Source organism: Enoplosus armatus, chromosome 11, assembly GCF_043641665.1.
Source record: "Enoplosus armatus isolate fEnoArm2 chromosome 11, fEnoArm2.hap1, whole genome shotgun sequence".
Taxonomy (NCBI): Eukaryota; Metazoa; Chordata; class Actinopteri; order Centrarchiformes; family Enoplosidae; genus Enoplosus; species Enoplosus armatus.
Genome location: NC_092190.1, coordinates 6,593,289 through 6,665,068, shown reverse-complemented (window position 1 = coordinate 6,665,068; position 71,780 = coordinate 6,593,289). Strand labels below are relative to the sequence as shown.

At 41.3% G+C, this 71,780-nt stretch overlaps 4 protein-coding genes across 4 annotated transcripts; 1 reads left to right on the top strand and 3 right to left on the bottom strand.

The window, feature by feature from the left end:
• Positions 1-12,169: 12,169 nt before the first annotated feature.
• Positions 12,170-14,624, bottom strand: gdf3 (growth differentiation factor 3). The gene is made up of 2 exons (XM_070915219.1): positions 14,336-14,624; positions 12,170-13,023 (listed from the first exon to the last, which is right to left on the bottom strand). The coding sequence occupies exons 1-2, from the start codon at positions 14,622-14,624 to the stop codon at positions 12,170-12,172; spliced, it is 1,143 nt and encodes a 380-aa protein (XP_070771320.1).
• Positions 14,625-16,651: 2,027 nt separating this feature from the next.
• trappc10 (trafficking protein particle complex subunit 10) lies at positions 16,652-36,355 on the bottom strand. The gene is made up of 23 exons (XM_070914562.1): positions 36,295-36,355; positions 32,200-32,281; positions 31,067-31,202; positions 28,518-28,717; positions 27,955-28,150; positions 27,417-27,528; positions 27,026-27,273; positions 26,554-26,700; positions 25,939-26,053; positions 25,598-25,674; positions 25,271-25,362; positions 24,533-24,673; positions 24,013-24,122; positions 22,751-23,283; positions 22,376-22,517; positions 21,655-21,813; positions 21,046-21,275; positions 20,785-20,885; positions 20,393-20,516; positions 19,706-19,870; positions 19,211-19,391; positions 18,861-19,055; positions 16,652-18,182 (listed from the first exon to the last, which is right to left on the bottom strand). Exons 1-23 carry the CDS (start codon positions 36,353-36,355, stop codon positions 17,935-17,937), a joined length of 3,795 nt encoding a protein of 1,264 aa, XP_070770663.1. The 3' UTR covers positions 16,652-17,934.
• A 993-nt stretch (positions 36,356-37,348) lies between these two features.
• Positions 37,349-41,127, bottom strand: cnga4 (cyclic nucleotide gated channel subunit alpha 4). The gene is made up of 7 exons (XM_070914678.1): positions 40,976-41,127; positions 40,492-40,593; positions 40,275-40,381; positions 39,590-40,173; positions 39,253-39,498; positions 38,860-39,025; positions 37,349-38,166 (listed from the first exon to the last, which is right to left on the bottom strand). Exons 1-7 carry the CDS (start codon positions 41,125-41,127, stop codon positions 37,349-37,351), a joined length of 2,175 nt encoding a protein of 724 aa, XP_070770779.1.
• A 6,893-nt stretch (positions 41,128-48,020) lies between these two features.
• fhip1b (FHF complex subunit HOOK interacting protein 1B) lies at positions 48,021-64,062 on the top strand. The gene is made up of 11 exons (XM_070914645.1): positions 48,021-48,149; positions 50,677-51,081; positions 53,422-53,652; positions 56,583-56,828; positions 57,354-57,521; positions 57,888-57,967; positions 58,586-58,755; positions 59,615-61,009; positions 61,827-62,005; positions 62,679-62,841; positions 63,749-64,062. The coding sequence occupies exons 1-11, from the start codon at positions 48,021-48,023 to the stop codon at positions 64,060-64,062; spliced, it is 3,480 nt and encodes a 1,159-aa protein (XP_070770746.1).
• Positions 64,063-71,780: the final 7,718 nt, after the last annotated feature.

Here is a 71,780-nt window from a genome sequence, read left to right as displayed (position 1 = left end):
CCCATTATATTAATTTACAGACTACAATCTTTATTTTATGGTCAATAGTTTTAATATTAGTAGTAATTACTTAATGTAGAAAAAAAACCCTGTAAAATAATACTGTGAAACTTTTGCAGTGTACTGTAGAGCAGATCTGTGTCTGTCCACTTGCATTTTACTACTGACTTTGTATGCAATTGCGCCACCCACTTTTACTTTGACCACGAGTTAGAATTTGTCTCTTACTGTCCATGCTGCTGTGTGGGATTCGTTGCTCTCCCTGATTTGTCAAAGAGCAAAGAGACTAAAATGGACAAATTAAATTACAACACAAGTAAAACAAGAGATGTCAACATACCGGCTCAAACAAAAGTGTAGAACCATTTGAATCTCAGTCGAAACATCTGATTAATTCCGCCCTCTCTGGTTGAAGCTCCGCTGTTCTCTGAACTCATCCGGTTCTCTGTGGCACATGGTTTCACAGGTTTCACAAACAATCATGTTCAGTTTGATTGTTTGCTTTAAACCTGCCAGGAGCAGCAGATGGGCAGGGATAACTGATTTCAAGATAGACTGCTTGAACGTTCGTGTTCGCCTTGGGAGAACTCAGTCAATCCCAGAAAAGTAAAGGAGAAAATGTTGTCTACACACTATGCATGTGCACGTGGATAAAGTGAGAGTCTCGGAGGTGTAAAGTCACACCTGTACAGTTAAGTCCTCAGCCCACATTCAACACATACCTGTAGAAGGAAGGAAAAACAAGGGGAGCAAATGATCTCTTGGTTTAACAAAAGTGGGAACTGAATTTTACTTTCAACCTCAAGACACCTTCGACAAGAAAACATGTAATGTTTCGTCACTGTCTGTCGGACACCTCACCAGCTTGTCTTTGGTTGCCACATGTTTGCTCAACGGTGCTGCTTACTCAGAAACGTTGGCAATCAGAAGGCATTAAAATGTAACATCACCACAACATGCAGGCCCACGACGATAGAGGCGTCAGGACAGGATCCTCCTCGGGGTCTGGACGCTGGTGGAGGGATGCAAAATATTTTGGCATTGACAGACAAAGTGTGCAATGATTTAAAGCTTATGAACATGTTTGTATTAACAATGAATCAAAGGATTACATGTAATGTGACAGGGGTCGCTTGTAGTGACAAACCAACAGAGAATTATCATGCAGTTCCCTTCGACTCTATGGAGAATTTCAGCTAATTGTTTTGGTTTTCAGTCTCAGCGCTCTCATCAGCCTCATTTCCAGCAGCTGGAAGCTATTTTCTGCAAAGCTCCAATAAACCCGCTGCAAACCACCTGCACAGCTCCAAACAGCAGACTAACACAGTTACTGACGAGCTGGTGAAGAAAGTGGAACATGGAGGTGGTGGAGACCAAACCAGAGCTCAAAGGAGAGTAAATACTGGACTTGCATTCACCAGGTGGCCAGAAAAACAAACTCTACATGAATGCTATTGTTGCTCAGTGTCTGCTGGATGTGTATAGTTGGCTAACACATTCACCATAACAAATTTATGAGGTGACAATATATAAATGTTGTGTTTGCAGCTTGTTCTACTCCCCTCAAGTGGCAAAAAGAAACGAAAATGCTGCTCTGAAGATCAGTTCCTTTAGTGACTAAATGATCGGTGTCTACAATGTTGGGACGAGAGGTGATTGAATTAGGGTAAAAAATAGAAATAAATACAATTAATATGTGGATGACAGCATGGGAAATCATACATGGCAGACACAGGAAATTCATGAATGAAAATTATCTACTGGAAAAGGAGCAAAGAGAGAGGAAACATGGACGTTTTGCAAATGATCCTGAAAGCCTCATTAGAGCACATCATTAGTTTCCTGCCAAGCTGGTATATAAAGGTGTGAATGTTAATGAGATTGTTTCAATAGTTTAACCAAGACGTCTTCAATAGATTTCAACAGTTCACATGAGTACTGTTTATGGAGTGTTATACTGTGTACATGCTACAGGAGACGGTTTCAGACAACAGTATTGTTGTGCACAGCACGTGTTCATATTAATCAAGTCTGTGTATCACTCTTTATACAATATCAATACGGTCACAAGCTTTTTCAATAACTAAAAGTCAGTATCACCCCACAAAAACATAGTTTGGTCAAACTTTGGTAATTTCTGGGATCAAAGTAGAACAAAACTTGTGCAAAAAACTCTTGTGGGTGAAATTATAGGCTTGTAGATATCATTCCTTTTCTTCTTAGAGCATCAGTTCATCCACTCACTCCTGCCCTCCTCACTGGACCTCTTACATTTTCCTTATAAATACATTTTTCTGTCAAAACAGGACCTGTTCACACAAGAGAACAAGAGAACCAACAAGAAAACCAACCAGGTAGTTCCTTGTTTTTCTGTTGTTCTTCTTGTTTCACCATGTTTGTTTCTACAACAAATTAAGAGGATGGAAAGTTTTGTACTTGTTGCTGTACAGACAAGGGGAAGTCAGGTCACTGGGCTGCGGTCTCATCTGTGTGTGAACACTGTTTTAAGTGTATTTATGTATTTGTGTGTGTGTGTGTGTGTGTGTGTGTGTTATAGTATTAGAACCTGTTTGTCTTCAGAGAATCAGGCTTATTTAATGTAACACTCGCACATACAACTGTGTAAGCATTTCCTCCACAGCAGAGCTTATTGAGTAAGTGAAAGTAGAAATAAAGCCCAACAAGAGAACCGACCAGGTAGTTCCTTGTTTTTTTGCCGAATTGATCACCATGTTTGTTTCTACAACAAATTAATTGGCTGGATAGTTTTGTACTTGTTGCTGTACAGACAAAGGGAAGGCAGGTCACTGGGCTGCGGTCTCATCTGTGTGTTTCATCAACTCTGTTTTAAGTGTATTTATGTATTTGTGGTGCAGGGTGTTTCTGTAAAACAGCTTTGTCAATATTCCCTGGAGAAATAAAAAAAACCCCACATCCTTTTCTTCCTCAGGGAGTGGACAGGTGATCATCGCCTGCTGCCATTTTTCACCGACCAACAAACCAGACGCACCTCGGGCCTCGTAACAGACGTTTTTTGTTTTTTTCCATGGAGTCAATTTTCTTTCTCTGAAGAGAAATTAATCACCTCTCGGTGTGTACGCCTACTCTATGCGTGTGTGTGTGTGTGTGTGTGCGTGTGTGTGTGTGTGTGTGTGTGTGTGTGTGTGTGTGAATTCATAATAGCCTGTGTGCACACTTTCATAACAAGGGTGTGTGTGTGTGCATGTAAATGTGTGTGTCTGTGCGTGTGTGTGTTAGATGAGTTAATATTCAGGTTGTGGAACGAATGCTAATTTAATCAATATGCTGTAAATCCGACTGGTTGCTTTCATGCTGGTCTGAGAGTCCCAGTGGGGAAAAAACACAGAAGCAGTGTGTCCACCAGCAAACACACATACATATACAAAGTTCAAGCGATACCAGATCTATATATAGGTCTTCCCATCCTCTCTATCTGTTGTCTCTCTGGTTCATGTTGTTAGTGTATGTGTGTGTGTGTGTGTGTGTGTGTGTGTGTGTGTGTGTGTGTGTGTGTGTGTGTGTGTGTGAAGATCTGAAAAGGTTTCCTGGCAGCAATCCCCCTCCATCAACTCAGACTCAGACAGACTAAAGCCTCATTCAGACAGGATTTATTTCTCCAGGGGAGGTTGTGATTTAACATTGCATGTGCTGATCAGTGATTTTAATCCTGTCCGGAGCACGTGTGTGTGATTTTTCTCGCCTTGTTAGCAGTGATTAGAGTCCAAAATATGTAAAATATATTGCTTTGCTGGGTCCCCCCAAGATCTGAAGTACCAACCGTGATTTTGCATGTTTTAACCCATTTCACATATGCTACATATTTCAACTAATCACCATTTTGTAATCCATGCTGTTGTGTTTCAGATTTTTGTAAGGTAGCCATTGCTTTCCATTCATTTCCATACTAAAAATGACAAGAAGGGAGACCACAGGTTATTCTTAAAACAAGAGTAATTTCTTAAAAGCAAGGTTAACTCAAAGGACATTGAAAGCATGGGCCAGCTTATATCGCCCAGGTGAGCTTAATCAGCTGACAACCCTCCATCGTCAATTGTCTACTGGCAGCGACCAGTCTCCAAAGCAGCAGGAGGGGCGTCACAGTTTAAATAGTCACAAACACTGATACGGTCTAGTGTGGACAGACAGGTATTATCCAGGTTGCATATCCTCTCATTGGGTTTCATCAGCTCAGCACTTAGTTTGAGTTCTGTAGAAGAGGTAGAAGACATCGCAAACCTAAAACACCAATATTCAGTTCCGTTTCTTGGACCCAGACATTGAAGAAAAATGAAAGACATAAGGAGGACAAGACCTCTCAAGCCCAATAAAAAAACTAATTTTGCAGACATAAGCTCCATGTTGTTTGTCACGCAAACAAGACGAAACCATCAGATCTGTGGGGAGCGATGACGAGACTTTAATGATCCTCAAATGAATACACCAAACAAACGTAAAGGTCATATTTCCTTCATATTTTGAGGTTTGACTGGCGCTCTTTTAACTAAGTCATCTCATTGAGTTCCAACTGGAGAATTAGCAATGCCAGCTGTTTATCTTGATACACTCAACTTCTAATATTCACATAACAGTAGTGAATGGAAACATGCATTCATTTGTATTTTCTTTTGCTGATTTTTGGGAGATTTCATTCAAATTTGCCATACACTTGGATGGAAACGTGACAAGTCTTTTCTTGGAAAACGTTTTTTTATTTCACATCCATTTAAAACAAAATGAATTATGCTAATGGGTACTACTGTGAATCATTTCACATTCTTGTCGTTTCCTTTAATGATTCACAAAATTAGCTCATAGCAACAGGAGATCAACTGTGCCTATTCATCCTCCAGCAATTATATAAATGGAGGTCAAGACAGACTTTACGCTTCCTGTCGTGGAGCTGTCTCACTTCATAAATACGGCAAAAAGAGGCCTTAACCTGAAGAGGGTCAGTGACCTTAAGAGTGTGGTGTGTCTGACTACCTGACGCTGTTGTTAGATGCTCATTAAAATCATATTTGTGCAAGAATTAATGTGAATGTATTGAACTGTATCGGCGTGAAGCAGGAGCTCAGCCGTATGGTTTGTAATTAAATGCTCCAACTGCCACGGCCCCTCCCACTGTAAACACACACACATACATTCACACCTGGACACACACAGATGCAGGCTGAAGGGTCAGGGGTAATGGTGTCACCTCTGTCTGCTGTGTGTGTCCATGTGAGGTGTTAAAGTGTGTGTTGGTGGAACCTGCTGTCACCTCATTACAGGACACCGCCGGCCACAACTCACGCTGACATCCAGGGGCCATATTCACAGAGCATTTTATTTTACCACCAGGAGTTCTCCGAAATGGACCCAAAAAGTTCTGAGCTAAGAGTTTTTCCTCTCAAGACCCATTCACAGAGCTGCTGGAAGCAACTTTCACTGACAAATGGAGGAAACTGTTAAAGAAAGAAAAATACCTTTTCTACTCTTAAGCATCCTTGAGTATTTCAATATTAAAGTCCTTGTCTTTTCACTTCCTGTAAAAAGTTCAAATATGACTCGTCCAGCATTCATTGGCTCTAGTACAAACATTCATTATCAATCACATGTGATTGTGGACAAGCCAACTCCTCTCATGGTAAAAACTGTACATACCATCGCCTTCTGAAGTTATTATGTAAACATGTTAGCAAACAGCTGCATATTTACACGTCCAGCAGACACGGAGCGACATTAGCATTCATTTTGACTCGTGTTTCTGTCCACCTGATCGACATAACTCGAATATTTACTCTCCTTTTAGCTCTGTTTTGACCTCCACCAACTCCCGAGAAATACATCTGGCTCTTTAGCTGCTGAATGTTATTAAAACAAACCGATGCTGCAGGGAAAAAAAGGTTGATGAGAGTGAACCAAACAGTAAATGTGTCGTAAAAGCCAAAAATTCATCAATACTAGTGGCACCTTTTATTACTCATAGTCATTTGATTAATTGTTTATATATCAATAGTGATTTTAGAAGTTTTAAACGTTACATATTCTCAACCCTTTTGGGATTTTCGCAGCACAGTGACAGCATGACCTACAGTGTAACATCTGGTTGAGCGTGCTGTTGATTGTACATACATGTTCCGACACGCGAACATGTGTATGTGCGTGACTGAAAGTGTAGGTTAGCGCGTTAACGACACATGAGGCTTGTGTTGCCAGGCAGGAAACGCAGCGATTCCATTATCATTGATTAGGTGACAGAGTGTGTGTGCCAAATGTATATGAGTGTGACACAGACTGTAAAAGGATTAGAAATATGGGAGCCAAGAAGTGTGTGTGTGTGTGTGGTGACAGAACATTAGTCAGAGTGCTTGTCATATCAGCGATGTATTACTGTACTTAGTATGGAGGTCAGTGGAACGATGAGTCTGTGTGTGTTTGAGAGAGAATAAGTGTCTCACTGTCATCTTTGTCACTCATATGATCATCGACTCACATTAAAGGCTGTAAAATGTGTCTCTTAAGTAACATCTAGTAGCTACAACAACACTGTCACACCAAATTCTACATGTTACCATTTGAGAGTATCCTATATACTATAATATATACTATAATGATTTTTAGTTATGATCCTTCTTCATATTAAGTCAGATTTACACCACCACAGGATACAGTATATATTTACGGGACACCATGTTTCTTGTTTGAAGTTACAATTCTTAAACCTGCAATAAGATGTTTTGGGCACTTGAAGGCAGCAGATATATGTCACAGAGCAAACTCCCTACCAACTCCTGAGGGAAATATCTGGCTCTTTAGCTGCTAAATGCTCCACTATGTTCACCAGATAGTCGCTAAATGTGTCTGTCTGCTGTTCAGTACTGGGCAGAGTACAGTGGGATTTAGAGCTGCGTCCAAATACGTTGCTATGACAGCGGTGAGAATGAACAGTAACAGTAAAGTTGCGGGCCAGAAAACATAAGCAATTAGCAGAAAGACGCCATACACCTCTGTAGAGTAATACTGAGTATAGTAGCTTTAAGTATTCTGCAGTAAAAATTGTACACACACGTAATATGTAGAAACAGTTCCAAAGAAAAATATCTGCCATATGATGTTAAATAAAATGAATATTTAATTCAGTTTTCACACGCTCATGTGTGATTATATCCAAATGTTACGAGACCATGTTTGTATGGTGATTAATGGTGTTTTAAAGGCCCAATTTGCATTTTTTTCACAGAGCAAACTTGAATTATGATGTTTATAAGTATGTGTATTTGACCAGCTGTCAATTAATTTGTAAATTATGGCAGTTTGGAACAAATATGAGGTTTCACTGTAATCTGGATGTTTTATTGACACACGTACTCTTAAATTAAATTATGAAATGATAAAAACTCACCAAGGACCCATGCACACACACACATCCAATCCTCACTAAGATTCACTACTGATGGGCTCTGCAGTGGTCAGCTCAGCGTCTACCCACTGCTAGCCAGCTACCTCATGCTGAGAGTAGTCACACACACACACACACACACACACACACACACACACACACACACACACACACACACGCCAAACCAGTAGATACAAAGACAGCTACAGCACCCAACAAGCTCTGGACTTTGAGCTGAGGCCACATTGCCCCCTGCTGGTCGACAGAAGAACATTTCCTCTCATTGTCAGAAGTATTTAGATCCTTTACTAAAATAAAAGTAGAAACTCAGTCTTAGTAAACAAGCATTTGCACTATAATGTAGTCAGTACGCTTCTCATGTATTTCAATAACATGTCTAAGCTCATTCAATACTTTTACTCGCTAAATCTTCTCCTCCTCCTCTCCTTCTCCTCTTCTGCAAATGCAGTTGAAGTTGAAGTTGAAGTAAAAAGAAGCATGAAATGTAAATATTGTCAGTAAAGTACAAGCTCCTTAAAATGGATTTAAGTAGTGATTGGGTAAATTTTCCACCACTGTCTTCTGGTTTCTAGTTTTATTAAATACCATGCCTTCCATCCACCACAGGGTTTTGCTTACAACCTCGTAGAAAATAAAAGGAAATCATCTTATAATGCCTGTTTCCTGGTTTTATGGGTCAGAGCAGCAGCAGATCTGATGTGTCTTCACATCCTGTTCTTTAGGATAGTAACTAGCAGCACACACTTGTTGCAAAGCTGTTGCATTTTTACGTTTGACAGTTTTGTATTAATAATAACATTTGAATCACTGTGTATTCAAACATAAGCAGAAGTTAAAAGGTGCATCTCCATTTTTTGATGGAAATCAGACGGGGAAGAAGCAACACTACGTCTCTAAAAGTATGCGGACAGTTGAACATTACACTCATATGTTATTACTGAACATATCATTTCCAAAACAGGGGCTTTAATCTGCTGCTATAACAGCCTCCACCCTTCTGAAACCTGGTCAAGATCAGGCTGTTCCCAAACTTTTGCCACAAAGTTGGAGGCACGTTACAGTCTGAAATATTATATATTATAGAGAGGCTGGAGACAGAAATACAGATGAGCGGAAGCAGCCACATGCAGTCAGGATGGCTGAGTCACACTGGCTCCACAGGCTCCATCTCGACTGGTATTGATTATTCATTTCCCATTGACTGTGCACATGTGGGGGAGTGAAACTGCAGAAGAAGTAAGAGAGAAAGGAAGTGAAGCTGTCCATCCATCGTGTCTGATAACATCTGAACTCTGGTCGTGCCACCAGTCGACGAAAGCTCAGCTTTAAGTGTGTACATATTTATTTGTATTGTTTGGAGTCAACGGGTATGAACAGTACATTTCACTAAGTGGATCGCTAAACTTAGTTAATTGTACTAGCCTAATCCAAATCCACCAGCTGTTAGCTTTGTTAGCTAAAACTTTGACATTTTTGAAGGTAAATATGTAACTAATGATCAAGTTAAAGGAGGTAACACTTATAATATAGTATATTTAGAGTATAATATTTCTCATGTCATCTTACTTTAGCGTGTTAGCACGCCAACATTTGCTAAGTGGCACTAAATGCAACGTTAAAGTACAGCTGAGGCTGATGGGAAAGTCAATTAGTAAACCAAAGTATTGGACACATTAAAAGCTGGACCTGATGATGGCGCTAGATGAAAAGTTAAGGGATCAAGGAAGTTATTACAATTCACCCTGAGGGGGGCATGAAGGTCTGAACCAAATCTCATGTTCAATCCAATAGTTGTTGAGACATTTCACTCAAAACCACAAATGTCAACCTCATGGTGGCGCTAGAGGAAAAGTCAGGGGATCATCCTCTGGAGACCACGGCTATCGGTCCCAAATCTCATGGCAATCCAGCCGACCGGCCGACATTGCCCTCTATACAGCTGATAGCGTGGCTAAAGACAGACGTGCACCTTTTGTCCCAGACCCGGTGACAAAAGGTTCAACTCGGTATCGTGTTTTCTGAGAGTGTTGAAGAAGCTCAGGTTGTCCCCAGGCTTCACTGCTGACTTGGCGCTTAAATATAATTTAAGTTATCTTAAAGTTATCTGAGTGAAGATTCATTTGGGAGGAGAGAGAGCGAGCGTTTTAGTTTTAGAGACAGGAAGGAAAACACTTCAGTGAGTCTGACTGTTAGAGATAGAGTGTGTATTATGGGCCCCAGAGGGTGAAGTGGAAATGACTTTGTCTTTGACAGCAAAGTACTGTTGAAAAGCCTGAGGCTTCTTCCTTTTCCTGTCTATCTCTTTACTGCTGCACTCTGTCTCTCTCTCTCTCTCTCTTTCATTCATCTCCTGTTTCACTTATGTTACACATCAGAGGAGAATAAGAAAACAATACGATTAAGAAAATTGGCAGAACAGTAAACAGAATAAAGGGATGCAAAAAAACAAAAACCCTAAAGGAAAAGGAAATACTTCACTGCTTTCAGATGAAGCAGCTTTTAATCTTAAGAGATGTTTGGATTGATTTTCTGTGGCTACAGCAAGACAACTGTACTGATTGTACAAAATAAAATGAAAGTCACGTTTTCAATCACAATAGAGTGAAAACAAGAAAATAATGTGAGTCATTTAAACAACTATATATATATATATATTATAGGTCCTACTACATGTTGAAATATTGCAATTAAATTGCTGTGGAAACAACAATTATATGTAATCTGCACATGTTGGAAAAATATATATTTTAAACAACTTGCCACTATGCTTAAAGGGGCATGCCACTGATTTTACATATGAAGGTAACTCTATTGGTTGCATTATGGGAAATGTGGGATTCAGTGTTTTTGGAGCTTGACTCATACTAGGGACTAAAAGTTAAGATATCTCAGCCACTGCTACACAGATTTTGACTAATCTTCTTTAAATGTGTCTACGGTGAGGAAGGTTATGGAAGAGTAACATTAGAACATTATTACGTTGTGTAAAAAGAAAAGGACCCTCTAGTGGCTCCACTTTCCTGCCGTAATGTTAATTTCACTGTCAGCACCAAGTTTATTGTTTTCTGCCATATTCACTACGAACATTACATTTTCGAAGCTTTCTTTTGCATGTTTTCATATGTGTCTGTCTACAAGACGTGCATCAGACATCACTTAGCTCAACCTCCTAAGCTCTAAAGTACCTTTGGATGGTTTTATATTTCCAAACATAACGCATTGCCACGTACTGTTCTTTAATTTTAACTTCCAGTCGAGATCCCAAAGATACCAAAAATGCCTGAAATAAGTTGTATTTTAGGGAAATGTGTATGAAATGATGCTCACGTCATCTTAAATATTTCCATTTGACATGTTGCAGCATTAAAAACATTTCCCTCTGTCTTGGGTTTGAATATTTATGACAATATTTGAGTCAGTCAGTAACAAGCAGAATAATATGATACAGTACTGACAGTTTTTTCTAAATTTAAGGGGAAAATCTAAAGTTTAACGGGTTAGTAGTGTGCGTTTTAGAATGTTTCAAGAGCGTTCAATAACAGAAATGGCCAATAATGTTCTCATAACCTGGGAGCGTAAGAAAGAAAGTCTGGTAACCTTTAACAAAACTCGCTACCAAACATGTTTTTCAAAGTAACGTTTCCGTAACCCTTTGGGAATGTTAGGGAAACATTCAGGGAGTCATAAAACTGCTCTTTGGGTCTCTTCTTCTCTCCTCCTTCACACCCCAAACTCTCTCCGTCTCGCTCTCTCTCACTAATTGCTACAACCTGTCAGCCTCTCCCGGTTGCTGTGGTGACCGGCCGTCGTCATGGCAACCCCAGCGGTCTGTCTGGCTCGGTGAGGGAGGCGGCGGGGGTGTTATCAGGCAGGAAGGTGAGATAAGAGAGTTAATTTCTCCTTTAGTAGATAAAAGAGTAGCTGGTCTCCGTCAGTGAAGCATTTAAAATACAGGAAAACAATGTTGACCGGTAAAGTCCGAACGTACGTGTGGTTATGTGAAGATTTCAGGTCAATGAGCTGCTGAATTTTACTTCTATACTAAAATCCACAATAAGCAGTGAATAGATAGGTGTGACTTTCGTTATTGATGTTTTGGAACCCTTGTTTTTGTTTCTATTGTAGGCTACTATTCTTTCTATTCAATATCTTTGCATGTGTTATAATGCACGTCATTTCACTCATTTTCTGATCTGTATATATGGCTTGTTGATCCTTTTCTTGTTTTATTGATACTGTGTCATTTGTTTTTACTGTTTGGTGACCACTCTATGGAAACTAATGGGGATCCAAATAAAGAATGTAAGAATAAAGATGGTGCGGGATGTCTTCCTCTCTCACCGACTAGAAATGACGTCATCAGTATATAGTTGTAATGTATTGCTGAAAGAAAACACCTTGCCTGTGGCCCCCAGGTCATTTGATCTTCAGACCTCTGATCTAGAGTGTGGATCAGTGAAGAAAGAAAGAAAGCTCCACTAAAATTAGGCAGTTCAGTCCTCCAGTGCAGCTTTATTGCAATTTTTATTAACATCAACCTTCATATTAAAAGATATGTCTAAACTTCTGTGAGAACAAACAAATACATGTTTTAAATTCTTTAAAATCACTGACAGCAAAGAACATTGTACATTGAAAACCTAATAAAGTAGAACTAGAAAAGGAGACTCTTTGGACCAAGAAGCTTAAAAAGTTAACTAGTTGATATTTGATAGTCAAGGGGCCAATCAGAAATGTCCACCAACCTCATCGACAGCCGCACTCGTCCACCACCATGTCCTGGTAATGTCGAAGCACCACGTTGTCATTGTTGTCGTAGTAGAGCATGGAGATCGGGGAGAGGCGGATGGGGACGCAGCAGGGTTGTGGCGTGCCGTGCGGGTCCAGGGAGTGCACCAGGGTCTGCAGGATGGCGTGGTTGGTGCCATTCAGACTCTCGCTGAGCGGGAACGGGCACTCGCCGTGGCAGTAGTTGGCCATGTAGCCCTGCGGAGCGATGATCCAGTCCTGCCAGCCCACGTCTTTGAAGTCTATGTAGAGGCGGCGGGCCTTGCACACGTTGCTGGGTGTCACGGGGAGGTGGACGGCGCTTCTTCTCTGTCTGGAGCGACACTGGTGAGGGTTGAGGGACACGGCCACCAGCGAGGCCTGGACCAGCGGCAGGTTGAAGGCTGGTTCCAATGGGAGGGAGTTCCCAGGGTGAAAAGAAAGAAGCTCTTCTGGATCTGCGCTGAGAGGCAGCAGCTCTAAAACCAAACCATAGTTGCGTCCCGGTTTGCGCCAGCTCTCCGCCAGCGAGGTGAGGTCCATGGTGATGGAGGTGGGCTCAGGCTGCAGCTGGACCGACTGGGATAGCAGGAGTCTGCGGTTGGCCTGGGGATTGGCTCCCCTCAGCGTGGCTCGAATCACTTTATACAGAGACACGCTGAGGGCCCGGGGCCCCTGCAGGATCTCTGCGGATCTGAAGGGCTTCCAGTGGAACTTGATCTCTAGCTGAGCCAGAGACAGCAGCTCCACGGGCTGCAGGACGGACATGTTGAAGAAAAGCTGCTTCTCCAGACAGGCCTGACAGCTGCTGCTCCAGCCGGACACCAGCCTGCCTGCAACACACCAGCAGGGAGAGGAGCATTTTAACAAGGACATTACAGTTTGTCTGGGCTTTATCAGGGTTTTTATTTAAGTGGAGACGGGCGGCATGATAATCTAAATAACAGACAAGAATAATATGTCATGACCAATTACTTCCCTCTCAAACACACGCTGGGGTCGGACAGTTTTACTGAAGCACATCTGTGCTATGACTTCGTGCAAACACCTTAGCTTTTTTCATCCTTTTTAAACTAAACGTGTGTTGTTATTATTAACACTTTGATCAATAAATAATAGTATATATTCTCTTTCTCATACATGTGTGCAAATGACTGGACCTGGACCTGTTTTGTTATGAGCCTGCAAGCTTTGCAGAAGCACATCACACATGCAACATGTGAATGTTTGGAGCCAGTTACAGTTTTTACAACGTGATGATTAAAACATGATTAATAAAATATGCCATTTGTGCTTCGTTATTCAACTTTAACCAAAATTGAATGATATGTTTGATGTACTGGACGTAGTCTCATATTCAACTTGCCAAGTCAATGTCTTTTGTACAGCATTCGATACCCTCTGTCTTTAGACCCTCGATTCAGATGAGGAGAAACCTCAGGAAGAGCAACAGAGGAGGGGTCGCTCTCCCAGGACGGACAGACAGACATGCAAGAGATGTCGTGTGCACAGAATAGACCAACATAATGAAATGACACTATGGACGATCATGATGACACAATTATAAACAGATTTGAACATATATAAAGAATATGGAACCAGGAGGATGTTTAACAACTTCAGGTGTCACCAAACAAACAAACTTGTGTTGTGTTGCAAAAAAAATGAATTTCTAATAAAAGGTTTAGATGTGGCTGCCATGTGAGCTCTACAGCGGAACAGGAAACAACATTTTTTAGGTGTTTCTCCGACGTTTAAGTCAGATTTTATCTAAAACAATGAATTACATGTATTATTCAAAAATGAAATGTGCACATTTTAAGAACTGTATGTGAAACACTTAATAAAAAATAATTTGATTTCTGACTTTGTTTTCAAGTCTTTATCTGGGAAAGTTGAGGGCTTAGGGAGCTAAGGGATCCTCTGTAAGGGGGACAATGCACTGTGGACTGAGGAGCCAGATTTGATTAACTGATTAAGAGTAACTGAAATGAATTAGAAGATTTAAAAGATACAATTCACATTTGATCTCTGGTCATGCAGAAGCAACTGCACTTTCTGGGTTTATGAGCATATGGGATCTTTACAACCATCAACATTATACATATACAAATATATAAAATCATAGAAATATGGTCTGGCTACCTTGGTCTTGCACGTATCGGATGATGTTGCCGCGGACTCCGTACTCTGACACCGTACAGGGGTCGCTCTCCTGGGCCTGGATGTTCTCTGACCTCCGGAACATCCTCCACAGCGCGGAGGGGACTTGGCGCCGGGGCTGGTGGCCCCCCGCGGGTCGGGGCCTCCCGGAGAGCCCCAGGGAGCTGAGGAAGAGCCGCTCCTGGCTCTTCATCTCATCCACATGTGAGAGAGCACACACGCCGAGTAAACACACCGCCAGCAGCAGCAGAGGAGTCATGTGTGGCCTCATGTTGGGTTGAACTCTTCTTCGCCTGTAACGCTGCTCCTGAAGAGCGCAGGACGTTTGTTTTAACCTGTGAAACCTCCCGGTGTGCAGCTGCATGATTATGTTAATGAGAAGCGGGCAGACAGGCCGGAGATAAGGTGAGGGGGGCGGGAACACATGCAGACTGATACCAGGTCTGGCCCCCAGAAATCAACACACGCAGATTTCTGCAAAACCGGACATGAGGTTTTCTTTTTTTAAAACACTGTTGAATGATGTTTTTGTAAATAAATGTGTAAGAGTTCACTGGCCCTGTAATGTCTCCAATCCACCCCTTAACAACTAGTTATAGATGAAAAACTTAGAATAGAAAGCTGTTTAACTGATTAAAGGGTCACTTCACCCAAATGATAAGTAAATAAATACATGAAATTAAAAATATCTGATATCTGCCTTCAGAGTCTGCTGTCCACTGAGGTACATGCTCCAACGACGTGCTCAAACAGCAAATACTACATTTGAAAATGTCAAATGCAGCATCAATACAGATGTAGAGTCGTGGTCACTCAGGACAATCACCTCACTAGTTGAGACCACTGTCTAAAGTCAGGAGATTCATCCTCTGTAGACCACAAATGTATCTTTCTCTCTTCTTTTTCACCTGCATTTTACATCTAAATTAATTTGTTTTCAACTTTCAGCCACTCCTTGTTTCACCCTTCTTATCCCCCTCACAAACACTCTGGGTAGAAGAGAAAAAAGACTGGCTCCCCCAGGTGGTAGTATCAAACATGACTGCGCACTACTAATGAGCGTGTCCATCCACAACCAAAGTATACAGTTCACTCACATGAGATGAGGAGACTGAGGCCGGAGATACACAAACCAAACTCAACAGAAAAAGAGCTGAACTGAACAGCACTTTATGCGCTCCAGCAGAGTTTATTACGCCACCTAGTGTCCATTTTAGGTGCTTCCTTACTGTAATTCAACAAACTGAACAACCACTCAGATCTCCCTAACTGATCCAGTGTGTGTTTCACTTGTATTGTCATGTATATGAAGCGGTGGTTCCCAGCGGCTCTGACTTGTGACACTTTAACAAAGTTTATAGTTCAACCAAAAAGTGAACTTTCCTTTTTAGGCAGAGTCATTTGAAGGATTTTCAGATGCTTGATGCAGTAAAAACATCCAATATTTCACAACAAAAAGCAAAAATTAGAAAACACCTTTCTTATCCCTGATCCTGTAAGCTCACAGATTTATCTCGGGACCCCTCAGAGGGTCCTGACCCCCATGTTGAGAGCAGCAGACCTCAGTATTCAGCTCAGTCTTTGCAAGTCAGTGTTGTCACTGTTCTCCTTAAGCACAAAAGAAAGTTGGAATGTTTTTCTGAATATGAGGCACAAGGACTTGGTAACTTAATCCATAAAAAATAAACATTTCAAAAATGACTCAGTTCATCAATTGTGTATATTTTGTCCGTTTGTCACATGTTACACGAAATGGCCACAAGTTTACAGCGTACAATAATATTTCAGACATTAGTGTTTTTCCAACTTTGTGTCACCAGTTTTCTCGTTCTTCAACATGACAGGGCCCCCCCTGTTCACAACGTCAGATCCATAAAGAAATGTTTTTCGGAGTTCGGTGTAGAACTTGACTGGCCTGCAGAGTCCTGACCTCAACACCATCCAACACCTTTGAGGTGAACTGGAACACCGACTACGAGCCCGGTCTCTTTTCCCAACATCAGTGTTGGACCTCACTAATGCTCTTATGACTGAATGGGAGCAAAAGCCTGCCGTCAGGTTCAGAAACCTGGTGAAAAGCCTGAAACCAGAAGAGTGGAGGCTGCTATAAACACCACATCGAGTCAGTTCCAATGATTTTTTAATATAGTTGGCAATCAAAGATGATTTTGATTTGAATCATTATTTACAGTTCAGTATGTACAGTGGTCAAAGAGGAGCAGGAGGCTGTAGTTACACTGTGTGTGCGCGCCGGGGGGGGGGGGGGGGGGGGAGGGGGGGGGGGGCAGGAGCAGCTGACATTCATCCTTTCAAATAAAACAAATGAATAAATCCAATAAATGACTTAATTAATTCATCTATTCAACACCTAACCGTACGTGTGCATAGCTTGGACACGGATTTGGCGACGCACACACACCCCACACACACACACGCACGCAGAATAAATATACACACACTGTACATGAACAATCCACTGATAGGTAAGACAATAGATAGACAATGAGCACTGGCTACTTAAAAGTCTCACCTGATCACACACACTCGCACAGACACACAGACCCTCACACACAGACCCTCACTCTCACACTCACACACACACACATGCACACGCACACGTGTCATCAATGGTGTCACATTTGAGAATTTTGTGCTGATGTTTGCGTTTGAGTCAGAGAGAATAAGTCGCTGTTTTAATTAAGTTATTTAATAAATCTTATTGCAAGATATCTCCATAATAATAAAGACTTTTCCATCCTGCAGGCACAAAAACTATTCTATAAAACTGATATTTAGCACAGTGTATAGTAATGTACATTTTAATCATGTTTTTTTTTACCAAACTGCAACATTTTTTAGATGTTCCAAAGCTTCATCTTAACAAAACCTCATTACAGGAAGGAATTTATCAGGCTGATATTATGCAGTCTGATCCCAGAATTAATATACCTCAACATACACCAGAGGGACTATTTTTTTGTATCGGCAGGACAGAAGAGTCTGTGAGGATTATAGCGTTTGTGTTTTGACTTCTGTAATATTTGTGATGAAAACAGCAGCTTATTTTGCAACTCGGCAAAAGTCTCAAATGTAAAAATGGGGACTGCTTGAGAGGGACAGCACTTACAGCCAGACACACTCAGTCAAAGTTACAGTACTTGAGTCGCTGATCGAGGCGTACACACACATCTAGGGCTTTGGTGCATCATGGGACAATCAGGACTGTGATTCTTCAGTTCGAAGGAGCGCGACAGGCGCCGATCTGATCGATCAGTCCATATATATATTTATATATTTATACCTATAAATCCATCCAATGAGCTATGTACAAAGTATGGCAAAGAAAAATCTTTATTTAAATTGTATCAGCAGATGTCATTGGCTCGTCACTGTCTCTAGTCCGTAATGTCTCCAGTGATGTGAACGTTTCATGCTTAGGGGTGAGTCCATACCGGCAACCTGCAGCGGTCTTCAACACGGACTCATGGACCCGATCTGCCCCAGAGCAAAAGCTCAGCAGAGTCCATCCAGGGCCTGGGTTCAGTTCTATAAGAAGGGGGCAGGTGGTCTCGCCACCAGGGTCATGTAGCGTTGACCTCCATGATGTGGTCGTCAGTGGCAGGCAGCACCAGGACCTGCCGTGTGTGGCTATGGTTGAACACCTGTCCGGGGCTGAAGGGCTCCAGACGCGGCATGGCTACTCCCTTCTGCTGCTGGTCGCCGCTGCCCACAGAGTGCACGCTGCCCCGGCTGCGGATGCTCGCAGTGTCCCCCTGGTCGTCCAGCGTCTTGTCCAGCAGGGACAGGCTGTCATTCTCCACGCAGCTGTCTGAGGACGGCAAGAAGAAAATAAATTACTGAGCGTCCACAGGGCACGAGCCAAAGATCAACAAGTCCATCTGCTATAATGAAAGAAAGATTCTCTTTTTTATTGTTGTTCTTGTTTTAACATCCCATAGTCTAGTTTCTAGATTTGACCATCACTCATTTCTGTTACAATTACATTTTACTCAACAACTTCGTTGCTGAGATCTAGAGATGATGAACAGTCCAACAGATCACAGAACGCTAACTATCAGTCCCCAATTCTACCAAATCTAATATGTCTGTTATAGCAGAAGGTTTGTGTGGAAGTGGCTTTGCTAAATCACAATGTTCTTCTTTTCAGTGTTACTGACGGACCGGTGTGATTTCCACTCGCAGTCCCAAGATAAATTTAAAGCTGGCCCAGAATGATAACTGAATGTTGACGGTTAACATGTTGATTTTTAACTGCCTTTTACTCCTTTAGGACATCTTTGTACAACTCCTCCTTAATGAGCAGCGTTTTCACAGCTTGAAAAAACAACTTGCTGCTGTTGGATCAGAGATTCAATATCATGTCTGCTGATCGAATGACTCTTAAGTGGCATCCCTTCTTTTTCTGCTACATAACAAATAGGGTGGCAGCGAATTCAAAAGCAGTGCATCTACTGTTTTCCAGGAGGTTGAGGTCTCCAGGTCTTACCGGGGTCTGGTTGAATGGCCACCGCTGCAGTGTGAGGCAGGTACTTCAGCACTTTGATCTTGGGGAAGGGCAGGTGTCCTGCAAACAGCGGCATCACCTCGATCTGCACCTTGTGGGTAGCGTCGGCCGTCATAGGCATCGACACCATCCCTGAACTCTTCCCGCACACCGCCCAGTTACTGCTGCTGTCAGCCACTGTGGACACACACACACACACACACACACACACACACACACACACACACACACACACACACACACAAGCTGAAGTCGCAGACTCACTATGACTAAATATGAACATACATACACATTTTGGAAACCCCAGACTAGAAGCCTTTTACCAGACATACCTTCATACAGAAGTTTGGTGGTTTTGAGGCCATCAGTGTCGGTCTTGCTGTCCTCTCCCATCTCTCCCTCTGCAGGTTCAGTCAGTCGTGTTATACACACCTCCAGCCCACAGAGGAAACCAGAGCGACAGTGCTGCTCACCAGCAGGAGGCGAGATCTCCGCTCTCACGCTGTACAACGTCTGAAAACATCAAACAGTTATTCACGGAGGGAAGGTCTCTCATTGTTGCAGGAGTGCTTAGAAAATCTAGAACTCACAAAATAGTACAGTACATGTGTTTTGTCATACATTGGCTTTATTGCACCATTTGAAACATTGCAACCATTTTTCCTACTTCATCCTATCCTGCACAACATAAACAGCTGTCCCTTGTTTTATTTGCATGTCCATGTTCAAAAAGATCGAGATATTTGAGCTACTGACAACACAATTACAGCTTCACTTTTCAAACTCTTGGAGCAAAGGAACAAAACTAAATGTTGAAGTGGACTTACAGTGACTCTCTCGAGCTGGAACTGGTAGTGGAAGGGTTTGAAGGCAGAGATGTCTTGCTTGAGCGGAGAGAAGTTGGCAGAGAAAACACACTGGAGACAGGAGGGCAGGTCGTCCTTCCACCTCACCTCCCACAAGCAGAACACGCTGTGCTTACTGCACAAGAGCTACACACACACACACACACACACAATGAAACATTTGAAGTAATGGTTGACGTAGTTTTGATGTTCTTTTAAACGAAACCAACACATGGGAGATGTGACAAACGGGGCTCCGTCCACATTAACGTGTTCAGATTGTTTTCAAAAAGTTTACATCTCAAACTTTAAGCAATAGATCAACTGGAGAACTGTAACATCTCTTCTTCCTGTTTCGGCAGGTAAACAGAATTCTGTAGAACTGCCATCTCATGGTAAAGAGTACACTTGACTGGATAGATCATTTTACTTGCTTGGTATTTGTCACTTCTGATTTTCTTCCAGATAATTCCTCCACAGGGACACATCCTGACCAGTTGGCCATTTTAAATCCTAAAGCTCCTCACCCTCTCCCTGCGGCTCAGCCCCGCTAAGGAAACTAATTTTGGCTGCTTGGAAACACAATCATTATTTCTGTCACTACCAAGAGTTCATGGCCATAAATGAGGATGGCAACAAAGTGGTCACTGTGTTTTTTTTTCTGCTCACCTGTTGTGTTTTAGTGTTGAGGGACTGCAGCTCCAGTGACGCATGCTGCTTCTCTGTCAGCTTCACTTCTGCCAGCGTGAAGTTCACATCTGACACATTCTGCACACACACCTGGATGTACTTCCTGTGGGGTCAGGTCAAAGGTCGAGGTTGGGGAATGTACATGGTAAAGAATGCTATGCTAATTTTAAATAAGTAAACTACAGATTCTTACATTTTGAGGATTTTGTGTGAAAGAACAAATTTCCCAAAGATTCCCACTGATAAACATACAATACAAAATGGTACCATCTTTTGAACAAGGTTAGGTAAGAATTTCCCTTTTATATTTTCTTTAGAAAATATTTTTATTTGTGACACAATCAGGCCTTTGTATGAGAATGGAGGCTCACCTGTTACCAGCAGAAAGCAGTGAGTGTTTGGTCTTGAAGGGGATGTAAAAGGTGAGGGCGAGCAGCGTGGAATAGATCGACCATGGACAGTCGATAGACATCTATGGACAGACACCAGCAAGACTATCAAATCTCTAGAAGTATCATGGGACAAAAAGTCTGTTGCAATATCCTAAAGCCCTTCATCAAAATAAAAGCAGCAAATCCTGACATTTAGAACCTGGAAATATAAGATTTTTAGTCTTTGTTAAAGGACTTTACCCTCTGGTCGATGGCGGTCATGGGCGTGTCTGGGTGACTGTAGCTGCGTGGTCGGTGGCGGACCTCGCCGTTGGTCAGCCTCTCATTGGCGGGCCGGTCGGACCCGGACGGGATGACGCACAGAACCTCCAGCTGGAACTCCAGAGTGTGGTAAGGAGGGGTGGGGGGCAGACTGATGCTGGTCACCTTCTCAGACGACTGGATGGACAGGACGCTTTCACCCACCAACTCTGAACACAGGAAGGGGACAGACAGAGAAGGAAGCCATCAGTATGTTTATAGGATCGCAAATACCAGCTTTATACAGGAACCTGATTTATTAAACATTATGTTCACAAGAAAAATGGCTTCACTCTGGTGATTAAGAGAAAACCAGTTCACAAAGTTTCAGATTTCAAACATGGTTTTTACATGTGGTCATGTGCACAACAAGACTTCAGAGACATGGATTTCACGAATCAAATCAATTATCGAGTACAAATCAATTGAAGTTCAACTAAACCCAAAACTGAAATAAGTAAATCTACTCCTAAGTGTCAGAGATAACCCCTTAAAATATTTGAATCCTCTGTACTTAATGGATGGATTCAGATAAAGCCTTTAACTGACCTGCAGCAGGGTTGGTGATGCGGGCGGAGCAGCTGGTGGAGGGCAGGATGGGCATGGTGTCTGTGTTGCTGAGCTGCAGAGCGTCTCCTTTCTTCACAGCGTAGTGACCCGTCAACAGAGTGAACTTCACTATCTGAGGCAGCCCGGCCAACAGTGGCTCTGAAAACACAAACACAACTACAGTGAGCAACGGTCACACACACGTACATGCTGCAACCTGGTTTACATATAATCATAAATGTGATATGTCTGAAGCAAGCGCTGTCTCAGGTGAAACTTCAACATGATATGTTAAATATTCATTATGATCAGTAACATGTAGAAGCACAATTGACCACAGTTTGTCATTAAAACAAAAGAACTGGTTATAAATCCAAATCTGTTGCTAAATATCAATAGACATTTTATGTTTTAATCAGTATTTGGCAAAATACTGAACTTGAACTACCTCCAGTTCATGCATGCTGAAGAAATTCTCCTTTTTCAAAAAACGAAATCAAAATGCAGGCAGAAAAGCATCACATTATTTTATTCTGTGAGGGTCACAGCTTTGCAGGTGATGGTCTTATGGTCAAGAGAAATCAATATGCTTGAGTAAAAACGTGTAATTGTATTGTTTTATGAAATGACCTTCATGATGTGCAAGCAAAGAAACATGAAACAAAAACCACAACCTCAGATTTTAAGCATTCATGTCACCCATCATACAAAAAAATCAGACCTGTGAGAGGCTCCACGGTGAGTTGGGGCTCCTGAGAATAGACTTCATACTGGACTGACGGGTAAATATGAGGCAACACAAACTGCACCTGACCCACTGTGGCATACAGCTGACGCAACGTGTAAGTACCGGGTTGTCCACTCTACAGATAACAGAGAAAAGACAACAGAAAAGACGGAAAGTAAGAAAATAAGAGGCAAGTTTTATAAACAGATGGGCAAAGGTTGAGGGGGGGTGAAAAACACGCATTAAAAAACAATAAACAGTTACTTCCCAATCTCCCCTCTGAATGTCAAACACCAATTAACTAGTTTACCATTTCAAAAGGTCACATTTTAGTTTTTTCATTTGAGGCAGAAGCAAAGTGTCTCTTACTGGTGCTGTGAATATGATGCTGTTGTTCCCGGGCTCTAACGTTACATCCTGCACTTTCAGCATCTGTCCTCCTTCCTTTATGGCAACAGCAGGAGGGCTGACACAGTTGGGCGTGTCCGGTGGCGAGTTGCTGTCATGACGACGCATGACCAGATGAGTGTTTTTACACACCACTCCTGTAGAGTTGAGAGAATTGTCCGAAGGACTCCTGTCCTGAATCTCGTCTAGCTCCAACGGGGGACCGGCGGCTGAGGAGGAGGGGGGACCCGCTGACGAATTACCCTGGTTAAACTCTACTGTCCCTGGGTTTGTTTGTCTCTGAGCTCCCTTACACCTTCCATTAGTCCCTCCACGTTCCAGGTCAAAGTGAATGCTAGCTGCTAGTTGCTGTATGCGCACTGACACGGGCATAAAACATCGCAGCGTGAGCTCCACCTGCAGGACGGCTCCAGAGTGCACCGAGGCTGTGGCTGGACGGAACTGTAGCCGCGTGAGTTGAGAAAAAACACTCATGCTGAGAGTCACTTTTTGAGCTGTGGAGAAACAAAATAAAATCTGGTGTTAATGGAGTACATATTTTGCCGTTTACAAGAACAAGACTAGGTCGAAACCTAGTGTATGGATGGACCTTGTGTGGTCAATGTGCTCCTCAGGATGTAATTCAGGACTTTTCGTGCCTATTCATGTTGAAAGAGCAACTGCAAATGGGGAAACACCAACGCTTGTTTATAGACCTGGACCCGCTTTGCTGCCTATAACACAAAATGAAGTGGTGTTTTCCTCCACTGATTCTAATATTGAGACACCTTGAAGTACATAATCATCACTGTTAAGTGAAGTTAGATTCGCCTGGAATTGATTAACTGGTAACCCAAGAAAAAGTATACCCAAGTACTGTTGCAGCCTCCAGATGAATTGGTTAACAGTGGTTAAATTGTTAACTGGAAGTGATCACAGACAAAAACTAGCCAACTATTGATCAATTATTTGGCTAGGTAGCTTCATAGGCCATGTGGCCTCTGTTGAATAAAAGCAACAAGTTCAGATCCTCTACTGAGGTTATCTAAAATCATTGTGTGAAATCTCCCAGTCATCAACTGAGGTAGAAATAGAGGTGGTAGGTTGAAGCAAAAGGGGCACACGACCCATAGAAAGCACTGAACATCACAGACTGATGATATAGAACAGAGAATATAAGATTATTATAGATAATTTAAGTGTTGTGTTGTAAAGATCAACTAGTATCAGTGATGATCACTTACATTGATCTCCAGAGTTGCCAGCAAAAGTCAGAATTTCTTGACAAAAGTGCTTCCTCTCCTCTGTGGTCAGATTCACATCACCAGCCAACAAGGCACTGGTTTGCAAGTAGCTGCGGTGGGTTGTAAAGGAAACCAAACACTACAGTGCACTGGTGCAGGAACAGCACCTTTATCAGGTCAACACAGAAACCCTTTGTTAACTTTTAAGATTTTATACCGCAAATGGCCTACTTTAACCCTGACTGAAAAGATATGACTCAAAGCTGATTACTGTATTGATTCTCAAAGTTAGAGCATTATAAAAAAAATGTATACACTATTTATATCTGAATCTTTCACTACCTCATGGAGCGACTTGTATTGCAAAGTATGTAATTCTTTATCAAAAGGCACCTTAAAACCATCCCATATCTTTTAGGGTATTAACAAAAAAAAGGCCTGCAGGACCATCTTGCACCCTGAGGCTTATTTGCTCTCATAATTTTATCTCGGCACTCCTGGTTGGTGAGTTGAAGGATACTCTTCAGTTCTGCCCAGCAGCTTCTGACACTCAGCAATCTGTTTCCTGGTGTGAGTGACAGGGAGGCTCCATCCCTCTGATACATACGACTTCAGAGCTTCCTGTAAAAAGGTTTCTGCCCGCTCAGGATCCCCCTTCCTCCTAACAAACACACACAAACAAACACAAATATATCACCTTGTTTTTCACATCAACAGAAATAGAGATTACTGACAGAATGTGTGCTTGTCTACATATCTTTCAAATCATACTTAAAAACTAAAGACCAAAGTAAAAGCAGACAACAGATAGAGATTACAGATAGAGACTGTCACTTAGCATAAACACATTTTTTTCTACTGTTGTAAAAGGTATCATTTTGCAGATCAAAATATATTTCTGCTATTAGCTGGTGTTTGGCATCAGCTGATTGCTCTTTAAAGTCCCTTCAATCTACAGTATGTCTAAACACAGCAAAAAGAAACCGGTCACTGTATGATGAGTTAGACCTCTAATGAATGTTTTCGAAATGTTAATTTCAACTGCACTTTTCTGGCTTCACATTTATTTTAAAACCCTGTCACACCCATGGTACCACATTATTCATTTATTTACGTTTATAAGCAGTGACTGATTGACAGTTCTGGAGAAGAGGCCTAATCAGCCAGAACAACTGAAAATACCAGTGTGGATGTGCAAAGCCTTTGAGGTGATATTGAGACCCATGTGTGCCCCAATGGAACAAGCAGGTTTCCTTACATGTAGAACTCAGCCAGGCTTTTTCCCACCAGTCTGGCAGACCTCAGCCGGCCGATGGCCCTGTACATCTCCATAGCAGCATGAGAGAGTTCCTGATGCAACAAGAGGCCAACAAGGTGGTCATGGTGGAGGAAGAGGGTGAGAGGGAGGGGAAGAAGAAGAGAGGAGAAAGATAATCAACTGAATGCTTTCCACTGAGGTTTCCAGGAGGTTACATCAGAAAAAAAATGATTTAAAAATTAGGACAGGAATTTAAAGAATGTGTTAACATCCTGCTTTGCCAACGACTGAAATACAACATCAAGCTGTGGCAAGAAATTGACTTACAAGATAGTGTCTTTCAAAAGCTTCCACAGACGACAAGGCTTCTTTCAGCTTTTTGTAAGGGCTCTGCAAACTGTTGACTGTGGAGGAAGACAAAGGGAAATAAAAAACAAGGAACAGATAGTTATCTATCGTCTTTCAAATAAGAGTCAAGCTTCTTCATTACACCTTAACCAACATGATAGGTCAAACAAGCTCGGACTTCTTTCAGTGAAAAGGAAACTCCAACCCTAAAGGCCCTGACACACCAAGCTGACTAATGGTCTCATTACCAGCCAGCAGGACTTGAAAATACTTTCTAACATTACACTCATTTCATTTAACAGCAGAGTCTGAAAACTCACCAGTCTCAGGCCTCTCGTCTCCCAGTCCGGCCAGCAGATCCACAGTCCTGTTCAGGTCCTCAGATGTGGGTCCCTTCTCTGACACCAGGCCACAGAGTTCCCCCAGAGACTTCAGCTGGAGAAGGCAAACAGGAAAAAATGATTCAATTATGAAAACACTTTTCTCATTTGGAGAAAACTATATCATATATACGATATTGACTGCTCACTATTTAAATGAATGAGTAAATAATTTCATCCTCTTAAATGCCAGAGTCAGAAAGGTACTCCTGCCACGCACCAGTATAAATGCTTTTTACTGACAACATTCATTGTTGTCTAGATCTTCTAGTTTTCTCGTGCTCTAACTTGAACGAAGTGACCAAACTTGGACAGACACATGAATTTTCTGCAACATTACACAGAAGAAAATCACGTGCACATTATACATTATCAATAGTCTTAACAGCTTGATGGAGACAGATAATGCGTGAAGACGACCTGTATTGAAAGCTTCCTTCCTTCTATGTCTGTTTCAAATTAAGCATGTTTCAAATGAACCAGGTATCATGACACATCCTGGAAGTTACACAAGTGGCCAAAGCTGAAGCTACATGATTCAGTAGTTTTTGTTACCTTGTCAGTCGCGTAAGCCCACAGCCCGACAGTATGCGAGCAGTTTGCAGCTAACTGGGCCTGATCACAACAGCCCTCGATCCTGTGCAGAACCTCCAAGCAGCTGAGAAACACCCAGCAGTCAAGAGCCCCCTCCAGCACCGACACCTGAACAACAAGAGCAACAACATATACATATATGATGAGTGACACTTTCAGTTCAGTACATTTAAGTGTTCAATGTAGGTTCGTTGTCCATCCATCACAGTATGGATAACGATGATTTCTAATTATTTAGGTATATTTAGATTATCTGACCTCTTGCCTAGTGAGTTCTAAACATTCCACAGATAAACACTTTCATATTTCCAAAGAGATGAACTTATGTAGCTTGTTCAAGCCAGAGCTTACAATTTGGTATTCAGCCTGTATAAAGTACATGTTGATTAAAGTATAAAGTACATGAATAATGGCATTGTAGGACTGTGTTTACCTCCAGCAGGCGTAGCTCCTGCACACAGTTGTGCAGCAGCTCCAGGGCTCTCTGGGTGACCTCCCAGGGCCTCAGGAGGAAGATGAGTAAGGTGCACTGGCGGGAGAAAAGGTAGCTCCTCAGATCTAACAGGCTGGCCTCCCCACGCTGGATCCCATCCCTCTTCTCCATGTCAATGGGCCGCCGAAGCAACAAGCCGCTCCAGCTGCGCACTGGGGCGCAGAATGAGCCAAGCCAGTTAGCTGTATCTGTGGACAGAAACAGACCCGTCAGACAAAACCTAAAACTAGAATGGACCTTTGATCTTGGAAACAGAAAAAGCTCATGTTTATTTTACTAGAGAGGACTTCTATATTGAAACCAACCATAGCATTAAGTCGTGGTTACTTACCTCCAGCTCCAAAGTTTAGAACATATTGGGTAAAAAGAGCATCTAGTTCATCATACTGGACCAAGGCATCTTCAAACTGCTGCAGCATCTCAAAAACAAAGGCCAGCTCCTCCTGCACAATCACACATACACACACACACACACACACACACACACACACACACACACACACACACACACACACACACACACACACACACACACACACACACTTGTGAGACACACCTGAACTGAACACTTAAACACCGTAATCTACAACTGCAGACAAGGCAGACTTAGAGAGAGCATCAACACCATCAACACTGAGGCTGAGAGCCCCACTGAGCTTTCTGAGGTTGATTTCATTTTATTATCTGTATTTAAAAGACACAGAAACAGCGGATATAAAATCTGTAGTTTACGTGAAGGGGCATACACATGTTTTTATGCCTTTTCACTCCAGTCAGTTTCAGTCATGACACAGCCTCTGCCTCTCTTTCTTTGCAGACAACCCGATCACAACATCTAAAGTCCACATGTCTGTTGGTTTTCTGGGTACCTGGACCATGAAGTATTCACAGAAGCTCCAGCCAGGCTGGGTGCGTTTCTCTCGGAGCGTACGCATGTCGTCTTCGAAGCGACCCAGGTTCTTGGTGAAGGACATGAGGAGGAGAGTTCGCAGCTTGAGCAACAAGGAATTCCAGGATTCCTGAGACCGAGACGAGTCCTTCAGAGGATCTGACAGCACCACACACCTGCGTCAAAGAGCAACAACCTTTATATACTCAGGGAAGGTTGAATCAACATGGTTTCTTATATTCAGCAGGGGTTACGTTGCCAGCTGTGAGAACATATGAAAAGGGCAGCAATAAATGATTCTCTTAATTTTCGGGTTAATGTTAATACAATAAATAAAATAAATTTCAATATAACTGTTTTATCATTTAGTCTACAAAACAGAGAAAAGCAGGAAATGCTCATATTTGAGAAGCTGGAAACAGAATATTTGGTGTTTAATTAAAAGATTGTCAAAATTGTTTTCAAATAATTTTATGTCAGTCAACTTCTCATTTTCATTGTTTCACCTGAATCAACTTGTTTATAGGGGAGGAGTGTCCTCACCTGTCATTCTGCTTGTTGCAAAAATCACTGCGGATCTTGTCCACGATGGACGACCGAGGCAGGATGTTGGTCTTGTTCTTCTTCTTGGTATCGTTGGTCTCCACGACGATGATGACCCAGTCTGCTGAGCTGTGAGTTCGCAAGCTGTTCTGCCAGCGCATCATGTCCTCCTTCACCGAGCTCTTATAGACCTCCGTATCCTACAATTCAGGAAAATACATTTATTATTATATGAAATATAATTCTTTACAGCAGGAGGTTGATGAAAACAATCCTGTCACTGTGATTGCCTCATGTGAACGCCCAAAATGATGTTAAAACATGAATATTATAGGTGGAAGGAATCCTATCTGAAAGATATGAGAGAATACCGCATGTTAAGTAAAAACAACACAGATGTTTTTCACATAAACAGAGTCATTTTTCACATAAACAGAGTCATATAAAAATGATGGAGGAAAAGGAAAAGATGCTTCTCCTTTAAGTGACTGCATGTTGCACTGAATGAGGAAGTTTCCACATCAGACGATATCAGAGGACGGAAACTACAAAAGGAATCCTGGCCAGCAAGTTTACATTTTATGATGACGATATTAACCTGTAGGCTCCTGAATGTTGTGACGCCCTGCTGATGTTTTGGAAGTGCACTTTAAGTTACAGTTTGTAGGATCATTTTTGCACGCGCAATCACGTTCATAGAAATTAATTAATTTAGTCCTCTTATCTTTGAAGCATTTATTTAACTGTGCCACTGAAGGTCTGGATTGACTTCTGTATAACTTATGGCTATACACACCCACGGAAAACCTACACAGGTGTCTTCAGTCATACTGATCAGATCTGTCGGACTGTCCTCTCAACGCACACATTATTTACATACAAATACAGATGTGACTGGTTGGTTACAGCCTGTCCAGGTCAGAGCTCGATGGTTTTAACTTGTCTTCACCACCTGCCATATTGGCCTGCAGTGTGCAGAGGACTTGCTGCTCCTTGTAGAAAAAAAAGGGGAACCTGCAGCCCAAACTTGCTGCCACATTCAGTCCACTTACACTGTCAAGACTGTGTGAGCGTGCACAGACTGTGTTTGACTGACATCTCCCCGATTCTGCATTTAGCTTTCTTACACGTCTTCCAGCAGGACAGCCTCCACCTGTTTAAATGCCGCAGTTTACCTCTTTATTTACATCCTCCCCTTTAAAAAGGAGTCCACTCTGCGGCTGCAAAATTCACATAGTCTTCATTGCAGGTCTATTGTATTGACTTGTAATACTGTGCAGGTGTTAATGTTACTGTGTCCATACTGAATACACATACAGGCTCACTACTCCCACACTAGAGGCACAGTCCTTAGGAAATGTCATGAGTCACGAGCTGATGACAGCACTTCCTTAAACTAACCAGCTGCTCAGTCAGCAGCAGAAGGTTCCTGCTTCCCTTCTTGTTTTTCTCCCGTCTACTATCCCCGAAGCTGCCTTGCAAAGTAGATGTCAAGTTCAGTTTAGGCTGCAGACTCCAAACAAGTGCAAGAAAGCCATGTGCACAATATTGCAGATACATTTGAAAACGTATTATTTTCTCCTTCTATCCATACAAAGATGATCGTTTTCACTCCACAAAACTGAGCTCGTAAAAAATGCTGACACACAATTGAAAACAGACAGGGAAGATACAGCTTCACACACAGTGGGAAGGAGTTATGCCACCATGATCTTAACTCAGTGAACTTTTATATCTCACAATACGAGTTTGCATATCTTGCATACAGAGCTGTCTGTGACCTACTTTTGCCCAGATAGGGCGCCCATAAGCACTCATCTATTCTTGGAGGGTAGAGAAGCAGACATTGCCTCTCCTCCAGAACACGTGGAATAAACAAACTTTATCAAGATTCTGCTCTTGTGACTTTCTGGACAGAAAACGTCGGGTAGCAGCAACATTCAAAAAGCAGACTTTGTGCCGCCACCACTCTCTGTGATCAATGAATTTGCACGTAAAACATAACTGATCACACAATAAAAGTGTTCTCATTGATGTGTCTTTATATTTATTATGTCAGATTCATGATAATGACCATAAAACAGCAGCATATTTGTCATGAGTCTTAGTTAACAGGAAGCTTTTCTTACCACAAATCAAATCATCAATCATGCAACTATATAACAATAACATCATCTGTGCTGTGGATTGGACTACACTGAAACACAAAACAAATGTTCACAAAGTCATTATAGATCTTTTAATCAACTTGAGGACCCCAAAGATAGAGTAGGGTTGTCAACACAATAGCACTCGAGTCGATAGAGTCGAATTTAATAGAACAGTCGTTTATTGTCCCACTGGAACAAGAAGTTTGTCTTCGGGAGAACTGTGAGCTGCAAAATGTTAAAACAAGCCTTCCTCGTATCGTAACTCAGTCTGATAACGCACAATAATTAATGTTTCCCAGCAGTACTGTTAATTAAATTACTGAGTGACTGCATGATTGAGGTTGTTGTGCAAAGTGTGTGTGTGTGTGTGTGTGTGTGTGTGTGTTTTAAGCTACTCACACAGCAGTCAGTCCAGTAGATGTGGAGGAAGGGGAAGGTGAGGAGAGCCTTGTTGCCCTCCTTGGGGAGGAGCTCCTCTTTAAACTGGACAAAATTAGCTTCAAGGTGGATCATTTTTGGTGCACGGCCGTACGTCCTGCACAGACAAGAAGGCAGGGTTTTATAGGATCAATTACATGGTGTTTACGATTAATATTGTTTTCATTGCTCCATGACAAAATATGGCTTTTCATAGACTTAAGCTCCACATTCAACCCCATAAACACAGTCAAGCTCTAAAATAAATACCAACCCTTGAATCTGTCACTGGATCAGCAGCTTTCTCAGAAACTTAGTTTAAAAGTGTTGAAAGGAAAATTCAGTTTATTGTCATAGTCATTGACTAATACTGTCCTTTATCAATTCCATAAGTATTTCTAATTTATCTGTTTTATATTCCTTGTTTGATAAACTGCTTTGTTAACTTACTATTACATCCTTCCCCTTTAACCTTCAATACAATAACCCCCGGGGCTGTGTTCATTCAGCCTTATTAATCTCACTCCAAAAAGCATGGGACAAATAGTGTAGCGATAAATTTACCCTGGTCATGGTCAATAATCTCCTACTAAATACATCTAAATGCAAGTATGTCACATATCAAAACTCTGATACTCATCTCTGATGTCATTCATTGGCTCATTCAAATTTCTTGGCACTAATAAGTAATAACCTTAAAGGGAATATCAATACAGACATCATATAAAAAAGGATAGCAGAGGGAACGAGGCACAGCGTCTCTGACCCTGAACACAGCACCACTACTATTCAAACAGTTAATGAACAGTTTTATATCTCTGTACATCCTGCACTCACTACTTCCTATGTGCTTCTTGTCTTTTACTTCAATATTTCATGCATGTAATGTTTAGTGGTTATTATTGTGGCTATATAAAAAATGTAAAATACATTGTGTGGTGTGATTATGTGTGATTAATGGGAGTGTACAAATATTCAAGAGCAGCCCATCCACTACATCCTCCAAAATGACCACAGACCACTCTGACCTCTCCCTCACACGGTGGGAACAGAAAGTGAAAATTAAACTAAATGACTATGTTTTTCCATCATGCATTCACCAGGGCAATACTCACCTCCTCCACTCCATTGGCTCCCTGGGAAGTTGTTGGGCCAATGAGGTATAGAGAGACGTAAACAAGCTCTGGTCTCCCGCACCTGTGATGAAAGGGGCAGGACAAAGACCGTTCAAAAATTAGGTCAGAAATGAAGAACTCAAACGGCTCACGCGGAAATTAAAATCCTACCCATTGTCCTCATAAAAATAACTCTGGGCAAAAGATGAGCTCTCTGATTTTGTTATAGTACCCCAAATTCTTCCCATTTGACTTCTCAAGGGTTCAGTGTAAAGGGACATGGAGGTTACACATAACGGTACAAAGTGAAAAATGCTACAACGAATACTTAAAAAGACAAATCTGGCAGAAAGACAGAAATCAGCTATAGTCCGTATGCTTTTAAACCACACGAATCAAGAAAACCTCTGACAGTGAACTTTGTCACAGACATGAAAACACAGATAAACTCATCCAGCAAACACAGAGAGGCTGAGATGTGATCTTCATTTTTGAGAATGTGGTTTTGCCAGGACAGTCTGATTTGTTGCACTCTCTTCTCAAAGGCTCGAGTCCATCAGACATTGAAGGAGTCAACGTCCTGTAGTGCTCACTGCCTCGCTATCTTCCCTCTGTTGTTTAACAGCCCTGTGGATCTACATGATGTGCTTCCTTGAATCAGTAAACTTGTCTTACTTCTGGTCTACATCAGGGTTTGCTGCATGAATTCTCATGTCTTACCAAAACAGACAGATACTTTTAGAAATGTGTATTTTTCTTTTGTATGTCTTGGGCACAGGTCATTACTTGACTGTTTCTGATTTACTTGATTTGTCACTTAACAGCATATAAGCTGCAGACTAACTGACTACATAACACTGGGAGCACCAGCCCATTTTTTAGGGGAAAAATTTCATTTGACTTTTTAAACTGTCACTTCTGTCTTTTCTGCTGACTTGAAAGCTTTGGAAATAAGCTCTGTATTGCAATCAATTCATATTTCTGTACACATTTCATGCTTTCTTTCTTTATTGTGCTTTAGGGAGCTTCATGTTGAAAATGTGTGACTGAACTGACAAACAGAGTTTTCTGCGCAGCTGTTTAAAACCATCGAGAACAGAAAATAGCCACACATATGTGTGATGTGTGATATCTCGACATCTGTGATGTCTCATCTCGATCCCTCTTTTTTAAGAAGTAGGACTCAAATCTATGCTGTATTGTGTATTCACTGCATTACAAAGAGCTTTTAGTTTCAGAGTGAAGACGGCTCAAGTCATGACATTTACATCACGCTTGTCCCAGCGGGCTTTACAATCTGCTCAGCATGCAACACCCTCTATCCTTAGACCCTGTATCATCACTATGTAATCTCTACATACAGCATGTACCTAGGTGAACAGAGTCTGCGCCATTTTAACACACACACACACACACACACACACACACACACACACACACACACACACACACACACACACACACACTCAGCAACAGCTATAAAAGGCTCAACTGTCAGAAAGCAGAAAAGATCAAGGACTCAACAAAACCTTTGTCACCCCTGATGGCCAGGAAAAGACCACCATGCTCACTCCTCACCAGTGCTTTCAAGTAAAAATCTGCCCCTCAGATCATCTTATACTGCTCAGTATGGGAAGCACATTTTAAAATGAAAACATGACTACGAGATTAAGGTGCTGACGCTCAGCTTTAATTTGAGGTGTTTTACATTGCAGTTCATCAGCTGATGAATGTGTGTGAATGAGAGTCAGTCAGTAATCTCTCCCATACGTCTCCTATGCTGTGTGGATCCACTTTTAAGGTTGGTCCATCCTCCAAATCATCAACAGTCCTGTGAACCAGGCCGACACCTTGCCACTGATGACTGGTAGAATCCAGTCCAGCTCAACAATAAAATGACTTCAATCTCACAGCCGGTGCTCCATTTCAAAATTGCTCAATTGTGATTCATGGTAGCTGTGTGCATTTTGATAAGTAGTGACTTGTGAGACTGAAGTAGTTGTTAAAGCTACACTGGAACTGGGCCACATCCAATGAACTGCATATAAAGCCCATTTTAGAAATAGCCCCCAAGGGTAAACAGGACTACTGGTCCTACACTGCTCACCCAGTGCTAATGTAAACACCCTAATACATCCTACAAGATGAACGTCAGCACTTAAACCTCACAGTGAGCTCTATTTGAATCCAGTGTGCTGGACATGGGCCAACACATTTCCTTGTCCTGTTTGGCTGCATTGTAAATCAATTAGCCTGTCTGCTGCCCACTGCTTAACACCTGGACAGATGAAAAAAACATTACTGGATGTGGAGTTTTGCTTTCTGACATATGTATTTTATATTTGAGTAATTTGAATGAGCAATCACCACCGTAACAAAATATGAACTGGTCACTCTTACAGTTCATGGCTGCCAGTAAACACTGGTCTTTTCAGTGAGAGTGATTCAGTATTCTGATCTGAAACTGGAAGCCGAATGGCATTATTAAAATACAGCAGTACACACATTTAGTTAATGCATCCGTGTGCGTTAGATGATATCATTAATCTTTCCAAGGTCTTAAAGCTACAGTATAAAACTGGACTATGAATGTGCAGGCTATCAAAAACTGCAATCAAATACAACCCTGCAAAGCAAACACAAATATAATCCCTGTGACCATGTGAGTCAATCTGACACAAATAATAGCAAAACTTCAAGACTGCTCATCTTGCTGGGGACAGTGAAAGTTGTACATTCATAACGTAATCTTTTTATTCATAAATCTATAAATCAATGTTTAGGTGTATGGTCTATATGTATAGTCTGCAGCAATGACAGAAACATAGAAAGAGAGGTCATTCATGGTAGCATCTCTAACCCCTCTCACAGAACTCTGGTGTTTTCTGCATCCATCTTGAGGCAACTGGCGACTTACGCAGTGAACCTAAAAATACATTTCACTGCCCACTGTTTAATTATATATTCTGTCTTGCAAATACCCTTTTCTACCTCAGCCTTAGTTTGTGTCTCTTGTGTAACTATCCGTTTTACAGTTAAGACTTGGCATTGGTAATTACACTGAACTCTCAGAAATAAGCTACCAGAACATGTCAGGTCATGTCCATAATCTTAACAAAGACTCTTCTGCCTAATTATTCCCTCCACAATAAAGCAAATTAGAATTTGAACCGTTCCTTCACCAAACAAAGTTGCCAAATGGAAAAGATAACTGTTCACTTGCCATCTTTGCTAAGGTCAGAGAATTTAGAGAAATGGGCTGACATTCTGCACCACTGTCCACATGTATGTGCCCCTGCTAATTCATTTAGACTAAGTTGCTTTATTTATGAATATAATCATCAATGCAAAAGTCACAAATGTAACCAAGGATGCGTTCAGAGGCATTCACCTGAGTTAGGACATAACATAACCCCTCAGGTGTTATCAGATGTGACTTAAATTTTAAATCCACCAATAAATCCCACTGTTCACACCCATGATTCCCTTTCATATTCTGACTTCCCAGTGCCTGTGTCTGCTCCCATACTGGGGCACTTTTGGGCCACTCTGTCCTAAAAATGGAGCAGCCTGCGGTGTTAAGTGAAGCTGGCACCCAAAACCAGAGTCGGCTCCTAAAATAACCCCTACAAGCAGCTTCCATAAGACTCCAAGCGATTTATGAATGGCAAACTGACCCCGATGCTCAAACATCATGCGGTGACTGCTGTCTGAGCTGCTAACAGAGGAAACTGTGGCTGTCAAGCAGGGAACAAGGTGATATACTTCCCAAAACTGCAGCAACTAGCCGTGACGTTATATCGTTAGCTAGGCCTGTTAATCAATGTAGCTACTAGCCAGCTGAAAGAGATACCGTTTCCCTGTGTGAACATTGAGCCCAGACAGCGGTGCAGTATATAAGTATGAAAATATTATACCCTTGACAAATAGGAATTACGCTGCCAATCGTCTCACACACGCAGCGTCTACAAGCTGGCTAATACAGGTACCAGCTAGCCTAGCTAAAACAAGCTAACGCTAATGGGTATAGCTAGCTGGCTAACTGTCAAGACCAGAAAAAATAAGACTGAACGTCTCCTTTTAATAAACACTCACATGTCACAATCGGCTTGTTTTCCATAGTGTAGATGATCGGCTTTTCCTCTTGACACTCCATATGTGTTAGCGATAGTACTCCATGAAAATGACATACAAACAGAGCTTTATTATTAGTAAATGCTTATGTATGCAGTTGTGTTGAATCGATGGGGCCTGTGTCCCCACTGCACTTCCGGGAAGTGCGTAAACTATGCGTCATTAAAGGGTCGACCTGTGCTTTTTAAGACATTCATTACAGGTGTATCGTTGAAGAGTTTGGCTTGGAGGCAAAGCCTGTAAACTAGGAAGGTTGTGTTACTTATAATAATGAAAAAAAGTATTCAGATCGTTTACTTAAGTAAAAGTAGCCATACCACATTATGAAAGTCCAGCAATCAAAAATCCTGAGTAAAAGTACAGACATATTATCAGTAAAATGTACTATCAAAAGTAAAAGTACTCATCATACAGAAGAGTGTCTCCTGACAGTGTTTTATTATTAGATATTATACTATTGCATTATTACCATGACTGTAAAAGAAAAGAAAATTATGGGTTATAATTATAATTATTATATTTATAGCTGTGATATCCTAGAATGTCCTTGCAAATTACCACTGCCCTGAAAGAGCTTCTTAAACTCTAGCAGTTTTAATTCAGTAGTTTTCAGTGCAAAGTTTTGTGCTGGTCCAAATGCTATTTAGATGTTCCATCCTGGATGGGTGAAACGACAGGGAAAACACTGAAGACCATTTTACCATACCACATTTCTAATTGAGTGTTTTAATAAAATATTGTCATGTGCTTTCAATAACCTATACGTACTCTTTGATACCATCTGTCATGTAGTTTCAACACCTTCTGTTTTAGATGATACACATCCATGTACACTGGGAGATACAATGCTGCCACCTAGGGGTACAACGGTGTATTGCAGAAAGTGTGTCAATGAGATGTTGAGGTTTTCAATAGTTTTATTAATATAAAACAGACAAAGATACATACAGACAAAAATACACACTTAGGTTTTTTGTAAACTTAATTCTCCATTTCAGTTATTTTGCTTTTTCATTCATTTCTTCGGCCCTTCATCTTTCTGCTCCATCTCTCTTTTTTCTAAGTCTTCTTCAGCCTTTTCTCTCCCCTCTTCAGGTTCTCTCTCTCCACTTTTCTCTTCTTTCTCATCTTCAGGTTCAATCTCAGCTCCATCTCCTTTCCCAGGTCTGTCATCTCCTTTCTCTCTGCTTTTCTCTCCATCATCTTCTTTTTTCTTTTCCTGATCATCCGGGTCTTTCAACCCAGATTTATCGCCGTCCAAAATCCTCTCCATGTCCTCTTTTGTGCTTTTGGTGCTCTCTCCATCTCCCTCTTTGGTCACATCATTACCATCTTCTCCCTGTCCCTGTTTTTTTACCTTTGCATCTGGACCCTCCTCTTCCTCTCCCTCTGCCTCTTCTCGCTCCCAGCCAACTTCCCCTCCCACCCCTTCACCTCTTCCTGGTGCTCTTTTTCCTTCTTCTCCATCTTCTGGCAGTTGAGTCTCCAGTGCTGCCACCTCCCACTCCAGCTGCTCCACCCTGGCCTGCATCTTGCGGTTGCTCGACTCTAATTCCACCATGAGTCGAGCTAGTTTTGTTTGCAGGACTTCCAAGTTGCTCTCCAGCTTGCTTATCTTGGTTTCGACGTTGTTTGCCTCTCCCTCCTCTCCCTCTCCGCTCTCCTCCAACATGCCCATCTTGGTGAGGATCTGTCTACCTTTCTCCTCCAGGTGTCGTTTGGCTGCAGGGAACTCGGATAGCGTGTCTGTCAGGTCTTCTTTGGACAAGCTGAACAGGTCAGAGTAGCCAATGCTTCGGATGTTGGCAGTGCGACGATTGCCAGACTTGTTACCTAAAAGGAAACATGTGATTTCTTTAAAACCTAAAGATTTAAAGAAAAACTAAAGAATATCAATACAAAGGATATGATGTCCAAGACAGGCACATTTGTTGTTTAAAGCTGTCTTATATGAGAAGGTCAACTATATTGATATTTAAGTATTAGTATTTTAGTCATGTTGTTGAGTTGTGTCTCTCAACTCTGTGCTTCATGGTTTATGTGTTTAGAGTTTGATGTTATCATTTTATAATCTTTTAAACTATTTCTATTAACATTTTATTAAGATTAATGTTACATGTTAACATTGTACTTAATCTACATGTCTTATTGCTCAATGCTGCTCTGCATGGCTAATGAATGCAAAATGTGGTTATTAACAGTGTTGCTCATTTGAGCTTTGTTGCTTTGTAGTGAATAATGGATGCTGTTATATTATTGCATCAATGTTTTCCTTCTTTCTGTTGAAAATAAGCCAGCTGGTTAACACTGGCACAGTGAACAACACTGCTGATATGTTGTCCTAAATAAATAAATGAAAATTAAAATAAATTAAATTTCATCACTGTACATCCAATATGTGTTAAGCCCAACGTTGTACAAGGACTGGCAGCAGCAACGCCCATTTTCCCCCTAGGTCTATTTACCATCTACATTAATGAATAAATGTCATATGAACATGTGCAAAGTACTTGACACTTGACTTACCTTTGATGTTGAGGATACTAATTTCCCCAAAGAAGTTCCCTTCACTCAGCACAGCAAACTCCGTGACCCCATCATCTGCTACAACTGCAAGCTTTCCCTCTTTGATGATGTACATTTCATGGCCCACATCTCCTTTCCTGCAGACGTACTCTCCTGGACTGAACACCTGCAAGACAAAGGGCATAAGAAACCTCTTCATCTTTGAACAGTTCTTTTCTGGAAGCATTTCTGATGAATTAGATGATAAACTAGGCAAAGCAACAGGGTTCAATTCAAATCTGCAAGCCAAGAATATGCCATTGTTGAACCTGAGAGTGGCAGATTCAATACAGGTTGCTAGTGTACCTGTTGCTACATGGCTACACACCACCAGCAACGCAGCCCCAAACTGACCTGAGGTGTTAGTTTGAGCACCAGCTCCTCCAGCAGACTTTTCTCACAGCTCTGGAAGATGGTGACTTTGGAGAGTGTGGGAAGGTGCACGCTGACAGCGATCTCTGTCCTCAGATGTACAGGCAGCTGTTGCAGGATTTCATTCTCTCGCATGATCTTCTTGTTGATGTGAAGATGCTGGTACCAGTTGTCGATGCGCTGTCGAAGCTCCTTGCTTATGTAATGGCTGCGCAGGTATGCCTTCACCTGAAAGAGGAAAAGAAGAACCTTATTTTCTTTCACCTAGCCAAAGAATGTAATTAAAAGCCATCTCCCATTCCCTTCTTTCCCAACTTACCAGCTCATGGTTAGGGAAGAAGACATTATCACGGTCCCTCAGGCTTGTGATGACATTGCCAACATTGCCAACAATCGATGCAAACACCAGCACGGCAATGAGCAGGTCTGCAATCATAAACAAGTACTCCTCTTCCCTTTTTGGCAGGGGGGTGTCTCCTACTGTGGTGAAAATCTGGGCAGAGAACCAGAAGCAGTAAAAGTACTGACGACGCATGGAGGCAAACTCTGGGTTGGTCATGTTGGGGTAGACCCAACGATCACTTCCAAAGCCGATATAGCTGGACAGTGCAAAGTAGAGACAGGCATTCCAGTGGATCAACACAAAGATGTATATCATGAGCTTGGAGATGCGGAAGGTGTTGGGGTAGGAGGTTCTCGTCTCCATGCGATCCAGGGCCTCGTTGAGTCGTGGCAAACGCAGAAGGCGGTTGATCCTCACCAGCGGAGTTTGGATGCCAAAGACAAAGTAGAGGAAGTCGGTGGGCAGCAGGGAAGCCAGGTCCCTTAAGAAACATTTAGAGTGAAGGTAGCGCTTCTTCAGCTGAGTTAGGTCCTTAATCAGGATGCCCTGATCCAAGTAACCTGGAGAGGGACAACAAAGCCCAGAGTAAAATCTGAATTTGTAGAATCATATTGTATTTTAATGTCTCAATCAAAACCAACAAAAATAAAAACACATTTACCTGTGTGAACAGTGATGATCATGTCAACCATATACATGAGGTCTGACAGATAGTCCAGTGTAAGCCACACAGGCAGGTAGCTCAGTGCAATTGCAGTGAAGCATGTCCTAAGAAAACACAACCAACAAGTCAGGGTTTCAAGGGATGTCAAATGATTGCTAGTTTAATGTTTAGATATATGGTCATTATCACTATTTGATATCTGTCAAGCGTTTACCTCAAAATGATGATTACCCAGTTGTAGACAATGGGGAAGATCATGACCTGCAGCCAGACATAATAAAACTGTTCTGCCGGATCAACCGACCACTCCCTCCAACTGAGAGGGAAATGATGAGGGACAGGGAAATTAATTGTGTTTAATACTTGATCATCGTACACAAGGAAAATTGTTAATATTATGAAAATTACAAATAGATTAAAATATCAATTTGTCTGTATTACCTACCCTACATGTAACGTAAATACCTGTCTGTATTTTAAATTAAAAGTCTTAGAAAAAGCCTGTGATTTGGCAGACATGGATATGTTATGGATAAAGAAAGCTTTCTATAGTAGAGATTAAAGTAAAGTGCATTAGGACTTCAAATGTTTGTACGGAAATGATGCTGTGTGTTGACTAAATTTACAACTAAAGTTACTACTATGATACATTTACTGCACTCTTCATGTCATAGTCTATCCAACCATTAATTACTCACTTAACTTTCAACTTCAGATCCAGATTGATGCTACGTTTGCCTTCATCCTTGACTCCATCGTCTCCTTTCTCATTCACTTTCTGCCCTCGTTGCCACCTGAGCAATCTCTGCCATTGGTTGCCTCTAATACTAACATAACCTGTTTTATCCATTCTCCAAAGTGTAGCCTTAGACTAACACATTTTCCTAAATGAAGATGACCTTTGCTCTCGATCTTGTTCCCTCCTGCATGAGCGTTGCACTTTCTTGGAAAATAATTCAAACAACCTTGTTGACTAGCATCAGGCAGAACTGTGTGGTTCACCTAACAACAAATGAGGTCTACCTGAGTACTGCCTGGTGATGCAGGTCTCTATGGAAGAAAACCACAACAGATGTCATGTGTCCTCTGGGAATTCTCCCTCCCCCTAGAAAACCAGAGAGGTCTTCCTCTGCACATCCCAGAGGCTGTTAGAGACAACAAACAATGACTGGAGTACAGAGCCCAAACTACAGAGAACGTGTCACTATCAATAAACATACAGAGTGCATTGTTTATGCACGTATAGATAATATAAGAATGCCACATTAAGAGAGAAAAATTATTAAGTATTTTGTATTGGTTATTCTTAATAATTTTTAATTAGGAATAATCTGGCCCAAATGAAATGTTTGTAATATATATATATATATATATATATATATTGAGTTTTGAAAGAAAGAAAGTATTGATATTTAATCGAAAAATGTATATCATTAAATAGCAAATTTGAAAGCGAAACATTTTGCTCCTTTCTGTTGGGTTGATGGTTCATTATTATGAATTGTCTGCCCAGCAGTAACGCTACATAAACTAGTAAAAATTTTCTCCTATGGCATTATTATTATTATATGGTATTATTATTATTATTATTATATGGCATTACTATGGCAGTAATTCCATATCTAGAACATTAAAACTTTTCTGTTTTGCTAATAATGCTTCTGTACCTTTTAATTTTGAATGTGGAACTACCTGAAAAGTCACATTTGGGTCAGTCTGACTGCTCACACTGACTGTGAGATTGAAGTTTCACAGGCTGACACATAGAGCATCAAAGACCAGCCTATGCCATTAAATGACAAGAACCCATCAGCAGCATTTTGACTAAACAATCCCAACTCAAGGTCCACTTGCTACCTTTTTTTCCTAGAGCTATCAAGCATATCACACAGTCTGTATCTGTGGATGAAGTTTGTCTTATTTCCAAGGCTCAAGAGTGAACGTATACTTTTAAGGGCAACGTCAACGATTTACTTGTGAGGAATAGTATTCAACCAGAAAGCTTGTGTTACAAACTTGCATTTAAGAAGTGGGCATTTAGGAGGCAGGGAGGCTCTCATAAAAGACATTAATTTTAACCAACATAGAATGGATGACATCCCAACAGCAACTGGGGTCACGTCATTATATTTATCTGCATGACAACTAAGCTAACTGATGAAGACCAGCATGAGAGTGCCAGAAGAGGCCGGTTAGTAGACTTTGAGATGGGATTGTTCCACTAAACTACTATTTGTAAGGTAAACGACGGTGATGCTCAGATTGATTTAGAGTTTTTCACCAGCTTCTTGTGTAACGGTCAAAATAGAACCCTGTCAATATGAGAACACGATGTACAGTTAACGGTGTTAGTATGGAATTAGGTCACAGTGTTTTTGTTTTTGTTTTTTTGCTCGTTAATTTTGGCACTTTAAACCCTTCATACAGCCGAGAGTCGCTGTGGGTGTGAGTCAGAGAAGTCGTGTGGGAGGAGTTAAAGTAAGATGGCTGCGGGAAAGAGAACAGTGTTTGAGAAATCATCAAATGGGATGTTTATCTGTCGCTAACAGGATGCACGGCAGTCCGAATGAAGGACTGGTTAATGTGTTAGCTTCCCCGGCTCAGTGTGATCCAGCCCGCTGGTTGTCTCCAGGTTACGTGCGTGCTGGTCATCCGTTTACTGCTCTGACATTGTGGAATTCATTAGCAGCTAGTCGTTAGCAACCCACCAGCGCTAACTTACTAGCAACCAGCTAGCAGGTATCTGGAAATCAGCATCTCGCAACAACTGTTGAGACTCCTACGAATATCCAAGGTGAGTAACTAACGGAATTAACTACTAATATTAGAATAAGTGCTTCCGTACTTCAACTTCTTAAATTAACTATGTACATGGCTGACATTTCTAAGCTAGCTAATTATCTTTTCAGTATCAACTAGCTTGCTACATCATCTCGCCATTGACATGCATTGATTGTTGTTTTCCGGCGGACCCTAAGCCGCTTCGCTTCGCTAATATGAGATCTGGCGCAGCATGATGACTTCAAGATCAGGTGTAAAGCCCAGGTCCTAATAAGATAACAGTAATTAAGCAATCAGTTTATAGGCAAGGTCGTACTATTTGATGGCTGTACTCAAGAGCTAGGTGTGCTAACAGTTTGTCAGACTGATGGGGGACACATGACCCAAAACACTGCAGTGATTGATGTCTGACTTTGCATGACATGATCTGTGAACGTTGGCGTCCTGAATTAACGCGGAATAAGTGGATATTGTTTTCTCTGAAACCCAGCCATGGTTAACCTTGTCAACTGTGCCTAAAGCACTTAATTCTTCATTAAGCTGTTCTCTAAATACACCTTGAGATTGAGTAGATCAGTTCTCTTGATCAAAGACAAATGTCTGAAATGTGTGTGTGTAGCAAGTAGTATGGAAAACTAGTACTAGAAAGTATGCTTGATCAGACTTCTAGTCTTTTTACTTTTCCTTTGATTACATATTTCTTGCTTTAAATCATAATTGTGCTCTTTCGATAAAATGTACTCAATGTCCTCTTGCTAGCTTTTTCCATAGCTTTAAAATGCATCTCATGGCTTTCATTAGCAAGGTCAAGAATTAGCTTTCATGCTCAAATAAGTTTGCTAATTTTAGACCGCATTAGAGCTGAAACAATTAGTAGATAGACAGAAAATGAATTGACAAATAATTGATCAGTCTTTCTATAAGCAAAAACACCAAAAACAATCACTGGTTTCAGCTTCTGCAATTTGAATATTTGCTGGTTTTCTTACTCTTGACGATGGTATATTAAATATCTTTTGGGATCTGTTGGTGTTATATAGTGTTTTGCCTGGTTAGTGTACTCTCTCTCGCTCTCTGAGTAACTTTGGATTATGTATTGTGTACCACAACAGAAACATCCTTTTTTATAAACAACTTTTGAATGTGGGTCGAGAAGCTGGTAGTAATAGTGGTTACAGAACGCAAGTATTTGTTGGTACAAGAGATCAGTAAACAGGCTACAGGAAATAGGTTTTACAGGTAGCGCTCGGGTAGACACATTTTCTGGTGAGTGTTTAAGATCAGCTTTGCCACTGACTTAAAAATGCACATCAGATTAAGTGGGAAGTCTGTATCATCTGTCGCAGCTGTTGTTCAGAACTTATCTAAATGTCTAAATGTCAGCTATGAAAGCTCCCTGACTCTACCACTGCAAAGACTGAAGTGATCAGTGAAGTTAAAGAGTGAAAACGAACAGAACAGAAGTAGAAATATGAGGAATGTGAAGGACAGAATTTGCAGAGACCTTGGAGCTCTGCCCGTTTTCACACCTGTGTACACCTGGATCATTCCTGCAGAAAGCAGGTGTGGCTGTCAGTTTGTCACAGAAACTCTGGAAGCAAGCTTTTCTCTACTTTCAGTCTGTCTGAACTTCTGAGAGAGTATATCTTGGCCTGTAGACTTTGTAGTGTGAGATCATAATAATCAAGACGAGCTGTGGTATGGTGTGTTTGATCACTAACCTTTGACAAACGCTCTTGTCTTTTATAAAGGCAGCCTCCCTTTAATGGAATCTGTTGCTGAACTTTGAACTCATTTATGGGTTTTTGTTTTACAATGCTGTGTGTGTGACCTGAAAAGAAAACACATTTTCAATTTCCGTATGTGGTATAACTCATATTAGCTGAGTCCTGAATGCCATGGTCGGAAAAAGTTTTGCCTTAAATGCTGACGAAGACTGGCTTACGTGCATGTAAGGTAATTGCATTTATAGTGAATCATGGGCAGACTCTGTTCTCAGTAAGCTCTGTTAGCTCTGTTTTTACTCGTTGTGGGTTTCTTTCTGATTTTAAAGTCTGGATATGGATTCATTTCATGCATTTAAAGAAAAGATTGAATTTCCTCCGAGCAACATGAGTATCATTAACTTTGACTAACCTGCTGAGGGCTGGTGAATCATTAAAAAAAAGCATGGAAGTTTTCCACTTTATCACTTTTTACCACAGTTTATCACTCTGCAGCTGCTGTATGAGACATTCAATAAAGGAAACCAGTTTTCCTTATTGATTCAGGAAAGTTGAGCCAGAAGTCATCAAATCTGTTACTCTTGTCTGACCCAAGTCCAATCATGTGACTTCAGTCACAAATGTGTTTGTAATCTACATTAAAGTTTCTTTATCTCCACTCCCTTAACAACAGTGTGGCACTGAACTCATTAATCTATTGAACCCTTCTGGACCAATCAGAGAGGTCTTATGAATGATCTTTTATTCAATTTGGGAGATTAAACCAAACAGCTTCACAGAAATAGGTTTCAAGCTCTGTTAACCGATGTGTGTGACATTAACTTTGAACTAAATGCATTACAGTGAAATCAGATTTCTCCAGCAGGAATCTAACTTTGATAACCGGGTTTCTCTTATCTCTTGAAGTATCAAATAGGCCTGTTGGCTTGAAAGGTGCTCCTTCAATGGTTCCAATGGCAACACAGAGTCACAGCAGAAAAAAAGGCATCAAAACTACTGCAGCATAATCCACTTCTCCACTGTTGATCCATCTGTTCAGTCCATTTCCTAGTAATCCTCATAATAAGTCACTACATACACTACTCCCGGCAGATATTTTTGGAGCTATTAGGATGTGATAGCCCAACATGGAGGTAGTTGTGGAAAAAACTATATGTTTTTCAGTCCTTACAGTTGGAGAATATCTGATAAAAGATTTTTGACGGCATATTTCCTTAATGCCTTACCCCAGTTAGAGAAACCAGTTTCTTTTTTATGTAACGTAATTAAGAAATCCTGTTATTGTAGTAAGTTGACAGTAACAGTCACGAGAGCAGTAAAATAAGCGTTTAGGGATGTTAATAATAATGAGTGGATCAAGAATACAGTCACTGGCAGTGCGCGCTATCAACAGTTAGACTTGCATCCTGAATTCCCATCACTTCAATATGACGACAAAGGTGTCACTGATTAAAAATGACAGGTTGGAGGTTTGAGGACTGAAGTAAGTGCCTGTTGCCTGCAGCTCTTCATCGGTCCTCTGTGACTACTTCCTCTTTTATCTTTGTTCCCTTGTGATATTATACAAAGCCAAGGTCAACAAAGTTACAGAGAATACGCTTTGCATACAAGGTAGCTCTGATCATATTCTCAAACAAAGACTACAAAGACTTAAATGTGTTGTCGGGAGATCTGGGCAGCCCATTTCATGTTTCTACCTGCTATCAGCATTTGTTAGCTACTACTTTTGAGTTGATAGAAGATGTATTACGCTTAGTTTGATTCAAATAACGAATTTATTATGGTTGTGGGGCAAAAATCACCCATGTCAGTTATTTAAGTAAAGTTGTCATTGAAGGAAAAACATGCCTCTTTATCATCTTGAATGATAAATCTGTAAGTTGCTTGACATTTGCTTCCATAACACAGTACAGACAGTTACTCCTATGTTGAGCAGAAGGTGGACTGGCTGCAGCTTTTCCACAGAAGGACCGAATGGTTTCCCTGGTAACAACATACTGTAGAGGCTGACTTATGTTTGTAAAAACACAGACGCTCATCAGCACAATTGATAGAGGCTATTTCTGAATTGAAGGGGTGTTTTTGTAGGGCGGGACAATGCATGCTGACAATATGTTTGGCTGTATGGGACCATTTCATGCCATGCTGCAAATGAACGAGTAGGACTGCTTTATGGAAATACTTGATTAAGTTTTTTTCAGATACTTAATTCATGTTTAATTCACTGGATTATCTAAAATGCACATTCCCATCTGGTTATTTTATTCTATAGAAATGTTCTCTGTCAAATCTTGTGATAATATACGTTTTCACAATGTTTATTTCACTATCATGATGCAAAATTAAATATACTGTGATTGAATATTTTATCCATATTTGTCACTTGAACTGCTGGCATGAATAATACACTTTTAGAATTTTATTGATGTGGTGGGTTTCAGACATGTATAATTGTATGATAAAACACATGTTATTACTAATCCAGATTCCAGTCTGTTCCCAAAGTGCTTTACATTCACACACATATTCATACACCGATGGCAGCCGAGCTGCCATGCAAGGTGCTGGCCTCCAGCTAAGCAACTTAGGGTTCAGTGTCTTGCTCACTGCCTCCCATGCGACAGTGCTAACCACTGCACCACCGTGCCAGTTTTAGATTTGGTGTTTAAAATGCAGAGTTTGACCCAGGCTCAACATACACAGTGATTACTATAAATATAAAGACCATTATGTTACATTTTCAGTGTCAAATCAAGGGAAATACAGGAAGATATTCAAGTAATATACACTTGGAAAAAACATATATGTCATACATACATACACACACACATATATATAAATATGTCATGGATTCAGGTTTACATGTTGATGTTGTATGTTGTGTTTTTTTTCTTTGTTTACACAGTGCAGAGTGCCCGTCCTGACTGGCTATGGAGTGGTGTTGGCTTCAGACTGGATGACAGGGTCTACAGGGAGGACAGGGTCACACAGATTCTAAAGCAGCAGTGGGCTTTTCCTAGATGTACACTGACTGGCAGTGACAGTGCGTTTGCAGCTGACCTCCTTCCCCTCCCTCTCTCTGTTTAGACACCCCCCCCCCCCCCCCCCCCTCCTCACGTCATCGTTTCCTTTTTGTCCCTTTTGATTTCTTTTTGCCTTCTGTTGCTTCTGTACTCCAACCTTTTTACTACTCCGCTCGTCTTTGAGTTCTTGTGACCTGCCTCTCGCTGGGTCCAGTATGAGCTGGCTGAGCAGGTTGAACCCGCGGGGTCCTGGAAGTCGGACCGGCCGGAGCGCAGCCCCCTCCAGCCCTTGCACTGCTGACCCGGAGACCTGCCTCATGGTGTTTGAGAACCACTGGAGACAGGTGAGCTGCAGACACACCTCTTATCTCGAATTTTGATGAAATTACATATTTTGTTGTAATAATAAGAACTTTTAATTTTTTTTCACAACCTCGCCCACTTAATAGCTGAGATGTGGAGACATCTCAATAATATTGCTGCATCCTCAGGCCGCAGTACATTGAGTGTAATGTTTTCGTAAGTGAAGTAATGACCAGAAGAATGAAATGAAGACTCCTCTTCCTCTCTGAGTCATAACTCAGTCAGACATGACACACATATTTTTAGATTCAGTGTGACTTACACTTTCTGCGGATATCTGATGTTATGGCAAAGAAACATCCAGAAAATCTACTTAAAAACCATAGAAAAGAAGCTCCTTATATCTCAGAACTTGCCCGAGTTTTCAGCAATACAATAATCCAGTGATAGTTGTCTGTACATCCATGAGTACACTGTAAACAGGAACTGCTAAGAGCTAGTTTGGCAGACTTTTAATGGTGCCAATTTGCCAAAATGTAAACAAAATATAGGCTAAAAATGATTTTATTGTTTTGAATAATAATTGAGTCTATTTAATGTCAATAAAAATGTGATCATCTTGTTTTGTCCAACTAACAGCCCAAATTTATTCAGTTTACAATGATATGCTTGATGAAGTACTAAATTAAATGATTATCAAAACGTTTTTTTTTCCATTAACAGAGAATTGATTTTCTGTTGATGAACTAATTGGTTAATCATCACTAAATCTGCACTATCAAAGTCATTTACAATGGTTGAGAAAATATTTGCACGTTTTATTTTCTTTGTTTTGTGTCGAGCAGCACACCGATCAAAAGTAAATCATCACTTCTGGTTAACATTAAATGACAACAAGACCAGTTTGAGTTTTAAGGCTCTTTCTTTGTTTTAGTGAATGATTATCTGTCCACACTGGGTGTGAATGTTTAGTTGGCTGTGCCAGCGCCGATGAGAGTTGTCAGTCAGTCAGTCTACTTTATAAGTGTGACTGGCTTATGTCCAATCACTAGCTGAAAGATTTATAGGCTACAGAGCCTTGCCACTTCCTAACTGTTGAATTTCCTCCAAGGCAACATAAGACATCTGAGTGATCTTATTTGTCTGGCTCACGGTGTGTGTAACCTTTGCAACAGTACTCTTTCTAGACCAGACATTTTGCATGGAGGCTTACTAATTGTTCAAGGAGAAATCCATTATAGAAGAAGCAGACAGTAGTTTTAATAGGTGGATATGTTGCAACTGGATTGCAACATATCCACAAGATTTTAAAGTTCTCCTACATGTAGCCACAGGTTTCCTAGTACCTAACATGTTTAGGGTGGAGGGAAACTGGAGCACCCTGTCAACTTTTTGAAATAGCAATCCATGTTGTCATACTTTTTTAAGGAGGGTAGAGGTATACGTCTCAATTGTCCAGTTACATGTAAGTGGATATGAAAAAATATAGCTAGTGGTTTTGTGGGAAAGCGTGTGTACAAACACAAATATGCATTGTGCAACATTGTTTTCCACATCTCTTATTTGCAGAAGCTGCTCGCAGATCTGCAAATTCATCTTTGCTGTAGTCATACTGATCGGTGGACCTCTTGATAAATGTTGTGAAACCTCCCCTCATTTATTTATTTTTTACACCACTATTATGCAATTTTGTTATGTTTTACCTTACTGTGAAAAAATAAAAGTAACCGTGTTGCAGTGCCAGTAATTACTTTTTGCTACATTTTATATTACCCATCATTGCTTATTATTTATTTTGTAAATATGTAAAGTAAATGTTTATGTAACACGTATTTCTTTAATATATTTTTAAGGGTAGAAAATAAATCCAACATATACAGCCATTAACTACGGCTATGCTCTAATCAAGAGGCCAAGTATGCCATGAGATTGGCTGTGCCTGAAATCACTTCCTTGTTCACTCATTCACTACTCCCTAAATAACACTTAACACTTAGTGAGCACTAAAATGAGACACTTATCATCATTATTTTGCTCACAGCTGTATTGTCGCACGACTGTAATTTTGATACCTATAAAATGCACTTTGCATCATGGGAATGTTAGCAGAAAGTAGCGTGCGTGCCATCAACACTGCTGTTTTCATTCCACTGTTGGACTTTTTGAGGGCACTACATAGAGCGTAGACTTCACACTCAATCAGGTCCCTTAAATACAATGTCAGACAGTAAATATAGTGCAATATATATTTATAGTGAATACGGAGTGATTTCGGACACAGCATCTGTGACAATGAGCCACAAAAAATACCTTCAAACCGAAGCAGCTAAATGAAATTTAGCCATCATTAATGTCATTATTTACACCTGCGCTTTTCCTAGCGTGTCGAAATATCCAGATTAATGAACTTGAACCAGTCTAATAACTTCTCTTTCATATGAATTCTGAATTCAGAACCTGTTCAGAACTAAATTGAAATGTCTGTTAGAGGTCACGCTTTTGTTATGTTTTATTTCCTCATGGAAGGACAGCCATGTAAAAGTAAAAAACACTGTTCCTTTTATTCAGGTCTCTTGGGTGTTGGAGCAGCACGAGCCTTCATCCTCCAGCGATGACCTGACGGCAGTGAGGAATCACACCGACCAGATGTTATGTCTGCTGGCAGAGGAGCGGCCTGCTGAGAACTCAGAGGGCGGCACCAGCGTGGCACTCATGGGCCCCATACTGGAGCTGGTGGTCACCGAGAACATTCTGGAGTGCCTGGTTCAGTGGCACCTCCGCCGCGGGCTGGACCCAGACAGCCAGGGGGCGCTGCTCAAGCTGTTTGAGATGCTCATCGGCCAGTCCCAGCAGCCTCTGCTGCAGCACACAGCCGTCCTCCACCCCCTGCTGAGGCTGCTGGGAGCTTGCGCTGACCCAGACCTTGGTTGTCCTTCAGCCCTGGAAAACAGCCTGGTACTGCTGCTCAACCAGGTACATTCACCTACAGTCTATGTACTTCTCTAATGTTTACTTAGCTACCTACAGTCTACATAAGAACTAAATAGAATCTAGAATCTAAAGATGAGAACAGACCTTAAGGTTATTGAGACCTACATAGACTGGATGCCCCTATTTCAACCCACATTACACTGATTTTTTAGTCTTAACAGTCAGACCTGTTTTTATTTCTAATTTATTTACATAGTGGCTGTGTCTTTTTTTCTGATTGGCTGACAGCTTTCTATTAAAATCATATAACAGGACACCTCAAACATAGTTCTGCTCAAAGTTAACCAGTGTTCACAGTGTGAGCATAAGGTACAGTTTATTACACTGCAGGCATCCAAAATAACAGTGCTCGTTACAGGTCTACATGCTAACAGTTAGCTAACTCGCTAACTCACTTGTGAAACTGACATAACCGTGGGTTAAACTGGCTGCTTCGAAAATGGATGATGATTTGAAGACAGCTTTTCTTTTTTTTCTTGTGGTCATTACATACGCGCAAATGATCTGCCACTGTAATCCAACACTCCGAGGTGTGTCCAGATATACAGTGCATCCGGAAAGTATTCACAGCGCTTCACTTTTTCCACATTTTGTTATGTTGCAGCCTTATACCAAAATGGATTAAATTCATTTTTTTCCTCAAAATTCTACACACAACACCCCATAATGACAACGTGAAAAAAGTTTGAGATTTTTGCAAATTTATTAAAAATAAAAAACCTGAGAAATCACATGTACATAAGTATTCACAGCCTTTGCTCAATACTTTGTTGATGCACCTTTGGCAGCAATTACAGCCTCAAGTCTTTTTGAATATGATGCCACAAGCTTGGCACACCTATCTTTGGGCAGTTTCACCCATTCCTCTTTGCAGCACCTCTCAAGCTCCATCAGGTTGGATGGGAAGCGTCGGTGCACAGCCATTTTCAGATCTCTCCAGAGATGTTCAATCGGATTCAAGTCTGGGCTCTGGCTGGGCCACTCAAGGACATTCACAGAGTTGTCCTGAAGCCACTCCTTTGATATCTTGGCTGTGTGCTTAGGGTCGTTGTCCTGCTGAAAGATAAACCGTCGCCCCAGTCTGAGGTCAAGAGCGCTCTGGAGCAGGTTTTCATCCAGGATGTCTCTGTACTTTGCTGCATTCATCTTTCCCTCTATCCTGACTAGTCTCCCAGTTCCTGCCGCTGAAAAACATCCCCACAGCATGATGCTGCCACCACCATGCTTCACTGTAGGGATGGTATTGGCCTGGTGATGAGCGGTGCCTGGTTTCCTCCAAACGTGACGCCTGGCATTCACACCAAAGAGTTCAATCTTTGTCTCATCAGACCAGAGAATTTTGTTTCTCATGGTCTGAGAGTCCTTCAGGTGCCTTTTGGCAAACTCCAGGCGGGCTGCTATGTGCCTTTTACTAAGGAGTGGCTTCCGTCTGGCCACTCTACCATACAGGCCTGATTGGTGGATTGCTGCAGAGATGGTTGTCCTTCTGGAAGGTTCTCCTCTCTCCACAGAGGAACTCTGGAGCTCTGACAGAGTGACCATCGGGTTCTTGGTCACCTCCCTGACTAAGGCCCTTCTCCCCCGATTACTCAGTTTAGATGGCCGGCCAGCTCTAGGAAGAGTCCTGGTGGTTCCGAACTTCTTCCACTTACGGATGATGGAGGCCACTGTGCTCATTGGGACCTTCAAAGCAGCAGAAATTTTTCTGTAACCTTCCCCAGATTTGTGCCTCGAGACAATCCTGTCTCGGAGGTCTACAGACAATTCCTTTGACTTCATGCTTGGTTTGTGCTCTGACATGCACTGTCAACTGTGGGACCTTATAAAGACAGGTGTGTGCCTTTCCAAATCATGTCCAATCAACTGAATTTACCACAGGTGGACTCCAATTAAGCTGCAGAAACATCTCAAGGATGATCAGTGGAAACAGGATGCACCTGAGCTCAATTTTGAGCTTCATGGCAAAGGCTGTGAATACTTATGTACATGTGATTTCTTAGTTTTTTATTTTTAATAAATTTGCAAAAATTTCAAAAAAACTTTTTTCACACTGTCATTATGGGGTGTTGTGTGTAGAATTTTGAGGAAAAAAATTAATTTAATCCATTTTGGAATAAGGGTGTAACATAACAAAATGTGGAAAAAGTGAAGCGCCGTGAATACTTTCCGGATGCACTGTAGAACAATAATGATATGGAAGGGTAAAGAAAAGAAGACTGCAGTCTGTTCCAATGTTTTTATGTATCAGGACACCTCGAAATCTATTATCTTGGACTATACTAGAGTTCTGTTTGTAATTGTGACTCTGTAAATCCCCTCCAGGTTTGTGTGTCCATGGCCCGTCAGCCTGTGGTTCTAGAGATGTTGTTCCGGGCGGCACCGGCCCAGCAGGGCTCCACCAATCTGCTGATCTTCTCCCTCCTCGTGCCATTCATCCACCGGGATGGAGCCATCGGACAGCAGGCCCGAGACGCGCTGCTGCTGGTCATGGCGGCCTCGGCCAGCCACGAGGCTGTGGCCCGATACATCGCTGAGAACTCCTACTTCTGCCCGGTGAGTGATGGAGCTCATGAATGGAAAGCGTTGGGTTTTAGACGTTAACTGGGGTTTAGGAGAGGATGTGGTCACAGATGCTGAACTTGGGCATCTTTTGTATTTCCTCATAGAGGAATGCAGGTTTTCTTCCTGTCCTGAGGTTTCTTACATATTTTTATGTACTCCCTCCAAGGTTTTTGGGGGGAGTTTTATCACTTGAAACTGTTGCTGTTGTGGGTCTGACTGTTGACATATTGTATGTGATATTGGGCTTTACAAAAAAACTGGACTGGACTTGGCTGTATTTACTTACGATTTCCTGGCACCTACTTACATGTTTTGTAGTACATTTTGTTATTTTCTGAATTTGAAGTTAAAAGATAAGTCCAATATACCATGACCACAGAAAGTACTTGTTACTGAATGGCAGGTAACCATTAAAATCATACATTTATACACCTCAAACTTCCTGTAGTTCTGGTAAACAGTTAACTACCATTCTAAATATGTACATGTTCTATTAAACTGAAGGCAGCCTTAGCAACACTACTGATGCCTCATGCTACATTAGCATATTTTTTTTTTTAGGGCCACAGCATATGATTGACAGCTGAACTTTATGAGGACAAAATCAAACTTAAATCAAAACTTAGAAAGCCAGTGAGGTAGAACGTCTTGACTCATATTCACGCATTCATTAGTTATGTTGTTCAATTGTTAATAACTCACGACTCCAAAGAAGGGCGGTCATTTGGGTTGGACAGTTTATTAACATCCTTAATATCCTGTCAGGTTTTCAGTTTCCATCCGCGAGGTAAAATCCCACTGAGCTTTTTTTTCAAAGGGAAATATTTTTCCTTTCTTTTATGCAATTTTATACAATCAAATTTTTTTTTTATGTCACTCTTAGCTTAGCTCACTTAACTGTAATTCACATTCCTATGCAATACTATGCATAAAATATCGAAGTCAATTCTATTATTTATAGTCAATTTTGGCTCTCACAGAAAAGTGTCATCAGTATTTTATATACACATGAATATGACCTGCTCTTTAATGATGTGAAAGTTGAGGACATCTTATAATCTGGCTTGCTTTCAACACTGCTTTTAAGAATGAGAGGTGTGTGTGTGTGTGTAATCAGTGATGGTGTGTGATAATGGAAGGGGAAGGACATGACTTTGCACTCTGATAGATAGACCATTCATCCTTATCTACATCCCATCAGCTGCGTTTCAACTTAGAAGGCTTCCTGTAGACATCTTTAAAAAAGAACCACCTCATCCAACATCACACGTGTACCATGTTTAAGACAAACCTAATATTTTATATAAAAAATGTCTAATCGTAGATAAAAACAACAGATCTTCTATTCACTTGTGATCACTTAACTAAAATAAAATACTATACACTGTGTCTCTTTCAACATATTTCCATTAAGTCTGTAAATAACACAAAAAAAAGATAGAAGATTGGGAGCTGTCTGCCTGTGTTATTGTAGTTTCTTCCAGCTGCCACTAGGTGTTATTAAAGAACCATATTTTGTTGATTGCACTTTAAAATATATGTCTACTGTAAGAGTATGCTTACCTGCTGGATTTCATTTTGATAGTGTGAGGCGAAGGTGTGTGTGTGTGTGTGTGTGTGTGCATGCATTTGAACGTCATCCATCCAGTCTTGACAGTTAACAGCCAAAATCTGGTGACAAATTACAGCAACTTAGCGACATTTTAGCTTCAAAACTGTGCTGCGTGATGAGTCTGTGTGCAATAGTTTTCTGCTGTGTTCAGTACTCTTTTCCTCGGCCCGCTCACTCTGCTGGCTCAGCTATTTTCTGCTCGTCCTCCTTCCAGCAGCTTCAGTCTGACCTACTTACAGGCCAGCGGAGGACCAGTGGAGGTGGCATCAAGGACCAAATGCTCCCCTCTGCCTGAGTCTCTTTATATTCTGCCTGTGCATTCTCACACACTCTAATCAGCTTTGTTTGACATTTTGGTAGCAATAGATGAGACAACTGTAACAGCCCTCTTACTGTGTGGTACTGTAAGCTCTTCACAAACGCACTCCTCTGTTCTCCCATTCTGCTATCTCAGTGCATAGCTCTTTTTGATGAATTTTGATTATTGTTTGCATTTGCTTAGTCGGGCAAACGGGTCCAGGTTTCCATATTTTCACTGGTCCAGCAAGCAAATATGCAGTTTCATAAATGTCATCAGCTGTTGTCAAAACACTAAATTACATGAGGGCTTTTACCTCGACTCTAAAATGGATTTTTTTCCATCATGTCTGTACAAACGGGGAAGTAATTTTGCTTATCCAACTCTCTTCTCTAGAATGCAATAAGTGTAGGTGAGCCGTTTGTACATATTATAGAGTCATTGGTGGTGTTATGAAAACAAAATGTGTTTCAGCCAAGATACAAGAGAACACTTACCAAGTATTATGTACATTATAAACATGTAGGATCTATTATGGTAGCTATTATAGGGCTGCAACTTACTATACTTTAATTATTACATTATTAGTAAAAACATACATTAATCTGCTCTATTTTCTTCATTCTTCTTTCATTGGTCTATAAAATCAGAAAACGGCAAAAAGTACCCATCATAATTTTCTAAAGCCCATGGTGACATCTTGAAATAACTTTCTTTCAGACCAACAGTCCAAAACTCAAAATGCCAAAATAGGCGCTGGTTCTTTTTCTGTCAGTCTACTAATGGATTAATCAACTTATCTTCTCAACTTGTTTGTTATTTAGGGTTTTTCTTGTTTCCATTTTTACAATATCAAGTCATTTATCTGTGAAAATCTGCAAAAAAACATTGTGCTTTAAGGATGCACACAGATTTTTACGTGAGTGGTGTCCAGCACCTCAATCACCTGCCGACCCGCTGAGGCTGTTGAGAATCAGCTGTCTTATCTGAAGCCTCTCTGTCTCCTCTCAGGTGTTGGCGACGGGCCTCAGCGCTCTCTACTCCTCTCTGCCCAGGAAGATTGAGGTCAGAGGAGACGACTGGCATGCCCTGCGGCGGGAGGACTGGATGGGCGTGTCGTCACTCGTTCTGTTCATGAACTCGCTGGAGTTCTGCAACGCTGTGGTGCAGGTTGCTCATCCTCTGGTCCGCTGCCAGCTGCTGGACTACCTCCACAACGGCTTCCTCGTACCTGTCATGGGCCCCGCGTTGCATAAGGTAGGAAAGGGATGGGTGGCAGAAACAAGATCACAGTATCTCTGGATAATCACAGACCTCCCTGTCACCAGTTTACATTCGAACCATTTTTATGTTAGAAAATAGTTCCCAAGCTTTAAGCACCACAAACTGTCTGCATGGTCAGATACCATTACAGTAAACTGACCCTGTAAGTAAAACAGGACGAGGTGGATCACAAATTGTGTACCAGATGAAAATTGACGACTTGTTTATGGCTCCTCTTGAGTTACTGGAAGACATTTTTATTGTGTGTTTGAAGTGAATAAGCAGGAGACGTTGAACAATTGTGTGAAGAACTGGTTTGTTTGGTGAACTTTCTTCAACAGATGAGTCAGAGTGTGAGTCAAACACAAGATGATTTCACAATATTTCAAGAAATTGTCTCATTGCCTGTTTTTTAATCTTAGACTTCATCTTATTCATAGGACAGTTGTCGCACTGCCCTCTTTTTGCAGTTTTGATACAGTTTTGTGTGTGTGTGTGTGTGTGTGTGTGTGTGTGTAGTCGTCGGTGGACGAGATGATCGCCAGCACCGCCTACCTGGACCTTTTCCTGCGCAGCGTGTCAGAGACTGCCCTCCTCAAAACCTTTCTGCGATTCATCCTGTTGCATCGCCACGACAACGACACCATCCTGGACACACTGCTCACACGCATCAGCAGCAATTCAAGGGTATAAAAATATATGCGTGTTTGTGTGATAGAGCCTCAACGCCCTTATATGAACTCAGTTGTGTGGGTGGTGAGTGGGCTGAGAGCAAAAATTGATTGAAAGTAACTCAAGCAGAATACAGAAGTCTTGTGTTACACATTGTTTGTAGTTGGTAAAACAATCCACAGTCAAATGTGTATACATCATACATATACTTAAATTAATTCAAGACAATCGTGGTGTTTAGGAAAAAGAAACAGGATTTCATCACGGTGTCATGTTGCAGTGGCCGTCATCTTTCGTTGTAGTTTAAACATCAATTCAAAGGGCTGCAGAGGGAAACAAAACAGAAGGTAACTTCTTTCCTTATCTGTGTGTGTGTTGCAGCTCTGCATGGTCTCGTTGAGCCTCTTCAGGACTCTTCTCTCCCTGAACTGTGAAGACGTCATGCTGCAACTCGTTCTCAGGTATGTCTGCACATCCTAGCATGTCTTCCCAAGTTTTATATTTTTAATGGAATCATTTAATATGCAAAACACAGATCTAGTGGTAAATATTTTTCTCCATAGTCAGTCATTCAGATTAACTGAAGGTTAATGTCACATCAGTGGTCATTGGAAGGTATTTTTGCCCCTCCGTCATCTGTTTTTAATCTACTTTCTGGGTCATTTGAGTGAGCAATTTCAATTTTTTTAGTGAAATACATTTACATATCGGCAAAGAAGCACTCAGTTTGTGTCACTGAGATGTGTGTCCTCATTTCAGAATGTTGAAAAATTAAACAAGGGGATAGTTTTGTTTTCTTCTGTCTCCAAACAGTCACTGATAGAGAACGTACTCTGCCCACATTTTGAATCCAGCCGCCTCTTACTTTGTACTTCTTGGTATGTTATCACCAGGATGATTGGAAATGTTGATTAAAACGTTAACCACAGTTTGTAACTTCGGTGTGTGACCACGTGGCTTGTATTGAAAATAATAATAATTTAGGTTTTATAGCCTGAATAGGGTTTAACTATGTAAACTATGTAAATCCAGATTAAATGGTTTGTTTATATGTGTGTGTGTTTGTGGTTTGCTCCCAGGTATCTACTGCCCTGTACCCATGTAATGCTGAGTCAGCGTCGCGCTATCAGGGAGGCTGATGTGTACGGAAAGTCAGCAGACAAGTTCCTGTCGCTGATCCCAGAGTGCTGCCGGCTGAATGCAGCAGCCTCTGCAGAGCGGGACGACGACGGTGCGTTCTGGGGCAAAGGTGAGCAACGACTACCAATGGAAAAGAAACAAATCACACTTACAGCTGTGATGTAAACATGAACAACTATGAATATGTGAAGACAAAACATTTTCTATTCTTCTATTTGGTGGAATTATAGTTTTTCTAAACACTGATTGTGCAGCCTCTTCAGTAATCTCTTTTTCCATGCGTTGTGAGGACCATTAGGCATAGAGAAAAAAATGTTAAACTTTTCTACAGAGCCCTGTAGGTGTAATATTGTAATCATACAAACAAGTAATTTGTGCTCCTGAATTACTGTCAAGTTACAGGTTGTTGTGGCCTCTCTGGTCAGTGACGGAGGAGCACCCAGAGTGTTAGCAGCAGGGTAGCTGCTGTGTTTTGGTATTTCCTTGACTCTCTTTTGTGTGTTGTGTTTTGTGATACTACACTTGACTGTGTCACAAGTACTGGCCAGTTTTGGCTGCTGTCAGTTAGGTGCACATATAACACTGTGAAGCCTGAGCAGTGCAGAATAATCTGTGAAACAAAGTTGTCAGCAATGAATAATCTAATCTACATGAGGTGCTGCCTGTCAAACGACAGTGTTATCTTTCACATCCCTTTAACAAATGCTAAAATGTTAATAGTGTTAATTCATGCGCTCAAATTAAGTCATTCAAGAGCACAAATAATTAAGTGCACTTTTTTTTCTCATAACACCTTCTGGGCTCTGTAGAAAGACCACAGTTCTACACATAACTGTAATATGAAATCAAGACAAACTAAGTGAGAGTTCTCTGTGTTATAAAGTCAGTAAATATATTATATGATGTTAACTTAACAGTGTTGTTAGAAAGTAAACGCTTTTTTGCATCTGTATCCTGTCATCCTACAGTACTGAACAGTCCCAGCACAGAGTCTCCAGCCCCACCCAGACCAAGCACCCCGTCCCGCTTAGCCTTCTTCATCCGCCAACAGAGCAGTGGAGGTGGATCAGGAGGTGGGGGTCCCTCTACCCCCACCAGCATGGAGCCGCTGCAGTCGGGTCCTTCCAGCTCCCACCCCCTGTCCCCTGACAGCCCGATGCACCAGCAGCAGACTTTCACAGAGGGTCTGGACTGGGATTCGGGTTACCTGGAGTACCTCAAAGACGCCCGGCGGGGCATCGAACTTTGCTCCTGGGCCTGCCGTGACTGGTCAGCGCCCTATGATGGAGAAAACCCCTCCCCAAACACAGCCCCCCCACCCCCACCTCCCCCTACATCCAACCCCTCCATGGCTATGTTCCCTGAGCACTTCTCTTTCCAGCGGGGAGGAAGCAGTAACACCCCTCCAGGCCAGCAGAGGGCGGCCATCGTGGCTGCAGCACGATCAGAGTGGAGCAGCTCAGAGCGGGACAGCGGAGAGTGGGACGTTACAATCGGCAAAAACAACTGCATAAGCCTCACACCACGCTCCAAGAAACGCAGCCTGCAGAGAGAGGAGCTCCTGCCAAAGCCTGTACCTCATCTCGTCCCCTCCTCTTCGTCATCAGCCACCCCTTTATCGACTTCCCACCCCGCCTCGTCCCCAGCTCCTCACATTCCAACTTCTGCCATCACTGTTAGCTACCAGGCCATGTATAACGGAACAATGGGGCAGGGGGATGGGTGCTCGGACAATCGGGACAGAGGCCTGGAGGTAAAGAAAGTGAAGAGGGACTTGGGGGAGCAGCAGTATCTGGATGAAAACGCAAATCAGAATGGATCCCTTGTCACCTGCCCCTCCCAAAGCTGCACCGCTCTCCCTCAGTCCATTTTTAGCAACAGTGAAATGAGTGATGCAAAATCTCTCTGCCCTAACCAGATTTCCTCCCAGAGCTCCATCACCCAGCCAACGTCTGACACCAAACTGCTGACCAGCGACACCTCAAACCCACACAGTGCATCCTCAGATCTTCCAGAAGCCAACCAGACGCAACAATCTGTAGAGAGTCTTATCCAGGAGCTGCTGGAGCAGGCACCAGGAGAACCACAGCTCCCCGGAGACTCCAACGGCCAGGGCATCAGCATCGAGGCCTTCACACAGGAGCTGAGGGAGCTGGAGGACCGGGTGAAGGAGCGCAACAGAGCAGCCTTTCAGCAGGAGGAAACCGCCAGAGAGTCCCTGTCCGCTGAGCGGCAGGAGGAGGAACAGCTGTCCTCGGCCCTCGAGGTGAAGCTGACAGGTGACATCAAGGGAGAAGGGTCTGTGGTGGGACTCTGTAGTCCTGCTAGACCACTAAATCAGCCTGCCTCTCAGCCGTACACAGGTGAGACTCACATTGTGGATGTCATTCTGTTCCCACATGTGTGTTTTCAACCTAGACTTTTTATTTGCGTAGAGGGGTACTGTTAAAATTGTAAAAAAAAAAAAATCACTAAAATGCTGCTGACTGTTTGTTGTTCACCTCAGTTCCTGGGTGAGTGTCATCCTTCTGAATTCAGTATTGATGTATGGTCCCTGATAATAAAACAGCACATGGCTTCAGTAAGATGAATCAGTTTAGGGTCCAGCTGGAAGTAGCATTAGTTGCTAACGCTAGTGTTACTCGCCTTGGGTTAACTGCGTCTCTTGGGGACTTTACTGTCAGGCCGTCGCCCTGTTAGATAAGTAGTGAGGTGTGTGTGGTGCCACCAGCAGATTTTTATCACACTGCTGCACATTTGAGGACTGCTTTTGTTAGGCAGCAATGTGCACTGTTGTCGGAGTACCAGCTTCATGCTTCAACAGCACTTGAATAACATTTCTAGCAGCAGTATCCACCCAAGACTAAACAATTCTTCTTTGTAGTAACCTTTCATTGCAGGCCAGGTTTTCATGAAGTCAAAGTCCTGAGTCATAGGGGATAAGAGCTCGTCACAGTGGTAGCGCTGCTAAAGACTGGTGCTGAATTAATTGTCCCCATTTAACTTCTACAAGCTGTTAGAGCACCCTGCTGCCTGTTTTTCAGTTTGACAGCTTCTACTCCGCCTCAGTTATTTAAAAAAATCTGTCAAAGACGCCTCTGATTTCATCCCTAGTTTGTTTATTTAAAGTTGTGTCTCATATCTTTCCATTCAATGATCCATCAATCTTTCTTTGTGCAGGTCCATTCATGGTGGTCCTGTTTGCCAAGCTGGAGAACATGCTCCAAAACTCGCTGTACGTCAACATCCTCCTCACGGGCATCGTGGCCCAGCTGGCCTGCTATCCTCAGCCCCTCCTACGCTCCTTCCTGCTCAACACCAACATGGTCTTCCAGCCCAGCGTCAAGTCACTGATCCAGGTACACTGCACCATGCTAAACCTGTGATATACTGGTATAGGAATGCTCTCCATGCTCTCTATCGACCTTAACTGCATTACATTCGTAAACCTGGCGGCCACTACAAACTGGACAAAATAGTTTCTGTATTTATTCTTGAAGTGATGACAGTTTTTCCTTTTTTAAGGCATAGTTGTCCACTTCCAGCCCACCTCACTTCTGTGCTAGCTTCTGTTCCAAAAGCATCAGGCCCACAATGCATTAGCATAGAGTTTATTTTCCATAATCCATTTCAGTCCATATTCTGGAAACCTAATTCTGGACCTGACTTAGCACTTCAGTTTTGGTTGAGTTCACACACAGTGAACACACTTGTAATCACAATGAAGTAAACCCTTTCCTTTGAAATGACCCCATGTCCTTTTCTCTAGCTCCACACTCAGAGCCTCAAAGTAGTGGTAGTATTTGTTCTAAGTAGAGCACAATACTAAGTATTTTTACATTCAGCACTTTAATGCTGAGGAGCGTAATGTGCACTGCAGCCTCGAGGGTCTGCAACTTATCTTTTTTGTCAGAACCTTTTAATGTTATAAGTGAAATTTACTACCCAAGTAATCAACAAAAACAAGCCAGCTGCTTTTGAAGACCAATCAAAGCTCTAAATGTTTTTTTCCCTCAACGCCAAACGCCTCAGGTTCTAGGCTCTGTGAAGAACCGTATCGAGACGTTTGCAGCCTCCCACGAGGACTTCCCTGCCATGCTGAAGAAAGCCCAGCAGTACCTGGTGGCCCGAGGCAAAGTGGACTGGACTGACTCGCCTGCAGCAGTTCCTCCCCTGCGGCGCTCTGATTCACTAGGTGAGAACAGTGTGTGTGTGTGTTTATGGTATCTAATCAGGCGAAGTAGGACAGCTTAGAGTCAAGTTTTGCCTTTTTATGCCTTTCCTGTTTAGCTATTAAACTGGAACAGAATGAGATTTCCTCAGGACTTCATAAGAAACCTCTTAACATGTGATTCAGTTAATTATCTAGGCTGAAAAATGTGTGCTGATGTGTGTCACTGTTTTTAAGTCATTTATTTATTATTTAGTCTGAAATCTTCTTTAAAAAACGAAGGCATGTTTATTTCTATAGCACAATTAATATGCTGGAGTAGTTTCAAAGCACTTTACATACAGTTTAACTTGAAAAACAAGGAATTAATCATTTACATAAGAGATTAAAAAGGATTTAAGAAACAGATTTTTAAGAGACAATCACAATGAAATTGTTCTAATGAATTTGAAAGAAAAAATGTGTTCATACGGATGTGCATGTATAGATTTTAAGAGATAAGCCTGATATCAAACAAAAAAAGAATAAGCGCTCTGCCAGTGTAATTACATTTTACCTTTATTTCTACACAGATCAACTTCTTTAAAGATGTCACTTTTCTAATACTGATTTCCTTATTTTGTCTCGTGTCAAGATGCTGATGTGATGATTTTTTTTATTTTTAGGTTTAAGAGCAGAAGACTCGTTCATTTGATAGTTTTTCAGTATAGTAAGTTGTTATCAAATGTCACATGTTCTAAGTGTGAACATTAATGGAAAGACAAGTTAAACATAATAATCTGAACTCAAAGTTCACTTAGTAGCTTTTTTTAATTTTGAAAGAACTGGAAAAACCTAGCAAGTGGACCTTGAGTTCAGATTAATTTCAAGTCGCGCATCCTTGTCGTCACTGTGACGACTTGTAAACTTGTTCAATGTTTCCTTGTTCCAGTGAAGAGTCGTAAACCATCTCTCGGAGACCTGATCCTTCGACACACCAACAGCCCGACCCGGGCTCGACATGCCGCTCAGCTGGCCCTCGCACACGTACGGGACGGCGGCCAATCACTGCACAGTGCTCTGTTCAGGGGCGGCGGCGGCGGAGGAGGGGGCTCTGGCCTGGAGAAGCAAGCCGAGGCGCTCCGAGTGAAGAACGCCGTCTACTGTGCCGTTATCTTCTGCGAGTTCCTCAAGGAGCTGGCTGCCCTGGCTCAAGAGCACGCCGTCACTCTGCCTTTCCCTCAGAGCCAGGAGGCGGAGGAATAGACGGTAAACTCCTCAAACTCCTCAAATCTAGCTCTTAGCCTCCATTTCTTTCTTTTTTCTTAGGCTGTAAAAAGAGTTATATAGGATTCTCCCATCACCAGAGGACAGACTGGAGCACTGAGACTCTTGTGTCAATGAAGTCGGTCGTCTGCAACGACACGAGACAAGAAACAAGATGGAAACAGTGGCATTTTTGTACCAAAATCATTATAGGATACCTATAGGACTGGAAAGATTTTCCTCATCTGTAAACTTATATGATATTGTGCATATCATGTATTATATTTACATTCTATACACAGACTATCTCGGTAAATGCTAGAGATTTGGGAGCTTGTACATACACATACCATGCCATGGTATAATGTGACACAGTAAAGCCACAGATAAAAGAAATAGGTGCACATATTGGTGCTAGTTGATACTCTTTATCATTTAAGTTGAAAGTGTGCTTTCAGGCGGCACAGACGAGAAGAAGGTTTTGTCCTCAACAAGGTTATGACAAACACCAAAAATAGTTTTGCAGGAAAACATTGAAAGTTTAATGTGATCCAATCAGCTTTGGCCGTCTCGATCCTCCGTCAAAGACTGGGCCAAAAGAGAAAGCTCACAGAAAAAGTGTTCCTAGTAACATCTCAAGTGTCCATTTTATTTTTTAAAGGCTGCACTGCTGCAAAGAGTAGTCATCGATGAATGAGATGAAAACTGGAGCACACAGGTGACAGGGAGAGCCACTTTCTCTCCTGTGAATCAGCACGACCACCACAAATGTACTGGAAAACTTTGGATAAATAACGCCATTTTTAAAAATATTTGTTGTTTTAAAACGTGTTTTGTCTTTTGCACCATTTTCTAGACATATCAGCAACAGGCGGGAGCAGGTGTGTCTGTCGTCGTGTGTGCGAGTTTATTTAATGACTCCTTTCCAAAAGGTGACGCCATCAGTAAGCCATTCACCTGTTGCCATAAAAGAGGCTGTGGGATTGAAAAGGCAGCACTGCTTTACAATTCATACCTTTTGTGTGTCATTTAGTCTTTTCAAAAGACCTGAGAGTCTGCAAGAAAAAGGCAAGAAGGGAAGGAAGTTTTTCTGAGAGCATTTGCATGACTTCATTTTACTTTGAACTGACAGTTTGAAAAAGGTCCTCATGAGGCAGTCACTGACTTCTCTTTCTGCAGATCTTTGTGAGCTTGTAAGAAGCAGCCTCCATTTCAGTTTTTCCATTTTTGTCTTCGTTAGCTTCAAAATGTTGTGTCTTTTGGGTGAGACAGGCCAAACTGAACGTACAACGGTTCAACTTGGAAGTTAATATGCTGCTATTTTTTTAACACTAACACCCTTTATTTTTATTAGTGTAATAGCTACTATCTCCTCATTTCCTTGTTAGGTACCAAGTATAAATGTGTATGTGAGGATGTGATGTGGAGGAGTCGCTGCCAGTGTCGTGATCGGCATGTAATTTATTTTCTTGTGTCTGAGGTTGAATGAAGTCGCAGCCACACAGTGTTAAAAGCTTTTGCCAAGATAAAATTCTCTTTCAAATTTTTTCTTTTTTCCCCCAACGTTAAGCTACTTTTTGAGGCTTTGAATTGTTAGTAGTTTGTTTTATATGATGGTGATTCTTAATTTTACAGGTCCGCAATTTCTTAATCATTCTGTAGTTCTTTCCTGTAAATGATTAGGAAATGAAGAACCTGTAAAATGAAGCTTTACATGTATGACTGCAATGCAAAATCCATCTATGACGCGGCTTTTTGTGAAATAACTTGGTTTGTCTGCACATACTAGCCATTCTCTCTCCATGTTTAGCAGTAGAGACACTGCTAAATGTGTCTGCCATCCTGCAAAGTCTTAATCTTTGAAATTAAATACCACATCATCAACTGTTCAGTTTTTCTCAACAAGTTGAGGCCTTCTCAATTTGTCAAAGCCATAGCCATGGTCGTCATGTTTGTAAATGTAGTGCTTCATTACTGCTGTAACTCCCTTTTCTATGGAATTTCTAGATACATTTCATAACACTCCCACGTTTGTTTTTTAAAAACCATTAGTTAAGACTTTCTGCATGTCAATTAAGGCCAGGTTTCTAATTAAATAATAATTAAATAGTATAGAGTAAGTTTTCTTTGGTTTGTGCAATAGTGCTAAGCTCAAAGTAGCTTCCATGCAGTAGGTTTTAGTGGTTAGTGAGTCATCCTGGTGCCTGCAGAGATCAGAGAACACGTTTCACACTGAATGTTTGCTCTCAGCTAATCAAATTGGTAGAGAAATCGCTTCTGTATTTTACCCACTGCCATCCGTCCGTCCATCTGTTCACCTAGTCTGCTCTATATCCGTGTGTTCAGAACAAGATTAATGTTTCCCTTGCACAGAAAAAAAAAAGCTCCAGAGGGTCTCATTCCTCTCCAGGCTCCTCTACTTTTACACTCAAGATTGTGTTTTTTAACTAAACTATTTTTACAGTTCTGTTAAAGATGAGTCGTATTTGAACATGATGGTAAATGCTCACCTCCTCTATACCGTCGCTTACTTGGTCAGTCACATTGTAACTAAGCAGTTTCAGTCAGTTATCTGTATTTCTGTGATACATTTGTGGACACCAAAGACAATCTCGCCCCTAACAATACCTGAAACTCCCAGTGTCTCTGTTTGAGCAATCATAGACCGTTTTATAGTACGCAATCTGACCATTGTAATAAACCTTATTCATGAAGCACTTTTTAAATGCTGAAAGTGCTTTCAAATAACCCCACAAAAAACGTGCCAATGCCTAATGTAGTACACTTACAGTAAAAGGCCAAATACAAGAAAAATGTTAAAGGTCTGAAACATTATGATGCTTCAACATGACAGATGATAGAACCAATGGCCGAATTTATGGTCACCCAAGCTGTAATACACCACAATTGTCCTTTTTTTTTAAAAAGGAGATTTTTGCCAGCTGAAGCTTATTGAACCGGGGGAGGTGTGTTTTTGAGATTCAGCTCTATTTAAAAAGAAGGGAGCTGCTCAGTAACTCTGAGTTGAAAAAACTTTAAATTATTGGCATTGGTCCTCTGCGACTGAAACTTTTTCTGATTTGGGATTTCTGCCCATGCACATCCTGTCTTCTCTTCCCGTCATTTTTCACAGCTTACTGTTTGTAATTTTTTTTTAATATACTGTATATTTACTTGTATTTCATTTTTAAGAATACAAAGACATACATTTGACAAAGTTTGTAATGGGGCGTTTTTATAAGGGATTATTTCTTACCAGGGACTTGGACTTCTTCCTGGAGTTGTCAGATGACAGACCGTAAGCAGAGTTTAATTTACTGCAGCACTGATATGGAAAAACACAACTCCCACACAGTGAAATAAAACAACTACAATCAAGGCTGCATGATTATTGTGATGGATTACTTGGCTTTATAGAAGTTGTTTTTCATATTCCACAAGAATAAAGGGCCACAAATGGCTTCCTCTGCTGGTGGAAAAGTGAGCCCTCCAACTGTTCAGACACCAGTAGGGATCGTGGACAGGGGGACAGCCTGTTTAAAATACACAAACACCAATACTGATTTAAACTCTTTAAATATACATTTGGGAAAGGGATTTTGACTATGCAGCAACTACCACGGCTGTCTCCAACTGCAGTTACTGTAATGGCCACCAGACAAATCTTCCTGTAACGAAGTGACAGAGAAAACCAAATTAATTAACCCTCTTAGAAATAATTAAATGCATGTATTTACCATAACGAGTTAAGGCCTTAAAACACATCAGGTCTTATGTTCGTGGATGTGTTGGCTTGGTAAAGAGGCGTCTCAGCCGTGGTGGTTTCTGTTTCCTTGTTTCACCTCAGCTCTACTCAGACTCCGATTTATTTTTCATGCTCAATCAAATTTTGATTTTCTGACTCTGTTAACTGACAAAGGTGGTGGTGAGTGGTAAAACCCAAAGCTAAGATTCACAGATACTGTGTTTTGTTTTTCTGTGTTTCAGACAGATGTACTTGAACATTACAGCATGTTATGTTGTGAGTTTCTGTGTTTTGTATATTCAAGGTGTTCCATGCAAACACTCTGCAAACAGCAAGCCAAAGTGTTCAACTGTCACTGACTTTCATTTGAATTTGAATTATAGCACGCCCCCTTTTATTTTCAGGGTGGGTTATGATTGGCTGTTGCATTGCCCCGACACAACACAATAGTGGGTTTAAAAAAAAAAAGCCTCATTTTCACATCACAAGCAGCAACTCTCAGCAGCTGAGCTGTGAGACCGATGAGGCTTTCACTTTAACTCTGCAACACATTTCAGTTGCAAATGCACGTACGGTTAGACAGTTTATATCTGCAAGTGATATCGACTGTATGAACACCTGAAACAGTTTAGACTATTTAGCTTTGAAAATTGTGTTCTGTTCTGTTCATCTGAAGGGACTCAGTTGCCACTTAGATTTTGTTTTCACATCTGATTTCTTAACACATCGTGTACACTTTGTGCCATGTTTTAAAATGGATTTTTCATGTGTTGATCTGTAATGCATATCACGGGATGTACAGCATCTTCTCACTTTTCCTTTTTTTCTTTGAAAAGCGTTGAATTTTCACCCCCGACTGATTTCTCCCCTGTGATCTATGCAAAACACGCTCTGGTGTCTCCCGTTTGAGGCTGAAAGGTGTTGTGGATAGATTTAATGTGTAAATACTGTAAAAAGCAATGGGTCAAAAGGAGGTATGTGAAATAACCAACAGGACAGAATGAAAATCATGCTAAGAATAATGTTATGATGAATGTTGTCAGAAATATTTTTCTATATTTTGAAATCATTAGAAAAAAAGGACAAAAATACAAAGTGGGAAAAAGCTGTCAGAAGAACACTACAAAGGGAATGTTTTTATTAATTTATAAATTCTTTGCCTAGCAATATCACTTTTGTCCTGGTGTCCTTTCTTTGTTGTCTTGTGACTGTATGAACTGAACCGTCAGTGGTGGAGCGTGTTAATGTGTTCCATGTGAACAACACATCTCCAGTATGGTAACCGTGGTTCACAGCCTTTCTGGGTTGTGCACTAAGAAATGTCTACTCTGACCTCATCACACATTCGGTATCGCTTTAAAGGGAAATGCGTCCACTGAAAGTGCGGGGCCCAGGTTTGAAAATATCGGAATTTCCCTTTTAGCATTAAAGGACTAAAGTTCGACCAAAGAGGAACTTTACTTCTGGAAGTGTTGAATTTGAAAGACTTTTCGAGGCCTGAAAAGTTTAAGCTATCCAGTATTTAACAATAAAAACAGCAAAAACTAGGGAAACAAATCCAGAAGAAAATGCATTATTGTGTGTAATAGAAGCATCCGGGGACCCCTCAAAGTTTCCTTGGGACACCTTGAGCCCAAGCCCCAGGTAGGGAACCAATGTGATAGATGACTGGAAAACACTCATAACTATAAGCATGTTAACATGCTAACTGCACAAATACTAAGCAGTGTTCATTTATTATTTATACATACACCAAGTTACTCTGATAGAAACTGAGATAGTGTGCCATGTAACACCTTAACCAGGTTTCTGATCTTTGTCTGTGTCTTCACACCAGTAATGTGGTGATAAATTAATAATCATTGTCATTGTTGTTCTCATCTTCCGTTACTGGTGAAGTGATGGAGAAGAAAATAGCAGAGCGAGAAATGCAGCAGTGTCCAGGCAACCATAAACTTATAACTTATATAGTTATAATTAAGGAAGGAACTCGACTCTGTACAGAAATAACAGATGCTGCATGTCGAGGAGTTAAGACACACCTGCACATACGGTCAGAAACCTGGATAAAGATTAGTTGAATAATCGATTACAAATAATCTGCAACTACTTTGATATCGATAAATGGTTTTAAGGCATTTTTAAGAAGAAACGGCAAATATTCCAGCTTCTCCAATGTGAGGATTTGCTGCTTTTCTGTGTTTAGGTGATGGGCATTTTTCAGTATTTGCTGACATTTTATGGACAAAGCAATTCATCGACCAATAGAAAAAATAACTTGTAGATTAACTGATAATATAAATAATTGTTAGCCGCAGCCCAAAGTCACCAGCACACCACAGAAACATGGCTCAGAGCATATACAGTCCACGCAGACTCCAGATCTGTGCCAAACGCTAAGACAGCACGCTAAGCAAGTAAATTAACCACAACAGGAACACGTCCATGTAATTGAATCAAACAGCACGTCTGCAGAAGACTCATAGGTGTATATCATAACATAAAGAAGTGTTGGATCTTCGAGCATCAGCCCGTGTGGTTTGTGTCATTACTGAATTTGCTCCCCACTCTGACTCTTTATTATTTAAAGTGGTCTTCTCTAAAACACACAGCAGGACTCCAAGTAACGCGTTAAGTACACAGCTTGAAGGCCAAGTCAACTGTGGATACACATTCTGAGCTTGCATACAGAGGAAACTGGAGTCGGCTTGGCGGTCTCCTAGCAACCGCCAACAAGAAGGGAAGCGGCACAAAGAGAGGGCCAGAGGTTGATGGTAAAAGTGAGGAGTCTGGAGATGCGGTGAAGAGGAGCAGAGCATGGGGTCGTAGCAGCGCTGGTACCGGACTACAGGTAGGATACATTGATGGATTTCTGGGTTTTTTTATAGTTCTACAAAATCTGATTTTAATGGTTTTATTATAAAGTACAATTTGACTGAGTGCTCCTTTATTATGCGTGAAAATGAAAACTGGAAAGTGTTCAGCAAGGTACTTTTTTACAAATACTTTTTTTCATGGTTTACAATAATTACAATTATTTGATTCCTTTGTTATTTCTTGAGACAAACATGTAGTAGTAAGACAGTATTCTTATTAACCGATTTCCTAGTGTGACCCAGTTATCCCACAGCACTCACAAGATGAGCAACTGGACCCTCCTCATCTATAATACAGTTTGGTAATGTGAGTGGAAACCTCGTCTGTGACACAAAGAGACCGGACTGGCACAGCGTCTCAGATACACCTGTCACTTATCGCCAACATAAATAAACTCAAAATCCATTCCTTAAATACACGTAGCTACACCACGATGAAAAACCACAGTCAAGTAAAAGGTCTGCTTTCACTATTCTACCCAAATACATGTCGACAAATGTTGTCAATAAGTAACGAAGAATATGATTGAAGAATAGATTGTTTCAGAATGTTTAATTAGTAATGTGTTAAGTAACTTACACCACAGCAAGTAGACTTACAGTACAGCTTAAACTATTCATACCCCTGATACAAAGCCCACACTAATTCAAATATTATGAATTATTAGATTAAATACACTCCCTCAACTACTACATCAACTGCTACTCCGACAGCTTCTTAGTATTAATGGTATTACATAAATCTGTTAAAGCCCATTTAATTAAAAACGTGTGTACCCATATATGTGTATCCATATTATAAATGCTGCAACTAAAAATATCAAACTCCAAACTCTAAGTTGTATGGTGCATGAAAGCTGTAAACCAACAACATGACAGTCCATTTTTCAATATTTTCAGACTTTCTCATCCTGTCTGTGGCACTCAACCCCAAGCCCATTGGCTCTGGCTGAAAACAGGAGGAAATAGTGTATTTGTTGGGGACTATTTTCATCTGTGGATTAATACACATTTGGTGCTGAGCTGTGCGGTTAGACAGCTGTAGGACGGTGTATGTGGGATTGATTCAAAATTAACTGCAATGTGTGTCCGTGGTA

Excerpts from the sequence above, each read along its gene's own strand:
- gdf3 (XM_070915219.1), bottom strand. The coding sequence starts at position 14,624 with ATGAGGCCACACATGACTCCTCTGCTGCTGCTGGCGGTGTGTTTACTC. Across the intron at positions 13,024-14,335 it reads CCGATACGTGCAAGACCAAG|GCAGGCTGGTGTCCGGCTGG; the intron begins GTAGCCAGACCA and ends GGTGTGTTGCAG.
- trappc10 (XM_070914562.1), bottom strand. The coding sequence starts at position 36,355 with ATGGAGTGTCAAGAGGAAAAGCCGATCATCTACACTATGGAAAACAAG. Across the intron at positions 24,123-24,532 it reads CTGCTGGGCAGAACTGAAGA|CTACTTGCAAACCAGTGCCT; the intron begins GTATCCTTCAAC and ends AACCCACCGCAG. Across the intron at positions 19,056-19,210 it reads CACCAAACTTCTGTATGAAG|TGGCTGACAGCAGCAGTAAC; the intron begins GTATGTCTGGTA and ends GTGTGTCCACAG.
- cnga4 (XM_070914678.1), bottom strand. The coding sequence starts at position 41,127 with ATGGATAAAACAGGTTATGTTAGTATTAGAGGCAACCAATGGCAGAGA. Across the intron at positions 40,594-40,975 it reads GATCTGAAGTTGAAAGTTAA|TTGGAGGGAGTGGTCGGTTG; the intron begins GTGAGTAATTAA and ends TTTCCCTCTCAG. Across the intron at positions 39,026-39,252 it reads TGCTCAAACTAACACCTCAG|GTGTTCAGTCCAGGAGAGTA; the intron begins GTCAGTTTGGGG and ends TTTGTCTTGCAG.
- fhip1b (XM_070914645.1), top strand. The coding sequence starts at position 48,021 with ATGAGCTGGCTGAGCAGGTTGAACCCGCGGGGTCCTGGAAGTCGGACC. Across the intron at positions 57,968-58,585 it reads ATGCTGCAACTCGTTCTCAG|GTATCTACTGCCCTGTACCC; the intron begins GTATGTCTGCAC and ends GTTTGCTCCCAG. Across the intron at positions 62,842-63,748 it reads GCGGCGCTCTGATTCACTAG|TGAAGAGTCGTAAACCATCT; the intron begins GTGAGAACAGTG and ends TCCTTGTTCCAG.